Source organism: Nesoenas mayeri (genome assembly GCF_963082525.1).
Source record: "Nesoenas mayeri genome assembly, chromosome: 14".
NCBI classification, from domain to species: domain Eukaryota; kingdom Metazoa; phylum Chordata; class Aves; order Columbiformes; family Columbidae; genus Nesoenas; species Nesoenas mayeri.
In genome coordinates, this window is record NC_137556.1 from 10240455 (window position 1) to 10312543 (window position 72089).

The 72089-nt window shown below is 42.2% G+C and overlaps 2 protein-coding genes and 1 long non-coding RNA gene across 4 annotated transcripts; 1 reads left to right on the forward strand and 2 right to left on the reverse strand.

Moving 5' to 3' along the window:
* Window positions 1-22943: 22943 nt before the first annotated feature.
* Window positions 22944-31348, reverse strand: UBE2B (ubiquitin conjugating enzyme E2 B). Of its 2 annotated transcripts, XM_080353190.1 has the most exons (6): window positions 31184-31346; window positions 27911-27991; window positions 27195-27220; window positions 26033-26122; window positions 24318-24406; window positions 22944-23513 (listed from the first exon to the last, which is right to left on the reverse strand). In XM_080353190.1, the coding sequence occupies exons 1-6, from the start codon at window positions 31225-31227 to the stop codon at window positions 23385-23387; spliced, it is 459 nt and encodes a 152-aa protein (XP_080209316.1). In that variant the 5' UTR covers window positions 31228-31346; the 3' UTR covers window positions 22944-23384. The 2 variants fall into 2 exon arrangements, with proteins under 2 accessions (XP_080209316.1, XP_080209317.1); XM_080353191.1 differs by lacking the exon at window positions 26033-26122 and having other exon boundaries at window positions 31184-31348.
* An 11729-nt stretch (window positions 31349-43077) lies between these two features.
* On the reverse strand, window positions 43078-49458 carry LOC308045947. Its single transcript, XR_013922834.1, has 4 exons — window positions 49103-49458; window positions 46487-46747; window positions 45473-45583; window positions 43078-43237 (listed from the first exon to the last, which is right to left on the reverse strand). It is a non-coding gene; the product is annotated as an uncharacterized lncRNA (long non-coding RNA).
* Window positions 49459-54980: 5522 nt separating this feature from the next.
* PPP2CA (protein phosphatase 2 catalytic subunit alpha) lies at window positions 54981-71288 on the forward strand. Its single transcript, XM_080352997.1, has 7 exons — window positions 54981-55297; window positions 66576-66785; window positions 67292-67465; window positions 67645-67734; window positions 68201-68362; window positions 69124-69242; window positions 69997-71288. Exons 1-7 carry the CDS (start codon window positions 55196-55198, stop codon window positions 70067-70069), a joined length of 930 nt encoding a protein of 309 aa, XP_080209123.1. The 5' UTR covers window positions 54981-55195; the 3' UTR covers window positions 70070-71288.
* The last annotated feature ends 801 nt before the right edge of the window (window positions 71289-72089 follow it).

Genomic DNA, 72089 nt, shown 5'->3' on the forward strand with positions numbered 1-72089 from the left:
AGCCCTGCACAGCTGTGTAATCACCAGAAAATGGTGCAGGTCCGCGGGCGCTTGCAGGGGTCTTTGCTGCTTGTTTGGGGGTCAAAGGCAGAAGAAACGGTTGAAAACACAAAAGCAAATGGTGCATGGCTGTTGAAATTTAGATTCGAATTTTGATTTGTGATAAACCTTCTGTTATTTGGATTCATCCCTACAATTACATAGCAGAATAAAGCCTTTTAATTCCCAACATTTATAGCCCTCTTGAAGAAAATATTAGACCATAAAAGACTGCTTTGCTGACATTACTAACTCCATCCCACTTCCTAGAAACACCAACAGCCCTGGGTTTCAGTCTTGATTTGGGTGTCAGTGGATAGGACAGCATCTTCCACATTGATAACCTGGTCACACAGTGCCTATGTTTTTAACCATTTGCATTACCTACAATTACGATTCTTTTCTTCTTTTAGATAATTCATAATGCTTCAAGAGCCCAGAGCTCTGGGGCCACATGGTGGCCCTGTATCAGCTGAAGTCTGAGGGCTAATCTGAACACTCTACATCTCACTTTGAACACCCCATTACCCTCCCACACCCTAAAAAGCCACACATCACACCTCACACTGCATTAATAAGCCTAATTTATCTATCCCCCAAAAGCAGATATTTCATATATCAGTTAGAATGCAGCCCTGGACAACATCACCTCTCCAGCACAAACTGCCAATTCTGGGGAAAAGTTACATTTTACTGAATTCTTCAATCCCTGCCATGAGTCATCTTACAAATTCAATTTAAAATAAACAGATTTGAGGTTTAAAAGTCTTTACGGGGACAAGGAGGCCAGAGCCCAGCCCAGTAACACAGCCAGCAAAGCCCTCAGTACCTGAGCAAGGTGAGCAGAGCCACAGATCACAGCCAGGTTCAAAAAAGAGCCCACATCATCAGGCAGGTCTGAGAACAAGCCACACAGTCAGCATGAGATCCAGGGAGGGTAACCCAGGTCAGACACCACCCAGGCAGGTCCATCACAATGCTGGGACTCTTGCAAACGCAGAAAGTGCACGGACCTGAGTCTGATTGATAAGGTCCACAGCCAGCACAGGCATAGCTGTGTCTGAGCTGGAGACCAGCAACTCCCTGATATGGCACAGGAAAGGACTGATGGTCTTGGGTTGAGCCTAAATGGGCTCCTGGGCAGAGGCTGTGGGTGATTAATGGGAGATTAATGCCTATTAGTGCTCTCACCTGACACTGGAGCCTGTTGCAGTGAAAAGACTTGCTTTCCTTAGCAGTAAAATCTATATGTCAGTACCTATACCATGCTTCAGATTTACTAAAACCAGCCTGGTCATGATCAGCAATGTATTATAAGACTCTGCTTCTAGTTTTCTACATGAACTGTAAATAACGTCCAGCAGTTAAGGTATTTGGGAAGGAAACACACCGTGAGATGAGGCCACCTCCTTGCTAATGGCTACATCAAAGGCAAAGCCACTTCCTTCAAAGGCAGGCAGAAGACTTTTTCTGGAGAAATCCACACCCCAACTCCTAAGCATATGTGAAAGGGAGGGTTGTGCAACTTGTGACTTAAGTGGCTTGAAACAAATCAGATGTTGAACCATATGGATTTCGGGCTTTTGGAGACTGTAAACGTTTTTCATTGCACATAAAGATAATGGCGAGGCAGTTGTGTGCTCCAGAGCTGCAGCCCAGGAGGTCTGAAAACAGATGGGTGGAGTCAGAGGGTGATGCCCTAAGAATACATAAGGTGATAAAATCGCGAAGAGCCATTATGTGTTGCATGACAGCAGCTTCATGGACATCACATAAGGGCTGAAGGGCAAGATTTGCCCCACTGAGAGGCATGTTGTTGGCTGAGCAGCAGACTGAGGGTAATACCTGAACTCTACAGAAGACAACAAACCTATCTTGTGCTTGGCTTTAGTTCAGCTGAGCAGCCCAGGCAGGTCAGAGGTCTCAGACCACACATTGTATCTGATACAAGTGGCCATTAGCCACTGCACAAGTCCAGAGGTCCATATTTTGACTTATAACCCTGTATTGCTTGTATCTCTCTTTGCTTACCTCTGATTTTTGCTACTGTGTCCATCTTTGCTTCCCTCACACTATCGCCTCAAGCCCATTTTAAAAACAAAATGTTTGTTCATTCTCCACAGTCCCACTCATATTCCATTCCATACTGCCAGTGGTGTCCATTAGATAGGTGGTGGACTCCATTAGATAGCTGCGGACTTCCAAAAAATAAGGAGAAACAATGGCTGTGTCCCCTTACCTGAGCTGGCAGCATTCAATGAAGTGGTAGCACAACCTGAGGGCAAATATAAAGGAAGGTTTGAAGGGGTAGGTGTTGCTTATTGCAAGCGAAACATTGATGCGCCAGCAGAATAAAACTATCAGCACCAAGAAACTTCTCAGAGAGGTAGATGGATATCCAGCTTTGCAGCTTTTATTCCATCTAGAATAGCAGCAAATAATCTTTCTTCACTGTAAAATAATGCTCATATTTTGACCAGAAACTACTTGTCTACTAACTGCACAGCAAAGATGCAGCATCTCAGTGATGTTCTCCTTTCTGACCACAATGGGATGAAAATTTGCATACGAGCATGAAATACTATTACATACATGACACAGTATCTTCATTTCTTTCTGTTAACTCCTTTCTCCCAGATAGACGAATGGCTAAACATGAAGGTGGTGATCCTGAGGGTGCAAGGTTGTCCTGGTAGGGAAATGTGCCGACTCAGCACCCACCGGCTGCTGATGAGACCCTGGTGACGCAAAGGCGATGAGCAGCAGAAACCTTTGGAGAGGCTTCCCTGACTGTAGGTGTTTGGGTCAGTATTCCTACAAGGCTGAGTTGTATGGGAAAAATGAGACCTTAACACTGCTCTTCCCTCATGAGTCTGCAATGGGAAGACATCCTATTCCTCACACCCTTCCTTACATTTACTGATGGTAAGAGGAAGAATTTTTTTACAATGAGGGTGGTGAAACACTGGCCGAGGTTGCCCAGAGAGCTGGTGGATGCCCCATCCCTGGAGACATTCAAAGTCAGGTTGGACGAAGCTCCGAGCAACCTGATCTGGTTGAAGATGTCCCAAGGAATGTTTAAGGCTCCAGAGTCTCTCATAGCATTGTCCATCACCTGGCACCAACAGCCACCCAAAGCTGAGCAGTATTTCCAAACCAGAAGAAATGGAGGAAACAGTATCATGCTGTAAATCCAGCACAAAGAACCTCCTCTGACCATTGCATTGGTCTTTGGAAGATTCCTCTGTCACAACAAAAGGCATCAACCATCTGACCTTCCTGACTCCACAGCAAACTCAGAGTTGACTGTATTTGATGGGCAAGCAGCCCATTCTCCTTGTTACTTCACTTCATTATTAATAAGCCTTTTCTCCCAAGTTTTTCAGCCTTTCTCAGGGTTGCTGTGGGTCAGCTATATTGTAATGTCCTTAATTAATTTTTGGTTTTACTTCTGACATTGGCAAGTCTGAATTGAAAGTTTTAGGAGGTTTTTTTGTTGTTATCATTTTAGGTTTGTTTTGTTTGTTTTGCAGTACCAGTTTCATTTACAGAAAACAGCTCCTGAACCAGCCTTGTCCATGGGAGTCAGAACGGCCTTGGCAATACCACCCAAAGAGCCGTGTGGGTTTATGGCCATGCCATGAGGCTTATGAAGCCACAGAGATAGGCAGCTGTGGCCAGGCAGCACTTTGCATAGCTCTATAGCTGTGCCTGCTAGAATCGCCTGTGGTATAACACAAGATCAGAGTTCCCAGGCGGGGCTCTCTGCCTCACTGGCTAAGACTTGTATCAGGTGTTGGTGTTGCCAGAATTCAGTCTGAATTTGCTTCTTCCTGGCTATTTGTAATTCCTTCCAAGGGTCATGAAGAAGATATCTTTGAGCTGGCAGTGCTGATTCTGGGATGCATCAGGGATTTCACTATACCAGGAACTCACCTATAAGTCTGCTTTACACAGCTGGAGCAATGGAAATAGCCTTAATTGAGGCTATAAACTAGCTCATGATGACATTTTCTGCCAGTTCTGTGCATCACAGAGGATATGCATGCACTGAAAAGTCCTAAATTATTTCTCAGCTGGAACATAAAATCAATCTATTTAAATATGTTATTTAAGAGTAAAAGGTTCATTGAAAACTGCCTTCTGCTTTCAATGGTGTGTATAGATATATCCTGCACAAAGTTTCTTCTCATGGGTTCTGTTTGAGATGCTTCTATACCAAGGTTGAGAGCGGCTAGTTCCTCTTGCTGCATCATTTTCTAGAGGCTTATGTCAGCAGCAGGTTTCAGTCAGGCTAAAGATCAAAGGCTTTGATCTCCATTCATCTTGACTTAAATAAAAGGAAGCCACATCTGGAGAATTTATCTAATTCTGCAAGCTATAAATATGTATGGTTTTGGTACTATGTAATTAATCAAAAGCCTGAAACAGAATACACGTGCTAACCTGCAAAGATGTTGGGTTGCAAACTATAGGAACTGATTAAATATCTTCTGATGCATATTTCTGTGTATAAGTAAACCACTCGGTGGCTTAGCAGTTTATATTTGTTTAAACTGAACCCAGTACCAAGGACACAAGACTTCAAGAGTTTTAAAGAATTAATTCATTTATTTCTAAGCAAATATGAGTTTCCTCCAGGTGAACAACCCAGAGCCTTTCCTTGCAGGATTTTGAGTCAGTCCACTCTGAAGACAGGGGCTTCAGTATAAAACTTGGATCTAGGTCTGGGTTTAAGTCCTGATTTTTTCACTCTCAAAATCAGGATCAGCCTATGTGTCTGGACCCCATCTCTGATTTTTCCCTTTTGCTCTAAATCAGCCATAAACAGCACCAAGTTTAATCTAAACAGGCAGCACTTTTAAAATATGTAATCACGCTCCAGTGGTGACTACCTACTTTAGTCTACTAAATGCAACTGATTTGTGCGCAGAAATGCCGAGACAATCGGAACTCCTGATTAGCTGAATACACCACTCGTGTGGTTATTTTTAAGCTTGTGTACTTTTGCTGCAGGTTTTTCGAGAATATGGCATAGCTTTATTTGAAGGTTGTACCTAAAAGCCAGTGGTGTATATCCAGCTATTGAAACAGCTGAAGCTCATGTTTGCAATTAACGGCTAAAGTCTACGCTGGGAAATGGATGGGTTGGGATGGTTTGGAACCAGTTCCAAAAGTTCTGAAGATAGACTGGAAAAAATGAGTAATGAGGATCTCCTGGAAGTTACTTCAAACCCAAACAAACCAGCACCGTGCTCTGCACCTGCTGGCTGCTGCTTCTGGCTCTTGCCAGGCACCTTTGCTAACAAATGTCCTCGCGGTCTTCACCTGCCAGACTCGAGACCCAAGGGCGAAAAAGATAAAGCTCAGAAAAAGATTTTTCTTTGTGGTCATCACTGTCAATGGATTCTCTCTTTTAAAACTCTTTTTCTACAAGTAGGGGAGGAAATAACTGTAATGAAAGGCAAATATTGAGGAGCAGACCAGGACAGCTCTCTGTTTCCAAGCAACACAGACACTGATCATGACTATTATGATTTCACCTTTTAAAGGATCTCCTGTCTATGGCTAATTTTACATCATGGGCTTTATTAATATTAATTAAATCTCACAACTGATGTGTGATGTAGCTAAGACACACAGTTTCAAGGTAAAACCCAGAAAAGTTACACGGGTGCAAAAGGCATGCAGATTGTAATGCAGTCAGAAGATGTAATCCTCCCTCCTGATCCCTCAGTCTTTGGGACCAAACCTAAACCCACCTCCTTTCCAGCAGCTTGCATGGCTGCTTCTGCTCCCGTTTTCCCAAGGAACTTACAAGTCTCTTATACATTTGATTTTCTCATAGTGTCTGTCACCCAGCACCAACAACCACACAAATTTGAGCAGTATCTCCAAACCAGAAAAAATGGTATCGTGCCATAAATCCAGCATGAAGAATGATGTCTGGTAGACATTCCCATTCTGCTTTAAAGTTTCTCCATGATTTCTACAGCAATTCCAGAGCAAGGCTGACTAGACTAATTTACAAAGCAAACCACTTTTCCTCCTCTCTTCAGAAGACACTCAAGAAAGGTTTGCTTCACTGCTTTTGTCCCTGCCATGTACTTGCTACGGGCTGGGAACAGATCCTTTTCCTCTCGTGTATCTCCTGGCACATCCAGAAGCAGAAGGTGTTTCTCAAGGGGAGAAAAACAACTAAAAACCAAACAAAGAAAAAAAACCCACACAAAACAAACATGCATGCTATAAGCCTCTTGGGAAAATATCTCTTACTTTGCTGTATTTAAAGCAGGATACTTGCAGATCTCTAATTCATATTCTGTTGACTCAGTATTTTTCCTGTCTGTTCACACTGCTCACCGGGTAATGGAAATTTGATTACCGATGGCTTGCACCACAAGAAAATAAATCTAATGCTTTTAAATGGTATGCTTACATGGAGTCTGTCCATACCACTTTTTTCATTATCTGGCTTAGAGTAATTAATTATTATTAAGCTTTGTGTGCTGAGTTTGGGCAACCACCTTGAGCAGAAGAGAATTCTGGACGGTGAAAGGCACATTTCAAACCTGGTCTCTAGGGTTTATTTCACCAGATTTTTGCATGCTTGATTGATCAAGTCTGCAGTATAAAAACCCAGGGGCAACACAGAAAGTTTAGCTTTACACTGGTTTTGAAAAAATAAATCTAATACTCTAGAATTTACCCCCAGGGTTGCAAAGAAAATAGTACTCTATTTGTGTTGTATGTTTAATAATTAGTAATGAGTGGCAACTGTAGAATCATTCCAGCAGTAGTGGTTAAATATCCTGTACAAGTGAAAGTAAACATGATGAAAAGACTGCAGCAATATAGGTACCTCCTTAAATATACTTCCTTTACAGGCCAGAGTCACCAGACCGAAGACAAAAAGCCCCATAAGGTGGCCAAAAATAAAGAAAACTGGTCCATGCGCATGTATGCGCTGGTCACACAACCAGCGTGTGTAAATCCCCTCTGTAGACACCAGAGGGTAAAGGAAAACCACCCTTTTGCTGAATATAACACAAAATCCAGCTTTTATGGATACCTCTGTATTGGTCTCTTATTGATGTGTCACGGGCCCGACACTGAGCATCATCACAGCTGCGCTTTGCTTCCCTGGCCCCTGCATGTGGAAGAAAAGGTTGATTTGGTGTTTAATTCTTGCCTGCAGGAGATTTCCCATTTACTCAAGGTCACTTTGTTGTTTCATGGGAGTCCAAATGCTACTGATAAAGTGTCTTCATAATATGCACAAAAAAAGCCCTAATCCCAGGGAGAAGAAGAAGGCAGCTTGTCCTTCATCATGCGGAGGCAAGAAGTCAATCACAAAACCGCCTGAAAATTGTGGAGCTGTGATCACCTGCCTTTGTCATGCTAGACAGGGCAAGTTCTGAGGCTGTGGGAAGGTTCCTGATGGATGGAGAGAGGTCCGTGTCCTGGTTCCTGCATCCCGCAAAGATGTCCCACAGAAGATGTACGTGTTGTTTGATACCTCACTCATGGGGCATCTCCTGATAAGCTCTTGCTGAGCACACGGGGAGATGTGCATTGCAACAGCTCCCTGCTGACACTTGCAAAGCATTACATGATGTTCATCAGTTGGAAACAGGCAAAAGAGGCGTCTGCTCTTGGGACGTTTTCCTCCTGGCTTCACACAGTTACCTCTTGTATATGCTCTGGTCCCTGTGCCTATTACCAGCAATGCCTGGCCAGTGCAAAACAGCAGGCAAAGGGATTTGGGCAGAATTTAGAAGGTCTGAACTGGGGTCAGTGTTTTGTTCGTGTATGCTCATGCACAGGAAGAAACACAAGAACCACCCATCACATCACGGTTCTTCCCTCGAGCACCTCTACACTGTGTGACTGCTGAGATGCTGCTCCCAGCAAGTGGAAAATCCTCACAGTGGTGACACTCTAAGTGCCTTTTCTATTTAGTATTTAAAGACCACTTTTCTGTTTTTGCAGGTTAGTACCCTTGAAACCCCTCATACTGGAGGGTTTCCGACCTAAATAAAACCAAGTTGCTGAACTCTGCAGACACCAACCATGATTTCTGTGCACGGGCTCTGGTGTTACAGCTCAGGAATGAGATACTCCGCATTCCAGCTGCTATAAGACTGTTGGATACTCAAAACCCATCCTCACTTGAGCTCCAAACTTGAGGGTACTTCACTTTATAGTTTAACCCTTGAGGAATAATGCCTGAACCAGTGTGCTGTGCACAGGGCTCTCGGAGGAACGGCTAAAAGGCTCACAAGGCATTCACTCACGCACAGACTGAGCATACACACCGATTTAAGTGATATGTTAAATATCTCCAAGCAATTCCATGCCCTTCAGAACCTACGTCATCACTCAGATTCTACTTTAATTTTGTCATACATCTTCTGGGCTCCCTGGTCACAGGATGCTTTACGACTCCTGTCCACAACGTGTTTGAACCACTCCTCCCATCACCAGCTGCGTCTCCTCTTCACAGCACTTAAACACGCATTTGCCTTTACTCCTTTCTGCCGGGGGTTTTCCAGCACCAGCAATCACTTGCAGAGACCAGATTTCCTCTGCTTTTCACCCAGATCAGCATCTTCACCTCCTTCCAGCAAATTATTACAATAAATGACACTCGTTTGCTCCTCTCACAACTCTTTAAGCTCAGGCCTGAAGCGGGGAACATAAAGTTTGAAACAAACATCTGAGTCTTTATAGGGTGAGGCATTAAAAAATACAACAGCTTAGTGAATTCAGGCAGAATTCAGAAGTTTGACACAGTGGAATTGTTCTAAACCTTCACTTTATACTTCCACACCTTGACGACACAGGAGGCTGATGACTCTCCAAGGGCTTTGCTGCAGAAAAAGTTGTATTGCTGCAGAACTTCACACAAATCCATAAACCAATACAATCTGACTGGAGCAAGGACTGCGCACATGCCTATTTCCATATAAAGTAGCTTATTATGGGTTAGTCAAATGTGTTCCCAACCAAACCAGGAAAAATTGATATTACTTGTATTGATTTAAATTTAGAGATCAGTTGTAGTGAGGCAGCTTTCTGCTGTAGCTGATCTGTGACGAGCAAGATGCCAGCACGGGGAGCTCCATCTCCGCTTGCAGAGCAATCCTCTGCCATCCCCCAGCACCTCGTCTTGTGCTCAAAATGTTGGTCCTCTCTCTGGAATATGGCTGTTGGTGTGAATGTGTTCATGCTGCACCCTAACATCTGTCTTCACAAAACTGCAACGGTTTCACCTTCGCTTTATACGCCTCACCTTGACTTCTGATGAGATGTGGCACTGGTAGGAAACAAGATTGTACAGAATGGTGTCCAGCTCTTACTTGGATGCAGCAGAGAAGTAGCCACTCTTTCTCTAATTTCAGTGATTTTTTTCACTAATTAATGTCTATCAGATTCTGAATCCTTTAGATTCAGAGATAAAAGTGATTTTCAAAGCTCAAGGTACCATAATAAGCAGGAGGTCAAGGCTTTTATCACATAGCATACAAATGATTCTTCTTCAGTAAAAAACTCCAAGTTGTGATTTTGTATTATACCTTTTGCTGCAGAAAAAACCCTAGGATCTAGGAGTGGCTAATACACAGAACAGAGGGTGAGGAGATCTCAATTTCAGTGTGCTTTCCTGGTTATTTTAGTGACTTGTTGAGTAAGAGAATGAAGAACCCGCTCCGTTCCTGGTGCTTGTTTTGAGTCTCTGTGCTGTGCTTGGTACTTCACGGCACTTCTGTGAAGCGTTCTGCAAAGTTTTCAGACAGAATACGTCACAGAATTATACACATTACCCTAATTATGCATGCATATGCCGATGCATTTTTATTAATTGAGTAGCCAACCAGGAAAATTTCAGCCCTAATAAGCCCTAATAAGTTTAGGCAATGTATTAGCTAAGCCTTGAAAATACATCTCAGAAAGGTGCTGTCACTTGATGTTGACACCCACGGAGAAGACATTTGCCCAAAGCAGAGGAACTGGGAGGATGGATCCATCAAGGTGGGACATGAGGAAGCCCTTTCCCCTGGGAACAGAGTGGGAACAAATGGAAAAATTTATTCTGGAGAGTAAGTGAAATTCCTGTTACAAGGACTGTTTTACCCATAAGCTGGTGACGAGATGAAATACTGACATCAGAATGAAAAGTGCTAGAAGCAGCAGAAATGCATGCAACTGAAAGGTTAGCAATTCGGTAGGAAAAAGGAGGAAAAAAACCCTGCAGAATCTTCACTCTCAGCAAAAATTTAAGGAAAAATCCAACAGATTCTGTTTAAAGAAATCATTTACAGCAATTTTCTTTACTCCCAAGTTATAGCATGCATGTTCTTATTCCAACTGAATAAGAGAGCCTTTTTGCTGATGCAGAACACATCTCACTAGTTCATTTTCGGTACAATGCACAGAGAATTAGGTGCACAATTCCTGGTAACAAGAATGGAGATTGCACCCATCTCCTTCCTTCCTGCACATCGCAGAATAAATAACCAGGATTGTACGGCAGAGAATGCCAGACGCATAACTCTTGCTTCGGTTATCAGGAGTCGAAGGGCTATGGTTAAAATCTATCCTAAAACAGAAGAAATATTTCTCTGCTGTAGCAATTCCTCCTATCTACCATTTACAAGACCTATGACCGGCCTCAATATGCAGCAGTTGAATACAAATCAGGCTGCCAGCTCTGTGCCGTGCAAAAAGAAACGCCTGAATTTTACCTTCTTGGGGAATAATGTAAACACCAGCACAATCACACGTCTTGCTTCCAGTGTAATCTCAATCAGGGTGCAATTCAATTCTGCCAGGCTTTTGTAAATATGTGACTGACCTTTTCAAATGTGTGACGTGGGCTTGAGCGAGGCTTCGCTGGCTTCAGTATCTGCCTGATCTGCCGAGGTGATGAGCTCCTTCCGCGCCCATTGAGCTCATCGGGATTTAAGAGCAGAGCTGAACCCTGAGCACTCAATTCAGCATCAATGAAACAAGCGTGACATTGATCCTTGACTTGGATGGACACAAGGGTCTAAGCCAGAGCAGTAGCAGAGCTACATTCAGTCACTTAGGGAGAGAAATGTGGTTTTTTCTTGCATCATAAGGCAGAAAATATCTCATTGAGAAAATGGTTTATGACAAAACTCACAGCCTACTTGTAGGATTATAATGTCTGTTGGTTTGTAGATTCTTCTAATTGGATTTTTCTCTTTTTACCAAGCAAAAAGGATACATCTCTCCAGCTGAACTGAACACGCTGGATCCTTCCCTGGCACTTGGGCCATCACTCTATTTTAAAGCCTTCCCCTCTTCAGAGCAGAGCAGCACGTCCAAACCACCTATTGAAAATGGCCTGAACTAACCCTTAAGCCTTGCCTAGGACAGGAACGGTCCAGGAAAGTGTTAACCCCAACCGAAATGGCACTAACAGTGGGAAGCAGAGGCAATGGCACCGTCCTCTAATTTGGCTCAGCTGCAGCCAAACCGCAGGGAATGAGCCCCTGGAAGAGCCACCACCTTCCCAGCAGCATCGTCCCACCACCAACCACCACACACAGCTTCTGGGATGTACATACGGGATATTTTCAACTGTTAATGTCACTGTGGAGCCCTGTATTATGGTTTCCATCCAGAGGCAGTGGGCAGCTTTATCATACATCTTTCAGCAACAGCCTCTGGCTTCATAGCACAAAGGTCTCCAAGGAATGATTGTGAGATTTCTAACCAGCATTCCGAGCTCTGGAGTCCCCCTTTTGTTTTAGGAGATGGCTAAAATGTGATACCCTTTTGCCAAATAACTGAAACAAACACAACCTCTTTGTTTCTAATTCAAGCTGATGGTGATGAGATAGATGCAACCAGATTCTGTAATCATTAATGTATCTTATGAAGAGAAGGTTACCATACATAAGACCTCTAGTTTTCAGACATGGTTGACAAGAGAAAGAATCTTCCAGTAAATAAACTGGACCAAATTCATTCCTGAATTATGCCCTAAAATAATGAGAGGAAACTGTTCTTGCTGTAAAGGATATAGGGCATCATTTCAGTCCTTCACTGTAAAAAAAACCTGCAGTCACCAAGGAACAGAAAGATAAAACTCAGCAGTGTCTGTATTGCTAAAATGTGCTGCATTTCAGGCTCTCAGCAAAAGCTGCTTCTGTGGCATGTCCACGTGTTCATACAATCAGGGCACTCTCAGGCTCTGCCAGCGACGAATTGTGTTGCGCTGGCAGCTCTGAAGAGGAATCGTTTTCACAGAGAAGCGAGGAGCGGCCCTGCCCGCAGCTCCTGTCTCAGAGCCTCTTCCTACATCTATAAATAGCAAATCATTAGCTCACCTCCGGGAGCATCTCGCGCTCCCTCACTTCGCCGCCTGCCTCTTTGCTGGAGCTGTCACCCTGACTCACATCTCCCCGTCAGATGCTCCGGGCAGGGAGATTCCCCATCCCTGATGTGCCATCGCGAAGCTATTAAGCTACTTAGGTTTCTACCACCTAAGCTGCTTAGGTTCCCATCACCACAAGTGATACGCTGTGGAAGAACCTGACATTTGAAGCAACGTAATTACAATTTAAGGTCTCAGAGCTCCAAACCACTTAAGGTAACAGAGGGTCTGCATCGTTTTAATGACAACATTGAGCGAAAATGAAGTGTGAAAATCCCAGAGAAATGTCATACACAAAACCAATGCCAAACATAAAGCTATGACCGTGCAGGGCTGCAACATTTCACTGATACTCTTGCAAAATTTCCTACCACCCAAGCCACAGGGTATCAACCTCTTTCCATTACATCCAGCTCCCTGCTCAACAAAAATATTGTTATTTACACTGTAAACCAAAATACTCTGTTATTCTTTGCATAAGAAACACACCAATGAAGAAAGATGTTTCTCATTGTAATAGACTGCTAATTTCAGACTATATTGTAATGGCTGAAATGACTGTAACTTCAACATCAATCTAATCTGGGTTGCAAACTCGTATAATGGTCTTACTCATGTATTCATCAAAGCACTGGATTGTTTGCACTAGAAAATCTCCAGATAACCTGCTTACTCAGTGACACTCGAGATATCTGTCAGGCCCTAATTTTTTATTTCCTGAATAAATGTTTCATAGACTCCTTACTCTGGCAGTGAAAAGAGTAAAACATTCTTTTGATCATTCATTTGAAGTATTTTTTTCATCCTTTAAAAAAGAATGTAAACGAGCATTCAGCCAGCAGTAAGACAATTAAGTTAGATAAACTGATATATGGAGATTTAACGATGTTTTGTATTCTTTAAAGTGACGTAAAACCAAAGAGTGTCGCCCTTCTCCTGCATACATCTAACCTCTATTTTGCCAGGTTTAGGGATGAAATGTCCCTGAAGATGTAGCCCGAAGTTTCCATTCAAGGTGAGCGTTCATAGCGAGGCCACATTGAGCTGGTGTACACCCCACACTCAACGTCCGTGCTGTTCCACCCTCGCGATCCAGGGCAAATTAGATTTGTAGCCAAACTTGCCCAGTGTTTCACCAGCTCACATTGGCGTAGTCCTGCCCTGCCCGTGCCAAAGTCACAAACAAGAAGTCTCGTGACTGATCCAGAGGATCTGTTTCTCATAAAATAAAAATACTGGAAAATACTGTATTTGCTAATTTAACGCATAGGGGAATGTGGTGACATTAATACCCACAGAACAGTAGGGTGAGAGTTGCGGGTCCATCCTTCTTTGGGTGGACGTGCATCAGCAGAGCTCAAGAGCTCATGGGGGAGCTTGGCTGCTCTTCGGGTTGACCCTCCATAACTCTTACCTGCTTGGTAAACCAATATAGTTTCTGGGAAAGAAGAAAAGCAAGCGGCAATTTAACTTGTAGTACTTCAGAATACTTTGAAGAATCCTTTTAGAAATACAGAACTGCAGGAAAATCAAGGTGGAGATCACCTGGTCTGCGAATAGCGTACTGTGTAACCTGGGTTTGGAGCTGAAATGCAGACAATGAGCACAATTTGGCTTCTTGCTTCAGGTGTGCATAACTCTGTAATTATATTTTTTAATTAAATGTACAAATTGCCCAACTTATTTATTTATTACAATGTTAGATAGTTCATAAGCAATAGTGAGACCGTTAGCTTTCTTGGCAGTAATTATCATTTCGGTATTTTCTTTCCTTCTGTGCCTGACCACGTTCCCTGTCATCACCTGCCTTACACTTGGGCTGAAAGCCCCTTAGAATAAAGACAACGCACTGGTTTTGTTTGTGTCGAGCCCAGGGCATGTAGGCTCCTGGCCACAACCAGACATCTGAGACACTATAACAATGCAAATACTAATATGCCAACAGAATCCAATGTAATACATGGAGAACTTGTTTCCATGCTACTTTAAAACACCAATAAATAAGAATTCTACTTCTGCTGTTGTTTGTTATGTAGTTTTATCAAGGGAGCCAGTTGCAACAAGTACAACCCTGGGTTGGTTAGAGCTTATTTCAAGTTAATTTAAAATAACGCACCCTCTCTCTAGACTCATACATCTTAACAAAGAAAATGGCAAGCAATCCAATACATTCAAAGTATAATGACATTCAGATGTGTCTAGACATAAATAGCAACTTCTAAACCAAGAATTTGCCTCTGGAGTCTTTTCAGTAGGCACTCAAACAGAAAATATTTAAAGGAAGACCATGATAGTATAATTTCTCTTTGTTTAAGGCAAGGATGGAGTGAATGTGTCATAAGGCACTAACAAAGAACAAGAGAAATCTCAGTGAGCCAAAATGAAAGGACTTCATTACAGACAAAATCCTCACTCAATTTAAATGAATCATAAATCTGTTGACTTCAGTAGCCAAGGATTTCATGACACAGCTTCAACCAAAATCAATTTTCAGCACCACACCATGCAATTTGAGGCCTTTTTTTTTTTTTTTCTGTAAATTACTAAGAATTTTCACACACAAGAGCTGCAGGAACCGGCCCCGCTCAAAGCCGTGGCTGGAGCCAGGGCCACCAGGGGCTTCCACCACCCCTTGAGCAACAACCCAAACTTCCAGAATGGAACAACTCTTTCTAAGTGTGAGGATACTAGTGAACTGTTGGACTTTCACTGCTATGATTTAGAGTGTTCTAACAAATTGACATTAGAGAGTGCCCTGAGGAGCCACTGGATCACAATGACGAGCCACCCAGAGCTCTCCCCGGCAGGAGACGTGGGGGGACTGAAATACCCCCTCGCATCCCAGTTTCCAGGAAAAAACACCAGCAATGAGTGAAACCAGGAGAGCTCCACCTTTGCCTCGTGGGTTATTGCACTGTAACCACACTCCCTGCCTTATCTGCAAAAACAGCAACCTCGAAAAAGATGGATCGCAACACAAATATATAGAATTTCTCCTTTATTTCTGTATACAGAAGAGCAAGCATGCAAACAAAACTGGGAACAACAAACTGAGTTCTCCAGTCTGCTCGTTTTTCCACTTATTAGAGGGTATGTTTTGCTACCAATTCAATGGAAAAATTCTTTTAGGTCTCCATGGGAACAGCATTGGGTCTATAATACTTAACCATAAGTACCGAATTCTATAAGCTTTGGCTGAAACTTTTTAATGTCCTTTTTAAAGATCTCTGCAGATAAAGAGCTTCAGGCTCTGGAGCCAATAAAGTCAATGAAGCAGCTTTGACGGGCATCAAAAGTTCACTTGCAAACTTTTCTACAAAATAGTTACTGGAATTTAGGGAAAGCGAGCACAAAGAAAACACTGTAATAACTGACACAATGACCCTTTCAACAAGGAGAGCAAGCCGTCTTTTTAATGAAATTGGACTTAACGTATGTTTGGACCAGACAGTGAAAGGAAATCTCTCACCAGCACATCACAAGGCCAACAATGTGTAAACAGATAATAGCAAGAGCTGTGTGGTTCATAATTAATTCAAAAGAGATGGCATTTCTGCCTTCTTCCCAGTTTAGGTCAGTTGCCTCTCAGTCTGTGCGAAGTACCGTATTTCAGAACTAAATCCTTCCATTCCCATCACAATAGCAATAACATGAAGTAATAAAAATAACAATATTTACATTTACTGGACATGGTACTTACATGGCAGAATTCTGGGCGAAACCCTGAATCCATAATCTTCCCTTCACACCCAAATAAACTTGAACAGAAACACAAATAATAAATGAGTTGTGATGATAAGCAACAGTGTTACTGATAATATGATATGGAAACCAAGCAGTTCAAAGTTCAACTCATAGCTTCGAAAACAGCATGGACACCTCCACTGATTTGTAAGCAAGGGTTTATTTAGGATAAAAACAAATGTGGGTCTCAGATGCTTGGGATGACCTCACCTTGATCCACCTATTCCCGGGTAAATAGGAATTTGGTCCCCGTGGGGTGCGGAGGTGCTGCCGTGCAGGTGGAGCCGCTGCCCGGGCTGCTGTCCCTTCCCAGCTCTGTGGCTCCCCAGCCCAGCCAGTGGTATGTGTACCAAATTGGCAGCTGTCAAAAATTATTCAGCTTCAAAATTAATCAGACACGGCAGTTAATGACCTGAAATGAAAAACAAGGAAAGGAACACAAGATCTTTTCAGTTCTGCGGGTTGAGGACTGATGACCCCACACTACAGGTGGAGGCTCGGGCAGGAGGAGTCACCTCGCCTTCCATGTGAACAGTCTCTGCACCAAGGTCTCTAATAAATCAGTCGACACCATCGTACCATAGTAAGGCCTTTATACCATAGTGTGACCCGGCCCTGGCACATTTTTAAGGGCAAAAATAAATATATTTTATGGCATCGCTGATTTCCTCATTAAAACATTCACATACCGGGATTTTCAAAACGCACTTTCTCTTACTAACGTTTTCACTAGCTCAGAAAATCCCACGCTGCGTGCTTTGACCACATCATAAAGAAAAAGGCTTCATTTTGGATGGTGAACAACAGACACTGTTTAAGAGTAGCACGGTTACTTTTTGGCAGGATACAGCTTTCACACAGACCAGCTCAGAAATGCGACTCTGACACAAGCATTAAGAATGGATTCACCCAGTCACGGGGGCTGGAACATTACCATTAGTGGGACAGTACCAAATACAGAAGATACTCTGTCTTAAAAATCTTTATTTTCAGTGCAGAAACATGGGAGAATGACAAGAAACCTTTAGGGAATATTGCAATTTCCACAGCCTGTGATGCTAATTACAGTCATTATCAGAGTCTAAAAAGTTCTGCGTATTTTTTGTTCTCTGCTCATGGCAGCTGCGGTATGAGACAAACTCAAGGTGCAATAACAATGCTAAGCACAAAAAAGCCCCAAACTCTAAACCCCATTTATTTTCAACATTACTACCTAATTATTTAATGTTTCTATAATAACCAGTTCAAAAAGCCCTCTCCCATCTCCTATGCACACACACATGATCCAAGGTATATTATTTTCCAAAATGACACCTTCTATCTGTGGAATGCACAGCAAAAGCAGAACAGCACAGGGGGTTTCAATGCATTCTTAGATCCTTTTTTTTTTTAGATTTAGCTCCTTTTTCTGCTACCTCTTACACCATTCTTTCAATAAGAAAAGATTTCCAGATTTCATGTTCAACAAAACTGTCCACGCATGTACAACAACGCACAATTCTTCTTTGTTCTCCTAGTTTTGGACTGGTGCCACCCCAAAACCTTTAATGAAATAAAAACAATGCCTCCTAAATCGCTCACCACTGGCTATATGGTGTTTGTATGGCCCAAGGGCTGGATCCAAGCAAGGGTTTATATCAGCGACTAGTGCAAGGTCTGAGTTTACACCTTCTAATGACAACAGGTGCCCCACAACGGATCTGTAAGAACACCCCAGTGCTGCAGCGGACAGATGCATTTTGTACTCTGTTGAACTTCTTTGTTAGAAAAATCAATGAAAGCAGGGAGGGAAGGCCAGATAATTCTTTTATCCAGTGACTTAAATAACATTAACCAGTGTGCTGGAGCTGCTCACAAACAAACCCATCCGGAGCCTCTGGTCACTGGTTTCCCACTCGCAGCCCAACCAGCCCCTCGGTCTTTCATCCATCAAAAGGAGCAGAGGTGGAGAACGGCGCCTCCCCAACTCACATGCAACAGCAGATTGGCTGTTCATTACATCTTTCATTTTCCAAAAACCCATCTCTAAACAAATAAGTCATAGCATTTGCCTGGGACAGTTTCTGCAAACAGTGAAGTGCTCAAATAAAGTACAAGGCAGGGGAGTCTGGGCAGATGACGAGGCTCTTCCTCTCCTCAGCACTGTGACGTACATCAACAGCTATTCTCACGGAATTCTGACACGCAAAGTACTTCGCTATCTGTCTATATTACCCTACCTATTTTACTTTGAATAACTGAATGTCGCTGTAGTGATCAGGGAATCTTCCTTTTTTTTCAAGTAAATTTTTTATTAGGGATCTCCTAATCTCGAAATATTTAAAGCTTTATTTGTTTGACACATTTAATTAATTGACTATTAATACAAAACCTCCCACAAAGAAACAATGGATATACCACCTCAAGCTGTGATTTCTTCACTTCTCACAGCCTAAGGCCTCGATTCTGCAATTACACACATTTATCTGTGCTACAGCGAAGAATCCCAATGGGACGACTCACACTAGTGAAGTTAATCACATTTGTGAAGATCTGAGTCCCACAGTTTTGGCTCGGGACCATATTTGGATGAGACATCTTCAGGGAACCAAGATCTGAAGAGAGCAGCACCAGCAGAGTCGTGTTTGAAGCTTCTCATGAATAACGTTAGCAGGATAAACCTGAAGGCAAAGGTGTTCTCGTACTTGAAACTCTAGGGAATCACCACAAATGACTCAGACCTGCCACTGGTCCTTTCTCTTGACCTACCCAAAAGTGCTGCAGGTCTGGACGCCTCCATCTCTCCTGTAAAATCAGGTGAGTGACGTGCACATATAGCACAAAAGGACTGGGATGAATACTTTTAAAATGTCTTCAGAGTGATTTTAGATCTCTATATGGAATCCCATGGAAAATAAGTGATTATAAACTGTGTAATATTGATGAATCAAAGCCCCGGGAGAAGCTATAAAACCAAAATCTGTGTAACCATCAGCACTTCCTTAATTAATCCCACTGTCCCAGCAAGCTTTGTGAATGATATTTCCTAATTAATTGATTTAAAAATCAAGCAACCCAGCACACTATTAAGAAATTAACCACGCCACAAAGTTTATCATGACCACACTGTGCTCTTGTGAATCAGTATACTTGAACTTTTTTGTCCATTAATTCCACTGGACTCCTGCTCTTCGCAGCATGACAAGGCAAGTGCAGTAGCTGTGTTCGTGCTGCCCTTTATCCACAGTCCTCACCCGGTGCTTTGGCAACAGCAGCTCTTCAGACACCCACCAATAGCATGCGTATTTGGGGGATTCTTTCTCCCCTGAAGGGAGGCTGAATTACACCAAATTCCTGACACCTGGGTGACAAACGAACAGGAGCAGTGGAGGGGTTTAAAAGGTGTATAGACGAGGTTCTTAGGGACATGGTTCAGTGCCAGAGCTAGGTTATGGTTGGACTCGATGATCTTGAGGGTCTCTTCCAACCACAATGGTTCTATGATTCCATGAAGCCCGGCCCGTGGTGGCCCCAGCCCATCTCTAAGCAAAGCCTTCGCAGGCTTCCCCGAGACCCGAAGGCACCGAGCTGCCACCGAGCTGCCACCGAGCACGGTTATGGCAGCTCGCCCGACACCACCTCCCCGGGGCCCTCCTGAGGCTTCGGGGCTTCCCCAGCCGCCCCTCCGCTCCGCTCCGCTCCGTTTGGCACGCCCCAGCGCTGCCGGCCCGGGCCCGCGGGTGAGGCACGAAGGGCATCCCAGCCCCGCGGCCACCCCGCCCTGCGCAGCCCCGGCCCCGCGGCAGCGCGGCGGCCCCGGCCCGGCCCGCAGTTCCTCCAGCCCGGGCGCGCCTGCGCGGCCCCGCCCGCTCCTCCCGGGCAGGGCGGCGGGGCGGGCGGAGGCCTTGCGGAGCTCGGCTCCGGGCGGCGGGGCGGTGCTCGCCGGGAAGAAGCGGGGTAGAGCCGGGCTGGGGCAGCGCGGCTGCCCGGGAAAGGTGCGTCTCCTGCCCTCGGCCGCACCGAACGGCGAAGGGCGCGACCCCGGGGAGCCCCGCGGGCTGCAGGGTGCTCGGGGTGCCTGGCAGCGCGTACCTGCGCTGCAGTTCAAATCCGCAGCGGAAGAGTTGATGTGCAGACGCGCCGGTGGATCCCCGAGCTGCGCTCCGGCAAGGCGGGGCTGCTCCAGGGCGCTCCCAGCGGGGCAGGGCCGGTCCATACTGCAAGTGCGACGACAAGAAGAAATGGCCTCAAGTTGCACCAGGGGAGGTTCAGATTGGATATTGGGAAAAATTTCTTCCCAGAAAAGGTTATAAAGCCCTGGAACAGCCTGCCCAGGGATGTGGTGGAGTCACCATCCCGGCAGAGGTTCAGAAGATGTGGACATGAGGTTCTAAGGGACACGGTTTAGTGCCAGAGTTATGATTGGACTCGATGATCTTGAGGGTCTCTTACAGCCAAAATCGTTCTATGTGGGGAGCCGGGAAAGCAAAGGAAGGAGGAAATCCCACCAGCCTGAACATCAGTACAAACAAAGCAGTGGTGGTGTTTTGCCACCAGCTGCAGGAGGAACCCAAGTCCAGGCTGGCGACACCAGGGAGCCAACAGGGAAAAGAGTGAAGCCACTGTGTGCTGCGGGAGGCGGGCTTGGCAGTCATTATGTGCTTACACCATAATCAACAGACTCATTTTGCCTGGCAATCGAACTGTTTCTCTCTCAAGTTTTAACTGATTTTAATCTATACTCTATTTTCAATGTGTACTTCAGGAGGGCTCGCAGCAGTTGCCAGTCCTGTTCCCCAGCAGCTCTTGGGGGACGGTGTGTGCTCTCCCACCTCAAGAAACACTGGTTTCTCTTTCCCAGCATCTACCCACAGGTAATCATCAAAAACCTGAATTCTCACCCTAGGGCTGGTCTCATCCAGATCCTACAGCCATAATAGGGTTAACACATGAGATATGGGCAAACAAGGGAACTTCCAACTCCACAACACACCAGGAATACAATAATTAACTTTGTGGGACAGCAGAACATTTTCCACCCAGGCTTTACTCGCTGCAGGCTCCAAACCCTGCCTACAACAGAGACCACCACCTGATGCCTTCAAACGTGTGCATGTGGCCATATACTGTGCGCCCCTTCCCGGGCACTCTGTGTTAGCAGTGCTGATCACTAATTAAAACTCCTTCTGCTCCAATTCCGTTTCTCAGACATAAACTGCCTCCATCCCAGATACATTAAAAACATTTTCTGAGCTTCATCAATCTATAACTAGGCTAAATTGGCTGTTCGGGAATAATTAAATTAATGTGGACTCTAATGAACGGCAAATCTCAGACTCACGCACGTGTCAAAGGAACAAAAATAGCGAAACAGGAGGCAAAATTAAAAACCGAAATCTTTCAAGTTCACACTAACTCTCTTAGGAAGCTTTTTCATACTGTATTTGTGAACAAAAATCTCTGCACTGATGCTGCTCTATACCATGGAACACCACTTTCCTTGTGTTACTGCAATCGCACAATATCCAAAAGGCAAATTGGATCCTTTGGGGTTTCTCTTATTAATTAGACAAGACTGAAGAATTTTTAAACACAAATTCACTGACTCAAGGAAAGCAAACAGACTTAGCAAGATTGCAGTTTAGTATTACTTAGCACTAATGTTTCTGGGCCTTTGTGCACTAGTTACAGTTTTCTAACAGTTCTTATCTAAGGTAAATAGTTTTGCACCACCAGCTACTAACACAGAATGGTTTGACTTTCTTTCCGATTGCTGTAGCGCTGCTCCTATAATTCACAAAACAACTTTATGAGCAGGTATGAGGTATAAATTGATACTCCTGTTTCACTACATCAACAGAGACTTTTAGTAATCACTATTGCAAATAAACAATGTGTTCTTTTCTGGCTGAAATAAACTTCCACGGCTTGTCAGGCCACATTGAGCTGTATATTTCTGGTCTGGGATTTGGGGGGGTGTTAAAACACACATAATGCTGGTTGGAATTTTGACAGCAGGATTACAATTTTGCTGCTGGGAGGGAAAAAACAATTTAAAAAGGGTCTAATTCTTTCCTGTGGTCAGCCAGCCTGGCTTACAGAATACAGTAAGAAGTTACCACACCAGCATTTCCCAAAACAACCCCAAACTTCTTTAAAACTGGCAATTTAAGACTATGTGGAACCTCTGTGATAGAGACAGAAGACCTGACCATGTGGTACACAGCCAAGTTCCAAGGAATAACGCCACTAGATCTGCAGACACATTTCCTTCTGTCGGTGATTAACTTTTTCCCTACCCCAAGGGAAACTAACAGGACACCTCTTTAATTATTTGATCATAATTAGATAACAAGATATTAAAAACTATATTATAGTATCAGTATGGGAATATAGGATAGATTTAGATGACAACGTTTTACAACTTGGTAAAATACAATCTCCCTGGAAAATAAAATAATTAGAATACATAATCATCAAGCCTGGTCATCCAGGTCCTGTTTGCAACTCTGCTGTTGGTTTAAAGTGGGACTTCCAACAAAACAGTTACAGCTGCTTCCCCATTTGTAAGTCGGCAGCTGCCAACATTGCTGTTCCTCATACAACTGAGGACACAGAATCAAGTGCTGGTGCAGAAGCAGATGCATCCAGTGAAGACAGTTGCATCTTGGATTAACTTTGCTGTTTGTAAAGTGCGTGGTGTAACTAGCATGTAGCAAAAGGGAAAACAGACTAAAAATGAGCCCTTTGAAAGAGATACAGAGCAAAAGCACAATGTCTTGCACTAAGGTTATGTATTTAACAGTTTTACATGAAATATTTATATATAAAAACTTTGTTAAGTGCTTTTCTCCAATTTAAAAATCTAAAGAATTCAAAAATAAGGCATTCAATATTTGAAAAAGTACAGATTTACAAAATGTGTATATTGTGTCATGAAAACTCCACACCAACATTATACACTTGGAAAAAAAATACAAACAGGATATATTACAAATTTATGTAGCAATAACTTAGTTCATACCATGCAATAAAAAGTACGTTAATCAGGATACACAAGCTTTTAAGTTTCCTAAACTGGAGGGCTTAATTTTGGTTGCAAATGAGTTTTTATGCAAATTCTTAGAACTGTGGCACTTGAAATTTCTGGTAGCCTTTATACTGAAAATTAAATCGTACATAATGATTATGAGGAGGGAGATTAGCAGAGCAGCTGTTACGAATCATTCCAACTTTGTTCGACAATAGCTGAAACTCTTTTCTCATATTCACGTTTGTTCTCCTGGTAGAGTTGTGCCGCCTGACTGTTTGCTGGACTGTTTGGATTAGGTTCATCAAGTAGAGACTGTCAAAAGGGGAAAACAAAATGTGAGACAAACCAACACATTTTAAATCAGGGAAAAATCAACGTACAGCTTTCAAATTGCATGTGTTTCAGGAGGCAGACATGACTCACAAAAGCCCAGTTGAAAAAAAAACCCAGTTAAACTCATGGTTAGACACCCATAATTACATTGCTGAACCTCAAATTATACATTGCATACGCATTAGCACTGCGTGCACTTCTAGGTTCACAAACCTAACAGATACATGGTCATTTCTGCCAGTTAGCAGTACGATGCTAATTGATTATTTAGCACTTACAGTACTATTGTCATTCAGGACTAAAGAGGGGTTTAAGATACCTCCTATAAAACTTCATTGCAGAAAAATAACCACGCAGGAGAAAAGAAAAATGTGCATTTTTGCCGTGCCAGGCCACTTTTACTTATTCCAAGTAAAGCAAGTTTCAGCAGTATTGTCTCCTTGAGGACTTCCTAGGGCAAGGCTTCATGCTAAAGGTTACAGCGTTTCAAACACCAGGCAAATTTCTACATCTGATGTCCTACCTTTATGGATTTTGATTCCTTTTTAACTGTTTTTGTAACTGCCTTCCCGTAAAAAAATAAAATAGCAGTTTTGTAGCTCAAAATTAGTAATTACATAGGTCAGCACCATGGCCTTTATTTGATGTAAAAAGCTACTGCTTAGCTCACAAGTATTTGAAGTCCCCTTGATCCAGATACCTGCTAGCCACATCACTGAGCTGTATATTCTGGAGCAGAGATAACGACAACATAATTATTTGCCAAAATAGAGGCAAACTTACCTGAATTGAAGTTAAAATAGATGAAACATCGTATGTTGGACTCCAACGATTCTGAAGAATATCTAAACATATGCTACCATCCGCATAAACTGTAAATACAACACAGATTATCATTTAGAAACTCAGATTTATTTTATAGTTGGTTCATTACATGCTGTTCAAGGCAGAGTTACTGTTCCGATCCAGTCTGTGCTTAAATTAACGCTTTAGGAAAGAGGACAGCAGTTATGTCTCACAATCTCCTGTAGTCTGACTTGTATTTTGAAGGAAGTAACAGAACACTCCAGAGGAAAAGAAGGAACGTCTGAAGATTGTGGCATTAGCACAGAACTGGTAGACTTGGTTTCTTGCTCCTCTGCTGTGACTTCCCAGCAAGACATTTACTGCAGGAATGGAATCCATGGGACCAGCCGCAGATCACTGAGTCTGAAGGGACTCACACACTGAACAGAGGTAGCTCGTGCCCTGTTCTCACATACTCTACACTAATTATGAGAGACACTAATGCAGGTAACAGAAAATACTGCAAAGTGTGCCCAAAACCCTACTGCTGTCTGGATACCTCTCAGTAGAATCACAGAATCATAGAATGGTTTGAGTTGAAGGGACCTTCCCAGCTCCCCCAGTGCCACCCCTGCCATGAGCAGGGACATCTTCACCAGCTCAGGTTGCTCAGAGCCCCGTCCAGCCTGGCCTGGGATGTCTCCAGGGATGGGGCATCCACCACCTCTCTGGGAAACCTGGGCCAGCGTCTCACCACCCTCAGTGTACACAATTTCTTCCTCATGTCTACCCTGAATCTCCCCTCCTTTAGTTTAAAACCATTGTGCCTTGTCATTTCAATACAAGAGCCTGTATGAATCAGATTTGCCACTCAAACTCTTACACCCCAGTCTTGTAGCTTGTTCATGCCCAGAAAACCCAACAAATTACAAAAACCTTGTCAGAGGCACACTGGCATGCATATTCCATGACAGATAAATGGTTAAAGAGCGCTGCCTAGAAAGTCACCAAACAGAAGACAAGGTTACCTCTGTTCAAAGAGGGCTCAAGCTACAAGAAATGCAGCAATGGGCTTACACTTCAGCCCTCCAGTCTATATCCATCTTTGCTACAGACTCGTGGGGAAAAGCAAAAGGCAAGGTTTGTGTTTTCTGTATGCAAGAAAGTGCTGGAGCAGGAACCACGGCACTGTCCTCGTAACGCTGCCCTCATCGCGGGGTTTGGATCAGCTGTGCTCTGCTATGACTGCACGTTCTCACCTTCTGCCCTGAGCTAGTACTGGTTGGTACACTGAACCAAACGAGGGCATGGACTTGGCTGAAATCTCGCTTGACAAATAAATAACATTTGGCTCAGCCAGTTCCCCACTCCAATGCAGGATGTGGCCACACGCACCCAATTGCTGTGAAATAGAAGGGGGAAGGAATCGACAGCCAGAATCACCTCTCTGGGCCAAGCTAAGTGCAGCTGCTGCAAATGCTCGCAGGCTTTGCTACCGAGGCTGTGTATCGATTAGAAAGAGACAGAGAGCTGCTCCTTATAGCATCATAATTCTTAATTTTTCATCAAGCAGTTGCTGTCCCAGACATCTCCTTAGGAGACAGCAATGAAGAGAGATGGAGAGCTGTTAGGCATTCTGGAGCTTTGCAGAACACATGACCACACGGTAATATTTAATGGCTATTACAGCTAAATAAAAAAGTTTTACTCACCATTTGGATGGAACATTTTTGATAAAAACCTAACAGTTGGAGGCTTATTTGGATATTCTTCTGAAAATTCTATTACTAGTTTAAAAGTACCTGTCCAAACAAACATAAGTACAATCAGGTAACTAAGAACAACACCTCCAGGAATACATACAACGTAAGTTAATTTAGGTGCCCCATGATCAATATTTCTCCTCACCATTATATACACAAACAACATGGAGTCTATTTTCTTTTAATATATTTAAAGTGATAATGGAACTACAGAACTACTACTTAGCGATATAATAAACCCAGCAGCAGCAGCTGGTGGAAGCTTGGAGCCTCACAGTACACAAGGCAACCGCAGCCAGATCCAACATCAATTATTCCATCCCAACTCCAACCCCCCCCGCCTTTTTCTGTGACCCAACATGCCAGTTTCAGGGACTTCGGTGACTTTAAGGCGTTTCATTAAGAAGGCACGGTGGTGCCAGCAAAGAAACACCGGAATTTCATAATCAGCAATCTCAGTCTTTGGAGCTCATGACTGATTCACTGAAAACCTTTATTATGGATCAGTGAATAATTTACTGTAACTGCTCCAACCCAACACAGAGAAAAATCCATCTGCTGCTGATTACTGCAATAATAGTATAATTATTAAACTCATTATTCCTCATATGCCTAAGGGAGGTTCATTACACACCAACTTTCATGTTTATGTACAAATTTGGTATTCCCTCCCCCTCACTGAGTTCTATATTTGAAACAATTCAAGATCTTTCACCTGTTCCTCATTAAGAGAACAGAGATGAATCAAACATGCCACAAAGAAGAAACCAGAACAGCACCCTGTCTTCTTGTGCTTAGCTATGGAGATGTGAAAACATCTGGCAGCATCAGACCAACCTCCCCCACTAAGAGCTCTGGTGTATCTGTATAAACAGCTCTTGATACAAGCATTTCCTCGCAGCTTTCTAACTAACCATCAGCCACTGTGACAAGGCACTGCTTACATCCAAATATGTATTTTTACAGCCAACAAGACCTTTCCCCTTCACTTGCTTGCTTAGTTTGTTTCAAATTATATACAGATAACATCTATTGTTTTTTCAAAGCAGAACAACGTTAACACTGGTAATACTTAAAAGAATGAGAGAGGATATAAAAGTTAGTGGCTTACCGTCTTCAAAAGGTGTCCCTTCTGGCCTGAAAGGTTTTAAAAATAAACTCCAGTTAAAAATGATCATTACCTACTTCTAAACAGGCACAATAAATGTATATCTTCTCTCTCATCCTCCCCAAGTATCCAAATGCAATCCCCAAGAGCTTTGTTGTATCTAACACACGTTCCCATAGCCCATCTGCTAGTCTACTTTATTGTCTTTGCAAACAAAATATATGCCATGACGTGACCAGATGGGACTTAATGAGCAAATTACTAGCAAGCATACTTCAGTTTTATGAAGGATACTGAGGCAGTTCCTGGTCTGTAGGATGTGTAATGTAACTTCCTAGACAGAACCTGGACCTCATTCTGCTGGAAATCAATCCAATCACTGCTAATACATCTGGATTTAATGGCTGAGAACATGCGGCTGTTATGTACTTTAAAGAGAAAGCCTGCTTTTTCATAACGCAACTCCTACGCAGTCTAACCTATTTATTAAACCATAAGCAAGCTTTATTCAACAACAACAAAAAAACCATATTTTATTTTTTTCTTTCCTATGTGTTCTGTGTTACCCCTAAAACCAGACCTTTACTGCAACAGCTTGGTCACTTTTCTAAGTTTCCCAACTTCATGTACATAAAAGAATAATTGTAAAAACAAACCCCAGGTTTCATTATATTTAGCCCTTTGATACAGATTTTTTTATAGTGATCAAAAACTCTTACCCAAATATAACTGCATTCCACTGCATTATATTATTCTCAGATGGTGCACCACTGACACCCACAGGAGGGTCTTCTTGCAATCTAAGAATTACAAATATAGAATGACAAGCTTTGTATCAATGAAATACTTCCACTTGCAAGTATAATTTAACAGCAATATCCACATTTGGTAAATATTTTCTCATTCCAAATCACAGAATACACAACGCATTCCACGCAGTTTATCAATCCTCCAAAAGACAAACCTACAAGATGATGCGCATCAAGATTTTCTCATGTATTACACCAACACACTGTAACAGCCCAACAGGTCAGATTGAGTGCGCAGGGAGCAAAGCAGTAACTCCAAGAGTAATTTAAGGTAGAGGTGCAGCTGGGACCGACAGTATTACACCGTGAGCTACAGAAGAGCGACTGCTGCCGGATGCCGTGCCGAAGGGAACGAACACCGAGCCCAGGCAGTGACATGCAGCACACCGCAGCACCTGGGACTGTCAGCACAGCTTCTCCTGCGCTCCCAGAGCCGCATGCGTAAGGTGGCTATATTGGGTACGAGCTTATTCTGACTGGCAAGTTAATCGATTCAAAAGGGAGAAGGGGGGAAACCTGTGTACTGCTCCCTCTTCCCGCTTCAACAAACGTGTTGGTATCTAAAGTAATTGTGGAAGCATTTTAGATTTTTAGTTCCTTAATCCTTGGACTAGGAAAAAGCATGTTACTTATTGAAAGCCACATCAACCTACACCATACACAACATATATCGCAACTAAAGAATAGGACTGAGATACTCTCCATCTGAAATTTGCCCAATAAAACCCCTTCAGTGACAGCTCTCACCCACCCCACTTATTCAGCCTCCTGAATTTTGCAAGAATAAAGAAAATGAAGTCACTGCCCTTGCTCCAAAAGCGATTCTTTAGTGTTAACATGGGGTTTGACCACATCACAGTACACTCTTATGAGCAAGTCGCCACCAAAAGCCCTGCAGACCAAGTAACAAATTCTAATTAAAGTGGGTGTGCAAATGCAGATTTGTTCAGGGCAGACACTGGTGCGCAGCCAGAACATTGCTCAGGTCGCCTCTGATCTCCGTGTTCACATCCCCACTCCCCCAGCACACCCAGTCCAGCCAGCTTAGTATCAACAGCATAAGCTGCCGACTATTTTGGGCAGGTAGAGGAGGAACGGGGCTTCTCACTGTGTGACAGCCGGGCTGCACGCCAGCAATAATACCCAAGCATTCAGCCGGACTAATGCATCTGAAGGATGGATTTGGTTTTTAGATCAAGTTAAAAAGCTCACATGCACCCTGCTGTCAAAGGCTCCAACTACTGAAAGGTTGTGGCAAGGACTGGAAATTAGACTGATTCGAACGGGGCCTGGAAATCTTTAACAGCCAGGGAAAATGTGTTCAGAGCCTCTTTTCCAACAGCAAAAACTAAGAATTAATTAACTTGGTTTTCTTTTGGTTCAGCCCAACAAATTATATGAGATACAAAATCTGTTGAGCTGTTTCTCTCTTCACTGCTCTCAACAATCACAGTATGCAAAATAAGTTTGTATTTAATAAAGTAAATCAGAATTTAGAGCACACAGGGCTTTTTCAGTATTAGGTGTTACACAAATAATATAAGGCTAAACAAAAATATAACTTATGGCATAAAGGAAAAAAGTAAAAAAATGACATAAAAAGTTGCATAAGCTTTGGGGTATTAAACCTATCATACATTTGATAAATAAATTTGATTTATTTTGTGTTTGTTTAGTTATTTTCCACAGCTATCAAGTCTTCTCTCCACCTTACATTTCAAAGTCATTAAACCAGTCCTTCTAAGATTATATAATCACAAAAACCATGTCAGATTGCAATCCTGAAAAATTACTTAGTTCCTCACTCTAAAAAAAAAAATAAAAAACACTGGTTCATGTCATGTGTGTAACCAAACACAAAAGACTGAGTATCCTCTTTTGATTTGAACAGGAATCAAGCAACACCTGCTGAGCAAACACCACCACCCAAATACAACAGAGGAGACAGGCTCCACATCTCAAAAACCTCCAGCTTTTGGAAGATTCACAAATGAGGCTTTTACAGCTGCAGTTTTACATGCAGTCACGTAAAGCAACGTCAACTGTTTACTGATGTATTTTCAGATACTGGTCTAACACAGCTACGCTAAAAAAAGAGTCACTATCAAAGCTGACTCACCTCCAACAACTTACGAGCGACTCCAGTCCAGGGAAATCATACGACATTACTTACGAGCTTACAAAAGACCCCACACACCTTTTTCCACACTATTCTAAGTGTGTTTACATGTGAGACTGGAAATAAATTATTCTAGAGTCTGTGGTTCGGTCATTAACATTTAAAAGAGTGCAACTAATAACTGCATCTTCAGCAGTTTGTGTATGTTATACAGGAGAGTCTTGATTGAAAACCTTAGAATGGCATGCGCACAAAAACATTAAAGGCCATCTTACTTTTTTTATTACATACAGACAAATCAAGCGTTCGCTAATTCTTTGCGCTTCTTTTTCCGACGTCCGTCCCGGACTGCCCCTATTTTCAGAGCCCAGCAAGCCCCAAGCGCCAGCACAGCCCGGTCCCTTGGGAACACCGGCCCAAAAGCTTGTGCGAGGAGCGGGGCAGCGGGAGGCACGGCACGAACACCCGGCCCCGCACCGCCGGGCCCCCCGGGCACGGGCACCCCCGGACACTCACACCTGACCCGACACCCACCGCAGCCCCCGCCCCGCAGCCCGCGGGGAGCCCCCCCGGCCCCGGGCCCTCCCTGCGCGGGCGGCCGGGCCTTGCCCTTGTTTTGGAGGCTCCGCTTCAACTTTTATCCTCAGACGCCCCCAGCCGTCGACGCACGGGCGAGGCGGGCGGCACAAAGCCGGCCCTGCAGGGCAGGATCCCCCACTCGCCCTCCCAGCCCCGCTCCCCGAGAGGGCGGTGGGCGAAGCCGCCGGCTCGGAGCGCTCCGGCCCCGCGGCACACAGTGAGGGAGGACCCGGGAAACGGGGGCTCGGCGCCAGCTCTCCCGGCACAAAGAAGCGGGGCCGGAGGGACGGCCCGGGACACGCCGTCCCCGTGCAGCTCCTCGCCGCTACCCGCGGGGACGGCTCCCCCGGCCCGGACGAGCCCGAGCCCCGCAAACGGCCGGGTCAGGCCCGCAGCCGGGCGACGCTCCCCCCGCTGCCAGGCCGAGGCCGGCCCCGTCCCCCGGGGGGAGTCCCCACTCCCCGCCATGCCGGGGTCCCGCTCACCTCTTGAAGTCGCGCATCAGCCTGCGCCGCGCTGGGGTGGACATGATCGCCGCGGGGAAAGAGTCCGCGGCCGCAGCGCCGCCTCCCTCCACCGCCGCCTGCACAAACAACCCGCAATGGCGTCTCCCTCCGCGGGGGGCGGGCCGCGCCGCTGGGCCGGCCCACGTCGCGGGCGCCGGGGGGGCGGCTGAACCTGGGCCGGCCCACCGCACCGCACCGCGAGGGGAGGCGACTGCGCGCAGCTCCGCGGGTGCTGAGCGCTGCCCCGCGGTACCTCCGCACGTCCAGCCGGAAAAAGGCTGCAGGATCGGACACTGCAGTACCCGGCTCTGTGAGTCCGGCTCCATCACCCCTGTGGCAGATACAGTTTTGTTTTGGTTTAATTACAGTTTGGGGCTTAAAGAAAGCAGATTTTGGCAAGGGCGAAACAGCAACCTTCTGCTTTTAACTTGGAGCTGCTGAACAACCTCGAGCTTGAAATGGCACAAGGAGCGAGAAATCGTTTTACAAAAATATTTGTACCCACTTGGCTTATGCTCTGAAGGGGAGTAATAGGGAACCAGGGCAGGGATGTTAATATTTGTTTTTTTAATCCTATTATTCCAACAGACTCGAGCAGATCTCTTTGAAGTCATGACCTAATTCTTTTGTGGAGTCTTGGACGTTAGCCCCAGAACTTGGATTTGTGTGACTACGTGTGCCTCCTTGCTTTTCCTTCAGAAGATTTTAAGGAGGTCAAAACATCATCAGACTCATAATGAAGTGAGAGAAATAAACATTCTTTATCTTCTGCCTGTTTCTTTTGCCTCCCGCTCTCCATGTGCTTGAAAAGCTTCAATCCTGGGTTTAATTTAGCACAAAGCTCCTAGCTGCTTTTTGCCCAAGTTCATGCCAAGCCCACACTGCAGCAGCTCCACTGACACAGGTTACTTTAGACACAGCTGATGTGAGTGCTGCTTGGTTTTTACCTTTTACCAGGATTTCACCGTGCAAGGTCTTATGCTCTGAACACTTTTTATCCCAACGTGAAAATATTCAGATGCTGAAAGTGAGATATAAGCACAGGAATTCACGTAAAGTGTGATACTGCAAGGGAGTGTAATAAGAAACTGTCATTCTGCAGCCACTAAAACATTATTCCCCACACTGGTCAGAAATGGTTCCCAACAAACAATTCTCTCTGCTGGATTTTCCTCCTCCTCCCATCACATGGACATTTGGATCTTACATTCCACTGCTGCTCCTCTGGCTTTATACAGTTTATATTTAGCTCCAGCTAATTCGTGCGGGAGAAGGGAGACTGTAAAAAACAAGTGCAAGCTTGGACCTGTATAAATAATGAACAGCAGTTTAGGAACATTCATTATTTCACTACTAACAGGTGCTCTAGCATCCCCTGCCCCACGGGCAGCTCTGCCCTTTGAACATCAAGTGCCTCTCAAGCCCCCCAGACTCCAAGCTCAGGGCCTGCACTGAGAATAAAAACAAAGCAAACCCCAAACAGCAGCCACCAAAGCAGAACTAAATCAAATCCTATGTTGTTTCCACCTGTCTTTGGAACTTTTTCAACAGCAGCTCAGCACTGACATTGGGAACAGTGTGTTGATGTTCTTGAACAGAAAGTTTTCCTTTTAATCCCATCTGGCAGTTCCACAGGTGTGGCTGGTAGTTTTATTAATAAATGGAAAACTTTTTTTTTCCCCTTTGAAGAACTAGCTGCAACTTCTGCTCTGTTGATTGTATGGCATGTGCAGGTTTTAAAATGGAGTTAACTATATCCTGTGATAACTTCAAAAAATCACTCCCAACTGTAGTGATAAAAGGCTCTGCCCTTGCCAAGGTCTAGAACATGAGTGAATGTTTTCCTTCTACAAACTTCCTGAATAGTACTGAAACATATACAATAACTTTCTGATCAGGAAGCTGTTTCACATTCAGTTTTATCCCTATTTTTTCCCTCAAAAGTGATATTTGTTAAGGGATTACATTAAATAAAGAAGTAGCATTTTGCAGCACGGTCATTCTGTAGCAATACTCGAGTAAACACAACATTTGTGTAGCACTTTGCAAACTCCATGCATTTCTAAGGTAACTGTCCTGTTGTGAGATGAGAAGCTTGAGAAGTAACAGTGAAACCAAACTACTTGTTTTCCTGTTTGTTAAAACAACCCATCCTCCCAGTAACCGCTTTGTTTTTTTTTTCCAGGTCACTCTCTCATGCTGCCGTGTCCCTCTGGGAAGAATTATTTATAATATCAGCCAAGCCCAAGACTCCAAAATTAGGGAAATGAACAAGCCAAGTCCCCGTTTAGAAACTGTTTTTGTTCTCATTCATTGCAGTGGCTGCCGAGGAGAGACAATAATTCATGTGGCAAAAAAATGATTGATTTGCTCATCCTCAGCTCCAATATAGGAGCCACTAAGTAGTGCCACAGTGGAGAATCAGGGGGTTATTTGATCTATGCAGCAGCAGAGCTGGAAGCAGCCAGTGTATTGATCCAATGTGTCTGATTCCCAGCCCACCTTCCAGAGCCCCGGAGCCCTCTGTGCCTGTCAGGCCCACCAACCCCGTTTCAAGCTTTCAAGAAAAATACCAGACTCAAAAAATCCCTGTGTGGACCTAATCAACCCATCCTTTTTGACAGGAAACTACTGATGGTTGTTGTTTGGCTGTATTTCAGTGAAGAGTGCTCCTATTTACCGCCTACAGAACGATGAGTGCAGCCAAACCCACCGCACCGTGCCGCCTCCTTCTCTCCGCCAAACCGGCTGACGAGATTTAACACTTGTTCTCCGTTTCTTCACAGGCTCAACACGGCCACCTGCATCAGGGTTCCTCAAAAATCCCAAACGAATTCCCTCAACTTTTACGCATGTATTCATTTATTTTGGCGAAGGTCGGCGCAGGGAGATGTCGGTTCTGCCTCTGGGGGCAGCAGTGACACCTCTGACCAGCCTTGCACAGCCGGACATCCTCCATTACCTGACGCCACGGCTCGCGGAAGCATAGGCGGCCTCCTCTGCCCGAGTAAGACGCATTTAACGAGGGACTCCCGCTGAGGGGACAAGACAGCGACGGCAGCCGCCCACCCGCCCGGCGGGAAACGCCGCTCTGAGGCAGCGCGAGGCAGAGCCCCGCCCCGCGCCTGACGTCACCGCGCTGCTGCCCCGCCCGTTGCCATGGCAGCAGGGCCTGGCGGCTCCGGCCGCGGCGGGAGGCCCAGCGGGGCTGAGGGCGGTCCCGGGGCCCGGCCTGTTTCGCCCGCCGGCCTTCCGGAGATGTGGCGGCCGAGGTCTCAGCGCAGCGCCGGCCTTACGGAGGAGCGGGTGCAGGGGGGCCGCCGCTCCACCCCGCCGCGGGCGGGGCCGTTTTCAAAACTAGCATTACCGATTTTTGAACAGCGCGTAAGGCAGATACCCAGGCCCTTCCCAGTCACGCTGGTCGCACCTTTGTTTTCTAGGAGATGGGGCTATGTTTATTTTATTTAAAATTTGCATTCCGTATTCTAATGATACACGTTTAAAGGTGGCGCTCGGAGATGCCTCTGGGAGCGTGTATGAGTGTAAAGCTGGTTCTTATCGTCCCCATATATGTTTAAAATCAGCTGGACCAAAGGATTGGGAACCTCAAGGACTTGCAGAAACGTTTGGGATGCTGTGAGTGCCGCCTTCTTCAAGTGTTGCTCCCCTCAAAACACTGTATATAAATACATGTTTAAAGAACTGTATATGCCTCAAATCAGTTAAAACTTTTGTTCTCCTATGAAGAAATAACCAGAGAGGAAGGTGTACGAGATCCTTGCCAAATGGAAGTTAAAGAACAGCAGTGAAGTGCAAGCACAAAGACACGGGACAGGCAGTGGCCATTAAAATATTGTATGGGAAACCGGAAAAATCTGTTAGCAAAACCCCACTGAGAGATGTAAAGAATCTACAGGTTAGCAGCTTTACATGTATAACAAGGGGGAAACGGCTTGCAAATGAGACCTGTATCATTGCCAGGGTATTGGTGACTTGTAGGCTGCTTTATGCACAGAACGGCGTGAAAACAAATTGTTTCTACAATGCCTTGCTGTCAAATTAAAACGAGCATCTGAAGTAAATTTAAAATTTGGAGACAAAGTTTGGAAATGATGTTGACAAAAGCAATTGCTGTTTAAAGTAAAGAGTGAAGGAATACGTGTGAGTTCTGCAGGTTTATTAACTACCCTGCCTGGGAGCGGTGTTGCTGTGGGGGCGTCTGTTCCTGAGCTCTGCCTGTCCTCAGCTACATCAGGCCATGGGAGAGAGAAAGCAGAACTGGCCAAAAGGCTGAACCTCCTCCTTCTCCTGCTTCTGCCCTCGGAGGCCAGCAGTGCAGCTCACAGTTCCCTGTCCCAGCTTCCCCAGGTGGCCTTTTATTTGTCAGCGGTGGATGACATCACTTTGCTTTGGCTCTCCTCCCAGGATCCTCAGTGCACGTTACAGGAAACATGGAACTTTTTCCAAGTGTGTAATTAATTCCCGCTAATATCCTGTATTTTATAAAATTCTGTTATTGTCCACCTACTATTACGAAATTCTGTAGAAGAGGTTTGGAATTATGGAATGATAATTCCTGTATGCGCTCATTCATGCTGTTAGATATTGATTATTATTACTCTTAGTAATAATAATAACACTACACTGCATAAGTTATTCTGGCAGTGTTGAACTATAAACATGGAGGTAAACAGCTTTTTAACAACCTGCGATAATTCCTTTATTCTCAAACCTCAAATATGGAGCAGAATGAGTCAGCAGGAAGGATCTGCGCTTACACATCCTCCTCCTCCTCTGAGGGGAAGCACAGAGAGGAATACAGTGCTGTGGTGCAGTTGGATTCACTTCAGTTTTGAAGACAGCAGGCTTTTGAGGAGACATTTTTAATGTATTTTAGCCATCCCTGTATGGACACAAGAATAAGAATATGGTACACAATTTTATATCTGTTTTAAGCAGCTAATTTATTATCCATAATGTCCTTTTGTCAAGTAGTTGAACACCACTTCTTCAAGAATATTTTATAAAGCGCCTAGGATTTTCAGGCATGGTACTTCCTGAAGTCCAGCATCCTAAAAATGTAAGGAAAAGGTTTGCCCAGCTCACTGCCTTATTGGAGATGCTATTTCCTATTAGAAACCCCATTCAGTTACAGTTCGTCTCCCTAAGTCATATGAGGACTTCAGTGGGTTTAACTGGGATGTACACACATGATGAATGTGGCACATCAGAAATTGCTAATTAGAGAAGTTAGAATTTTCAGAAATGCCAAGGAGATTCAGGAGTGTAAATGCCAGTCCACAGTTTCATAAGTAGTTAATTTAAATTCACTTATAATTACTATATTCACTAAGATGCAGTTGCAGACACTAATAGTTTCAAAAAAAAAAAAAAGTGTTCTGTTCAGACATAAAATCTTGTTTCCCCTGATGTCAGTGGGAATGAGAATGGATTTAGGTTTTGCCATTTCCATTAAGCAAAATCGAAAATCTGATAGGCAGTTTCCTGTCATAAAAAGATCTGAGAGAGCAGATGGAGGAAGAATAATCTAATTGAGATACATTTTCTTTTTTATTAGCTTGCTCTATTTAATTTTTAAGAGCAAACCTAAAGTGTCTTCTTCCACAAAGAGAGCTTGTTCATTAAGTCTTAAAATAAATGGCAAGCAAAAAGCTCTTTTACTAATCCCAGAATGCTAGTGGTGATACCAGGCATTGCTAATAACCTATTAACACCAGGAAAACTGAAAACAAAAACGATGCAGCACTGTGTTGAGTAAAGACCAGTGAAGCTTTCAGCAGCAGCAGACTGTTCTGACTCATTCTTCCTCTGGCAATAGAAAATGCAGTTGCTGCAGAGAAATGAAGGATCTCATTCATTTGTGGGGGACGGGGAAAGGCCAGGGGCCAAGCTTTCCTCCTACAGCTGAGTTACAGTGATGGAGAGGGTTTACTCCTCCCCTCTGCTTCTGTTATGTCCTTGCAAATCTCTGATACTTGTGGGAAACGCGTTTAAATCTCCAGAGTCATTGATTTGGTTGATGATGGGTTGACTTTGTGTTACAGATGGTTTGCAGAAGGTGTTATAACAATTAAGTTTAATACTTGAAATAGAGCTTTGAAGTGTATGAGAGAAGGGAAAGCACTCTATCCATTAGGCTACTTTGATTCCTCAGAAGTCTTTGTAACCCTACAAAATCCTTCCACAAACATTTTGAGAGCTTTATTTTATTTTGTCTTAGTGTGTTTATTTGGGTTTCTTTTAGCTTTCCCATGTTTAAGATGAATCACTCAGAGACAGCATAAAGGGACATTGTAAAGTGACCCACTTTGGAAGTGGCCACCATTATCCAGCTGTGGTAGCCAGAAGTGAAATGGCAATGGAGGGACGGAGGATGTTCTTTCAGAATGAGGACATGATACAGGAAGCCAGTTTCTTCCTATGCATTTAGAGGGGTATTTTAGTCCATCTATTTCAGACATCTGATTTATTTGTTTAGGTTAGAAACATCTGTTTTTCATCCAAACAGCCAATGGAAGAGAAGCAGAGATTCTCTGAAAATGCTTCACATCACCTCAGTTGGGCAATAATTAAACTCCTAAATCAGATGTTCTAAACTGCTTATGGAAGAATATTTCTGTTTATTGGGATAGGGATCCTACCTTTCTCACCCAGGCCTTTTAATTTATGAAGCTCCAGGCAAGCAGTCTTAAAGTTAGGCAATATCCCTCGGTATGCAGAAGAGGAAGGTATGAATGTGAGATGAGGTAAAATCGGCTCTGGAAACACTGCCAGCACGAGCCTGGATTCACCTGAGCTGTGCTGCAAACCCATTGTATCTTCTGATACGCTCACAGAAGATGTTACGTGTTGGAGGAAGAACCTGTAGTCAGAGATGTTACATCTTCCTGGCTGGCCAGAAGATCAAAGTTGTTTGGTACCTGTCTCTTGTTTCCTATTCCATGCTCAAAAACTGCACGACTGTAAGAACTGCAGGCTCTGTGCATGTGAATCACACCCACAGAAACATAAAGGGTAGGGCAGCACATGTAAATGCCATTTGGAAATAAAGATACAGGGACAGATCATTTGTTTTAATGAGAAAGGGGCAGCATGTGAGGTGAAAAAGCCTTGAGTTGATGCATAGTTGCCACAGCTACCCCATTCATAACCCCTAGCTAATGAGTCAGAGGAGTATTTTGGGACAGTACTTTGCTAGCAAAGTGCTCCTAAAGGGAATATTCTCTCCAGTATAATTTAGATAAAACTCTGGGGCCCTTACCTACCCTAGAACTGGCAGCTAAAATAATAACTCACCTTCCACCCACCCGCTGTACCAATTCAGAAAGATGAGCCAAAAACCGTGAACTAGGTTACATAGTGACAGAATAAGATCCAGACATCCTAGATGTTACTGAAGTAGGTGCAATGACAAAAAAATGATAATTTGAGAACAGACACCTAATAGCACTAGATTAAAAGGTTCTTCATAACCTAATGATATGAATTTATGAATAATCTAGTGATAGGAATTGATATAAATTCATAAATATGTGCACACTGGTAAACTAGTCACTAGTCACAGTAGATTGCAAACTAGTAGATTGTAAACTAGTCACTAGTCACAGTAGATTGCAAACTGCCCTCAGTTTGTGTGTGTGTGTGCAGCCTGAATATGTACCAAAAGGTCTCCAAAAACTTGTATTTCCCTAAAGTTCTGTAAGATCTCTCACAAAACATTACTTAAATGTTTTCCTATATAAACGAGGGTGGATTCAGAGACATTGGCCACATCTTTGCTGTGGTGAGCCTGCTCCTCAAGAGGCATAAAGTTTAACATGGAACAGCACCAGATCTGGCCCTTTGCAGAGCAAGGAGACACACACTGAACAGTGAGGAAAAACCAGTTTGCTGCTGCCCAGACAGAGGTTGAGTAAAGTGAACTCCACAATCAAAATAGCACATACCATCCAATCACCTTTTAATTCATAAACAAAGGCTATCGGGTTATGGTTGCTTAGGAAATGTGATTTCCAGTTTGTAACTTTTTGAACAAAGGTTTTTTTTTATAAGCACCACCCTACAGCACTTTGTATAATACTTTTTAAATTGTTTAACATTTTTCTTCATGACATACTGAAGGCATCATGGTGTGATACAGCATTAAACACTGTTTTGGAGTGATTTCTCTAAAAAAATCACTATTGGCTTTATCTCTGCAGTGCTGAGCCTGCCAGCCAGCAGGTGTGGCTGTGGAGCCTTTTGAAATCCATGGGATTTGCTCCACCAGTCCAGAGGCTGCAGTGCAATATCACCACTGTACCTGCTTCCAACAAGGACACAGTAACGCTGCCTATTTGCCTTGACCCTCAGAAATCCCAGGCTGGCTGTAAATACAAGTGCTGTATGGATTCCTGTCTTAATGGAGTTGAATCTAATCAGTGTCATTGCAGTGGAAAACTGAATGTTGATTTTGAGGGAGAAGTATTTCCAAAATGAAACAAAAAGTTGATTTTTAATCTGCTGTCCTGTTTTTTTATTTTAGATTGAACCTCAATGCAGTGGTTCATTTGTATTTAACAAAACAATTGGCGAGCAGGATGGCAGGCATGAAGGACTTAAAATATTTATTTAATATTTTTTATTGTTAAATATGTAGTATTTAAATATTCCCTGTGAAATTACCTATTTAGACTTCATAGAGTCTAATTTTGTATCTGCTTATTCTGTATAATTAGAAGCCAGATTTAGCTTTGGCTGTAGCTTTTTATCCCAACAACTAAACACGTTTCATCTACGAGTGTTCTGAAACTTTATGTTAAAATTGTTTCAAAACAAATATTTGGTATAGCTTGATTAATGTTTCCTTTGGCAGCAGCTCTGCCTTATGCAGCCCAAAGCTGTGGTGTTTTTTTCCAGTTCCACATCTTTCCCAAGTGGTGCTGGCGCAATTGCATGTGAGGTTGCACAGTGAACCCAGTCAAGGGCTTGATCTGGACTAAAATAATCTGACCCAAGATAGTTGTTTTGAACTTAGATCCCTTTTCTGCACAACAGCCTCATAAAGATGTGGTGGCACCACCGAGACAGTAGCCTGGGAAGGGAAGAACGAGGCGGGACAGGGAAAAGCGGGGTTGCAGCCTCAGCTTTACAAGCCAAACCCCCCTACAATAACTTGGTCCATTCAGTATCTAAAGAAAAAAAAAGCAATTGCATAGCTGTGATACTGTATTTGTGTTTTAATTATGTTTCTCCAATATCCACGCCTAAATTAACTGAGTATACTATGAATTAATGGGATACTACAGCAATTAGTAGCTAAAACGTATATATGAGTATTCTGCATAATACTACAAGATTAGGGAAAATATGCAAACATGTGCTTCTGGGAGGAAAATCTACTTAGAGAACACAAATTACAAACAAACAAAAAACCTAACAGAAAATTAAGAGGTATTTTATAGTTATCTTGCTGGTTTCTGTTACTGACCCTGATTGATGATGGGTCCACAGGGAGATGAACAGTTACTCATTAACAGCAGAATAACTACAGCAAGATTCAGGAGGCCGGGCAGTACCTATGACTGTTGGTATTCCCTGGATGTGAACTGAGCATAAGTTACCTGCACAGGCAGTAAAAAAGTCTAGAACTAGAAAAATACCTAGTGGAGGGCAGCTAAACTGCTGTTCCACATGTTTAACTAAAACTGGTAGGAGTTTGGGTTATATGGAAACTGTGTTCTTGAGGATATATGGAAAGTGTTACTGGGGCTATCTGTCCATCCTGTACTTCTTGGGAGAAGCAATTACTGCCCGATCATTACATCATCTGGTATCATGAGGTGTCTATAAAGTATTTAAAGAATCTTGCTGAGCAGCAAAGCTTAAACAATAAAGAAACTGGAAGAGTTTACGAGCCATGAAGTCTAGAAGCTTTTGTTTATCATAGGAATCAGGAAGCAAATTCCATTTGTTGTAACATATTTAACATTTTTAATAAGCTTTCCTCTGTTGCACTTTCCAGGTGGTCACTGATGTTGCTAGGCAAAAAAAAAATACAAACATCCTAAGCTATGTAATAGGACACAGCAGAAAACTATGAAAATGTTAGAAATGGAATGTTAAAAAAAATATAGAATGCTATTTTTACATTTAAATTTTAAATAAATATTTATTTTATTTTACGGCTTTATGGTAACCAATTACGTTCAACAATTACAACATAAAATCTTGAAATAGGACCAGAGTTTTCGATAACATTTCATGGCAACAAAAAGTGACACCACCAAAATGAGGACAACCTGAGCACATCTTAATTTCTTCCTATTTAGATTTGCATTGTTTATTAATAATAACTTAAGCATCAGGACAGTGCAGTACTTCAGATTTTGCTCTCTGGCCTGTGATTTGCTGCCAGCCTGTTTATGCAGGAATAATGTCCCTGCCATAGCAGGATTAATAAAGCATTGACTGACAGATTCTAACTGTAACAGCTGTTTTACGGGTTGTCACATGTGGGTGTGAAAAAGCCACACTGGCTCTCTGAAGAAAGCAGATTTACTATAGATAAACCTTTAATGACATCACCCGGGTGTAACCAACACTTCAGAATGCTTCAAAAATATGTAAGTATTTGTAAAGCATATCTCCCACACGTAGCTCATCTTTGCCAACACTGGGCTAGTACGGCCCCATGCTGTGTGCTCAAATACTGGGACAATTAGACAAGATTACACAGAGATTTAGACGCTAGGCTATTTTTAAAATCTCTTCTTCTCCTAATGCGTTTTCGCATATAATCCTATATAAAAATATATTTTGATGGATCAGGGTAAGTAGGGGTCTGGGCGCTTAAAGTCACTAAATGCAGAAAATACTTACATGGGCTACGGGTCCAGTTAGTGCTCAGAAAAGCAGATTTCATTCACAGTATCCCAGCTCAGGGGACAGAAGAACGTACCTCAAAGATTCCAGAAAGAGAAACAGTATATATGAGGCTCAAAGAAAAAAAAAAAAAAAAAAAAGGTGAGAAAGGGAGACAGACCTAGGAAATCCTCCAAGAATAAATAAATAAATACTTTCCATTTAAAGTGGCCATCTGGACCTGACACTAGCCTAGATGTCTGGATCATCTTCTTTCCTTGCTGTGCTGCTGGCAGAGATGGTTTGGGGTAACAAATCTCATTGCTGAACAGGTCAGATCCCTCATCTGTGAAGTGGTATTGACTTTGCAAAAGAGCTACTGATGGAAAATGCTATTCTAGAGTTGGTATAAAAATATGATGCTTTCCCCATAGAAGACTACTATTTGAATTCTTTTAGAAATGTGCTCAGTTTGTTCAGGTACAAACAATTATCAGGTTTTAGAAGGGTGGTCAGAGAAGACCAGAAAATCAGCTAATCTCTGCTGTTAAATGCTTTGCCCCTGCAAAACAAGTAATTATTTGCTTACATGCTGTATGCCTCCCCCGACTCTGCTGAGTCAGCAAACATAACACCAGAAAGAGGAAATCATAACACAAGCAGGAATCTCCTTGCTGGAAGAAAATCCGGGGTGGGGGAAGAAATGGTGCTTCTGTGAGTAATATGGAAATAACTACTCAATTCAGAAATCTCTGTTGCACTTAGTGATGCAGCTGAAGGCACATCCAGATCACAGCGTCACCAAACATGGGCTGTGCAAGAGGATCTACCACAGACCAACCGTGCAGCTCTTTACCATCAGTTTCTATTTGTTTTTAATAATTTTCTGCAGAGGAGTTAATATTAACATTGTTAAGTATTTTCTTGCATATATGGATAAATGTTGAAGAAACACGTCAGTTGCTCAATTGCAGAAGTGTATTTTCCAAGTGAAAAGACTGATTGCCAGGAACCGCGCCAGATAAAGAGTACCTTATATCAAGCGTTATTTCAAAGTGCTTCAAACAGATTTTCTTTCTTGTTGGTTGTGGGACATTACTGATAGTTAAAGCTGTACTACTTAAACATCTGTTCAATGGCATTCTTTCAGTGGAGAAAATGTAGCACTAGCTGTTGAAACAAAATAGTTATTTTCCTAGTGTAAGTATTTTGGACTCATTGCTTAATTCTTTCCTTTGTTCTGCTGCACAGAAAGCTTATGCAGACTGTGATGAGACAAAATTACATCAGATATATAAACACCCTCTCAAAAATCAGAACTCAAATCTTCCCTTGAGACACTTGAATACAGCTGCTAATTATCTCATAGAATGCGTTTTGCTGCAGTTTGAAGAGCATATGGTATCAAAGGAGAAACTGCTCAGTAACACCACAGGCTTTACTTCAGCTGCATGAATGTCTCTCCAAACCACAAATCCCTACCTTTTTATGTGCAGGAAGGATAAACTACTAGTTGAAGTAGAAAAGTGAGAAACAGCCAGCGCAGGAGACATTCCTCCACTGAGAGCATACAGAAGAAGTTTTCCTTCCCCAATCAAGGGAAACAGGGAAAAGGGAATGATACGTCACATCTCATCCAGCGGCTGGCAAAGACTTAAACACTGTGTATCAGGTTCCCTGGCAAAACCCACTGCCATTAAAGCAATGTTCTGCTTTGTTCTGAGAGAGATGTGTTAGATTCTGAAACTATCAACCATCCTATTTTTCATTTCCATATACCATATTTCAGTATGTCTGAAATAACATCGCAAGAGTTGAATGCTGAAAATCTGAAAACCTGAGATGTCAGTGAGAGAAATATACACAGTTAATAAACATGTTATTCTTTCATTAAGCCCTAGAAGCAAATACAGCATTACTGAAGACGGAAACAATTTTGTTGATATCACTGGAGCTGAACATACTTCAGCCAGAACGAAACATAAATGTCCACATAATCCTCTGTGACCTCTCAATTATTCCTACGCTGCGTAACAGTGATTTCACAGATTACACTGAAGGGAACTGTAATTTAAACTTTCTGTGGTACGTGTGCTTGTCTCTTTAACTTTCTTGTTCAGTAGTCACTGAGGCAAGTTAATCTGCAGTGTTTTTTAGTTGAAATAAGGGTTGCAGCAGAAACAGTTGGGCCCATTGTGAGCCTTTGTGTTCTTTCTAGTCCTATTTTCCATAATGATTTAATCCTTATCTCAGCATCTGATTATTAGAGGAATAGCCTTTGTATGCAGAAGACAATGTATTGATTGCCATTGTGGAGCTGTGCAGGGGGTGAGTATGATGTATCTACAGCTGAAGCTTGTTGGAGTAAAGAATCACTAGTACAAAACATGTGCTGTGACTTTCCATGAATAAAAAGCATTTCAGTAATAAAACGCAGGATGCTCAAAATGGAGCTTAGGCAAGCTTCACTCAGATATTTATAGTTAAATATACACTTCCTGAGATTTAGGAAAACCCAGCAGTGTCCATTGCTGCTTATAAAATTCACACCTCTACCTTTGGATTTTCCTTTTCTGTCTTAACTATAGTAATTCAAACCCCTGTCTCAACACAAACAAGAAAGTTTGTTCTCTGAACTTTTGAAATTGCTTGCTATCCGAAGAGTAGCATCTTAATTTCTGGAACTGCCAAAACATTCATTGATTTTTACTAGTATCGATGTTTAAGTTTGGATTGTCTGCCTTAACTCTACATCTGAAATCATGTCAAACCCAACCCCTCTTGCTACACCTTTCTTAATACTAGACCAGCCAGGTTGCGCTTGTTAATAACTACTCTTTTTTAACCATATGCAGTCAGACAACATTGTCTCCCTTTGGTGTGACAAAATCCACAGGTGTATAGTCAAAAAAAGGCTCACTGTAGCGTGGCATGTGAAATATATTGGCATGAAGAAACACCCTTTTCTAACTGGGTTGGTCATATGATTGGTATTTGGCAGAGACTCATATCATGACTCAGTGAAATCTTTTAACAGTGAAGTTTCTCATATAGTAAACATTCCCAAACACTAAACCGTATAGTTTTATTTCACTGAAGTAAAATCCCATTATATTAAATTATAATGTGGAGACATTCTCTAGGTTAATTTAATGGATGGAGCTCTTGAAGTTCTCACCATCTGTTCCACCCTTTAATTACAGAAACAAAAAGTACAATTCACAATCCCATCATAAAAAGAGGACTAGAAGTGATTTTGATGCACAGGTATGTATCATACTCAGACTGCCAGCAACTGTTCCACACATGGTTTCACTTGACAGTAAGCTGTACTTTGCTGGTATCACCCCAGCTTTAAAAAGATGTGTTGGGAGTTTCAAGGGGATAAATTAGTTAGTCACTCACCTAGAAATCTTATTGTCCAGCACTGTGGTTCTGTCTTCCTCTTAGATCCAGCTGCCTTTCAGAATAAGTGAAACTACTTTTGTGCCCACAAGCCATTGAAAACTGCAGAATCTTTTGGGGCAAAAAAGGGTACAGAAATACAGTAAATGAAAAGCCATGCTATAGATCCTCTTTGTCAGTATTTTTGAGACAGGCTGCCCTCTTTAAAAGGAATATATTTTTCTTCTTCTAGATGATATGTAGAAAGCATTTACATGTAAAACAGTAGAACAAAATGCAAGTATTTGCATACAGTGACATTTCTGAGAAGCTTTTTCATTCACAGACATAAGACAATAATGAGTTTGTTCACCTAATAGTTATGACTTTTCTGTTAAAGATAACTTAAACTCAGAAGAAAGTGTGTTTCAGTTTTAAAATATCTGCTCATATAACTAGCAAAATTAATTGTAGCTGTAACACTTCACAGAAAGGGAAGTGGGAGTTGAAATGGCCCTGGAAATCTTTAAACAGATATGCAAGGCAACTCCAGTCTCTTGATCTGCTCACCAGCCCGTGGTGCCTCTTGCTCTACTGGTTTCATAGTTCAGAGTAAGAGCAAGAGTTATTTTCTTGAACACAGAACTCTATTTAATAGTCACATAAAACCAGAAGAACTTGTTTTGGAATAAGTCAGCCCTATCTCCAGGCTACTGTAACATACACACCTTTATTGTGGAAATTCTTTTACTTGGCTTATTATCTACATGAGTAGTTCCTGATAGATTTTTGATACATTTGCCTGTCTCCAGTTGGACACCGTAAAAAAAAAATTGGAGCAGTATTAGGTATATCAATACAGTTTTTTTGACTACTAAAAGAATGAATATGTATGATTTTTCCACTGTAATAGATCCAATTTTTAAAGGGAAGTGCAACTATAGTCAGGACAGAGGGGGAAATTTATAAAAAGGTACAGAGAGGGACTTCATGGAGAAACAGCTGCAACACAAGAATCGTAGGTTTAATACTTACACTGTTGAGACTAATTTGTATCATAGCTTAGGTGCCATTTCTGAAATAAAAATTCTTCTGAGGAAGTTCAGCCAGGCTTTGTAAGATCATTTTTTATAGTAAAACATGAATCAAAATCCAACTTGCTGTGCAGTGTCCCAAAGCACATGGCCAGTGATTCCATGATGGAGAGCCTCTCTTCTGAAGCTGGCAAGCTTTCCCCTCTCATTCTGTGCAACAGGGATCAACCACTATTGTGATATACTCTCCATTCATTCAGTCCTGTAATAAACATACATTTGTTATGGAATTCAAAAAAATTCAATTGCTCAAGTTAATGACAGTTTTCTGAAACCAGTTCTTCTCTCTGATAAGACACTCGCTATCATTATTTAATTATGGAGTAATTATTCATCCTATGAAAACAACAGTCATAATTTCCTTGACCTTTTCAGTTTGTAATCTGAGGAGGAAAACCACACTGGTGAAGTGTACAAATTAACATTATGCTTGTGCTACATATGTACTCCCAAGAGCAAATTTCTGAATACCACAGCAGCAAGCAACATTAGCACTGGTTCCTGTCTTTGACCACATACAGACTGACAGCTTTTGGACACTCTTACTGCGTATGAGTGAAATTCAGCTAGTTATTCAGCAAACACGGCTCAAGTTCAGGGTACAGTGGGATAGCCCAGCACAAGCCCAGCTTTTAGGCCTGCAAACTTTCAGGATTTGTTGGCTCAGGCTTCCAACAGCTGGGTGTGTGTAGCATCTAGATGACAGACATGCAACACATTATAATGGCCAAGCATTCTGAGGCTAACATGAGGAAGGTGCTATTTGGCCAGTGAATGCACTCAGAAGTTGTCATTAATGCTATATACATCAAAAAGGAGGTTAGACACTCTGCCAGTACCACCTGAGTTTCAGCTGAAATACTGAGAGTTTTGGCATTACCATCTACTAGTGAGATTAACAGGTCACCCTTCATGGCCATTTCTCATGCTTTTGCCAAATGTAAGATTTTTATTAATCAAAATTATAAGTGTATTTTTTGTTTTCATGATATTTAACTTATATACCACTAAAGGGAGAAAAGCTTCCCAGTTTAGATTGATGTTTCCAGAGCTTATGAGGTGTTGCAGATCATCTGACTAAATCCAGTTCAGGACGGCTGAAAGGGGGAAGAAAGGAAGCTCTACACATGAAAAAGGATGGAGGAGAATAACAGCAATCAGGAAGAACGATGCTAACTTTGACAGAAAACAGACGTTGATCAAAGGCGGAGGTCACAGCGCCCAATTAAACAGGAGATGAAAAAATAAAATTTATTGTTCAAATAGAAGAGGGTTCGTTGTTACTGTGATCACCAGGAGAGCTGGGGAGTTTGTTACAGCTAAAGGCAAGTATCTAATGTCCTCAGGATTGACCACTGATGCTTCCCACAGGTCTTTCATCCTTACCAAGTCACAGGAGTTTGACAGATATGATGAGGAAAGGTGGGGAAAGGTGACCCAGCTCAGGGCTGGAAGGGTAAATAGTCTTAGCTAGTAAAAATGGAGATACCACCTATGAACACACTGTTACTAATGAGGAAGCTCAGGTTTATCAAGTGCAGCTCCATCCACCTGGGGATATTCTCTTTCCAAGTGATTTACCACTGTTATTTCATTTTGCATGTGTATATATTTACTATTATTACTCACAAATATTTTGACTGTCATTGAATTGGCATGACTAGTAGTTTCTGCTTGGGCAATACAAGATTGCCAAGGATCCTTATGCTTGGGACTGAGGTGTGCTGACAACACATGACTTTAAAATGCCAAACGTGAGTCAGTCCACACATTTTAATTTTCATTAATATATTTATTTTCGTGAATATTAATCTGGCTCTCAAACTCTCCTCAAAAAAGAGACAGTTCTACGTAGGCTACCTTGCTACAGTCGTGCAAATAATTTCAAGTTGCTACACTCCACCTTTAAAATAAGGCTTTTGGTGAGAACACTTATGTAAAGCTGCAAACTAGATTTGGAACAATAATAATTATCCAACTTGCCACCTATTTTTAATACCCAAGATGGAAGGCACTGAAATTCTGAATGATAATATTCAAAGACCAAAGCACAGCAGTTAATCCACCTATTACAATGAAATCTGATTCAGTATTAGGTTAAAAATAAGGTCAGGTTATTATTTGTAACTAGCTATTACTAATAATACACTTGTTAACCACAGTGAAGTTAAATCATGATCTAAGAATAAGTGTGCCTGTGCAGTGAATATATCACAGTTCTCCTTTGTCCTTTAGCACATACATAAATAGATTTCAAAAGAAATTTTCCCTCCTCAGTCTATTCAGAGGAAGCATTTAGGCAGCAGGCAGGACACAGCACTGCTTGGAACTGAGCTGGAGAGCTGACGCCGAGCTGGATGGCAGGTCAGCAGTTTAGACAAGGCACCTTTAGCAGTTGGTGCGTATCTGTTTTGTCATGCAAGACATCTGTAACACCTCCAAAACTACACGAATATTGCATTAACACACTTCTAGAGGTCACAGGTACTGCCCAACTGGGTTCATGCTTCCTTCAGTACAAGATACTGGCAGTGCTATGAAGGAAACATACATTTACCTGTCAGGAAAAGGAATGAGGAATACCTCATGTTTCATTGCTGCAATCCTTTTTTGCAGTCTTTCTATAGCTTAACTCTCCAGTTGCTTGGTCCAGATGAAGGTCATTGTGACAGCAACTGTGATGTAGTATTAACTGAAGAGTAAATATCTGAAAAAAAAAAAAAAATAAAATTGCAATGGCTATAATATGCAGATAATTTAATTCATTCCCTCAACTAGCTACGGAATGGTTACATCAGTTAGATGTTGTCGGGCTTAAGCATAATAGGGTAAGATCTCCAGGACAAGACAAGGAAAAGAGGCACAGAACAAACATAAGAGTCCTACTTATTGGCTGAACCGCATTGTGCACTTCTCCAGTCTCAGCACTTTGCAAGGGTGCAGTTAAATAGCAGAAGTGTTATGAGAACCATTTTGGAGAGATCAGGCTTAATATCCTTAAGTTTGCAGGTATGGCACTTAGTCCTCCTGGATTTAAAGGCATTTAGTAGGATTGCAGGCTCATTCCAAGGAAAACCATCCTCATTACAGTCCTGAAGCCTCCCCAGCTACATTAGCCAGCTGCTTTCTTTTGGATTAGTTACTGCATTTTGCTGTAAGTCTATGCACCAAGATGAGGAGACAAAATGTATCCTGCAAAGGTTTTAGCCATAATTCAGCCATCACATTGCATTTTGAGATTTCAGAGAAGTGAGCAATGCAGCCCCTTGCTAAGATATTGCAATTTTAAATAACAAAACACAAATCCTACATTTTTCAAATTCCTAAACCCAACCATCTGAAAGCCAGAAACAGCGGTTTCTCCATAGTGTGCTGGCACAAAAAGCAAAGAAATATCTATCCCTTTCCTAACGCAGGAAATATTATGTAGGAATTGTCCATACAAAGCACGTGAGATGTGCCAAGTTTGCGTAATTTATTAAATAAAACAAACCACCTTGGATCATATTATCTCCATGACAACTACTTGTATGTATTAATAATTTGCTTTGTGCTTAAATGTAGCTTATGGAAAAGATTGCACAATAGGAGAGCTTTTCCAAAGAAAGTACTTGTATCATGAGCCACGCTGACTGGAGCACCATAGCAGCAATCAGTAAGCTGAAAGTCTCCTTGCCTCATGCAAGCTTAGCAGGACATTGCACAGATGTTTACATTGTTTAAAAGGAAGGAATTTAGGCATGTGCCCAAGCAGCTATTGAACTGGGGTCCCTCTTGACTTTAAATGCTTTTGTCATGTTTGGCAAGTTAGTGGCAAGTTAGTAACTTTACTGTTTCCTCAATGGTACTGAAATGATGTATTTCTCTATCTAGCCATGATAGTGACAGAATTTGTCCTGGCAGTGACAGTGTTTGTCAAGTGCTCCAAAGATTAGAGCTGTTGGATGACACATAGCATTTCCAGAACGGAGGACGAAGGCAGCCGTGTGCTCAGGAGCGCAGGGATGTACCCACCTCACAGGCCTCCTGCCCAAGAGACAGGGCTGGGCTCCAGTACCACACTTGCAGGGAGAGAGGAGGACACAAAATATTTGCAAAATATTAAAAAACTAATGTTTGTGAATGAGCACTCTATTCCTGGCTTTTTAAAGATTATTCACTATGAATTTTCTGTATTGATTTGAAAATTAGATACATACAGTTACTTTGCAATTCTTTCAGTAAGACTGTATACTTCTTGTTTTTTCCACAGAACCATAGTGAACTATGATCAAGCAAATTTCAAGTAATGCTTTATGATATATAAGGTAGTTAATAATGAGATTCCACCCTTTACAGAAGCCACTTAGTTGAATGTATAAAGTGAGTAGGCCTCTGTTGATAGTGGTATTACTGATGTCACTGATTTTGTCATGCACTATCTGGACTTTGGAATGAGTCAAACATACAGAAATAATATTTGTTCATGTTGATGTAACACAAATACCTAATGTAAATAGCTTCTCTTCTAGTTCGCCCATCTTTTGCAATCGTTCTCCTAAAGATCACAAGATTTATCTGACTTAATGGAACTATAAAAACACAAAACATGCAACATGTTGTCTCAGTAAGTGGCCAGTATCTGAATACGTGATTACATGACATATACTTCTGACTTTGTGTGATCAGGATAAGTTCGTTTCCCCAACAAGGCAGTTGGTTTCTACACTGGAAGTACCAACCAGTGTCTATAGCCTTTGCTTACAAAAAATGTATTTAATCAAAGAAGGCAGCCCTACATCAAAGAGTGGCAACTTATTATTACAATATTGTATAGCCTTTTCATTCTGCATTTAGTATTAAAACACCATAGCAACAGACACTTCAGACACACGTTAGCAGATAATTTAGAACCAGTAAAATATTCAGAGAGAGATAAGTGTGAAGAAAACTTATTTACGTGTTCCTTACTCGACAATGCTTAATCAACACTACATTCACATTGTTGTACGATACCTGACAACATAAATCTGCACTGATGTACCTTTCACTACAATGGAAAGGTTGGTGTCACTGCAGTAACTGATAAGATTATTGCAATTGCTAAAACACGTCAATGAGTTTGAGATTCATTTCAGACTGTTACTAGTTGATGCTATCCATGGTTTTGCAAAAAAGCTGAATAACCTACCAGCCTGATGCATGTAAACAGAAGTGCAGTCAGCCCTAACAGTTAACCTTTTTCTGGAATGCTATAGATACGAAACATTTGTCACTGACTCAAGTGCCAGGCTCCCATACAGCAGCAGGGACTGCCCTGCTCATCGTGGCTGCTGCACCCAGTCGATCTCCTTAGCTACAAACCACAAACACAAGTGTCTGGCATATATTCACATAGTAAATACAAAGTATTACTGCCATCTCACAATTCATGGTTTAATCTTACTGTATATCTGAAGTACTGACAAACTCCCAGCTTATGCAACACAGCAGGTATTCTTTCATTATTTCACTCTCCTTTGAAGGCTCAGATAACTATCTATAAAAGAAGACAAAAGCAACCGTGATTCTCTAAACTATTGATCATTACTCTTAAGTAGGTGGAAGGAACAAGATCTGACTTCTGATCCACATGTAGACTATTCAAAACAATATGATGATAAAATACAGAGCTACTGCTCGGGCTAGAACTGGAAACCAGAATTCTTCCCTTCTCTGTGAGTGTCTGGGTAACTGAATCCTGAATTTCCTGAGCCAAGCCCTGAATTCTCTCCTGGGCAATGGCACAGCTTCAGCAGCAAGCAGGGAGTGCTGAATCACCTGCCCCTTACAAAGTGGCATTTGTCCTGGCAGTTAAGAGCTATGACTGAGTCTTTTCATAGAAAAGGGGCTACTTTCTGAGGTGAGCACTTCAACACAATGCTCCTGGGCACCAACCACACTGGTGGTTGGTTGTCTGGGAACCACCACATTTGTTCTAAAGACAGCAGTGATCATTATTGACATCTGTAGGGAGCCCAGTCAAATCCACACTGGCTGTGCTTTCCCCACGCCTATTAGATAAAACATCACAGGACTCTGATTGTAGTTTCATAAGCAAATAACCCAGTTTCCTACTGCTAAGGTGGTTTTATTTCTCCTCTCACAGTATCTTTCCTATTCCAGAAACACAGTCGGCAGCAGGCAATGCAGCCCTGCCCCGTTTTGAGCACTCAGATCAGTGCCCAGCATGGGCATCCCCTCCCACACCAGCTCAAACCACTTACACACCCACATAAAGATGAGGATACACATGCAGCAAAGAAACACATTTTTCAAGTAGAGCAAGGTTTTTTAAACACTAATTTTTGCTGGCAGAGAGGGAATAATGTTGAAAGGACATGGGCACCTCTGCCCTCTCCCTGTCAGGCTCAAGCGACCAGCACCCCAGAACAGAGAACGCCTTGGTCTGGATCATGGTCAGACTCCGACAAGGTGCTGAAGAACTCGCTCCTCTTGAGACCGAGGCACAGAGTTGCAAAATTAAACATTCAGATTTTTCCGAATGGTGGGCAAAATAAGTAAACAGTAATTGGTTATTTTTTGTAGACAGAGGCATAATTAACTATAAGATTGACACCATAAGTCCAAGGATATTACCTACTTGAGTTTCACCAAGAATTTCACTATTTCTATGGAAAATACAGAGCTAAATGTGGTCTTAAAACATCTGATTATGCCAGAAGGTCAAAAGTTACTAAAGAAAATAAACTTTAGCCTGGCAAGTTCCACAACAGATGTTATTGCTTCATGTTCTTTGCATTTATTTGTTCAAGAGTATTTTGGGAATATTAAGGAAGATGTGCTACAAAGTAAATTCTTGAAACCCCTCATTTTTCAATGAATAACACTTTTCCTTCTACAACTTTAAGTACAAAATTAAGAACATCTGAAAATGCAAATCTATGTAAAAAGTGCAAAAACATTCTGGAAGAAAAACAAAACAGCTGAGGTCATTCAAACAAACTGATGTCTGCTAGGAGAGTATGACACCAAGAAACCGAGACTGACCTATGAAAGCAAACATTCTTTTCCCCTTGCTCACCATATAATTGTTAATTTGCTTCAATAGTAGCCAAAGAATTTAACAATTTAGACTCTGTATTAGGCAAACCTTGACCAAGACAATTAACATCTATTAGCTAGGAAAGGTCCTTGTTGATTTGATAATTTTAACAAGGTCCATTTTGTCCAAATTTTGACTCATTTAAGTGAAAGAATATTTTAAACTGATTTTTTCATACTTTTGGAAGTTATTTAAGGGAAATCTTGTATTAACTTATACCTCAGCAATGTAAAATGCCAATTGCAATAAAATACACAAACCATTCTAGATCACAGAGGCACATTTCTTTCATTCCTTTTTATTGCATCTTATTTGTCTCCATCTTACAGACATCATCTCCTTTAGGTAGAAAGCAAGAGTCCAAGTACACTAAGGCAGCCAAGATCCATTAGTGTTCTGTTATTTCACTAAAAGCATATACTATGTCTGACTTATTCCTTCTCTCTTATGAGGCCATAATAAACCTAAGTCTTCCAAGAACTCCTGTTTTAAAGAAAGAAATGCAACACAGAGTTTTTAATCCAAGCACTACATGGTGGCATAAGCGAGATAATATTTAACACTCCGGCTTGAGCTGACGAGGTTTATTTCTAAGTACCTAACACAGCAAGTGCCCTCCACTGCCTCGATCCCAGAGGGACACGACAACAGCACTCAGGACTACAAGAAAAGCACAAACACTACAGAGCCAGAAGAAACAATGACCAACAACCCCCCTTCTCAACCGCTCCACAGATATTGGGCGGGTCGGGCACCCCGACCAGTCTGTGCCCCCTGAGGAGCCACCTCGCTGTCCTCAGGCCTCTCCCGGGCAGGAGAGACAGACACCCCCAGGCCAGGCGGCTGACAAGGGCCCCTCCCAGAGCAGGGCCCCCCCAGCTCAGAGCAGAGGGCCTCGCTCCCGCCTCAGGGCTGCGGGCGGGGCTGCGCCGCCCCCCTCACACAGAGCCCCGCTGAGGAGGGCGCCAGCCCTCAGCGCTGACCGGCACCGCCGGTTTCACGCACCACAGGCCCAGAGAGACGGAGACAGCGGCGAAGCCACCTCAGGGCACCCGTTCCCGCCGGGCCGCCGAGCCCCACTCACCACCCTGGCGCGCATGCGCCGGTCGCTCCTCCCGCGCAAGCGCCATCGCCTTGCCCGCCCTCGCCGCTTTGTGCCGCGCGGTGCCGCGCAGGCGCAGACGCGTCCGAGCCCCGTCCCGCCTCCGCCGTCCCGCCGGTCGGGCTGGTCCCGCCCGGCCTCAGCCCGGCGCGCGCGCGCGGCCCCGCCTAGGGACCGCGCACGCGCCGTCGCCTCCCGTGGCGTCTCCCTCCCCCTCCCCGTAGTGGAAGCTGAGGCGGTGACGTCAGGAGCGGCGGCCATTACACGGTCTGGTGCGAGGGAGCGGGCGGCAGAGCTGCAGCAGCCGAGAGCGCCGCGCCGGCCGCCCGACTCGCAGCGCTCCGGGCCGCTTCTCCGCCCGCCGCCTGTCCTGCCGTGTCGCGGCCGCCGCCGTTGGGAGCGGAGATCGTAGGGGCTTCCGGGGTGGTGCGGCAGCAGCCGGTGAGGAGGAGGGGGAGAGCGGGATGGAGGAGAAGGTGTTCACCAAGGAGCTCGACCAGTGGGTGGAGCAGCTCAACGAGTGCAAGCAGCTCTCCGAGGGGCAGGTGAAGAGCCTCTGCGAGAAGGTGAGGGCTGGCGAGCGGGCGGTGGGGGCCGGGGCCGGGTCGCTGCGGGAGGCGGTGCCCGGCGGGGGAGCCCGCGGGAGCGGGGCGGCCGCTCGGCGGGAAGGCGAAGCGGCCGGAGAGCCGGGGAAGGTGCCGCTGGGCGGAGGAGGCGTCTCTCCCCAGGGTGGGCGGGGGGTCTGCGGGCGGGACGTGGGAAGAGGTGCCGGGGCGAACGGGCCGGAGCCTCCTGGGTGGCTCCGCGGGGCTGGCGGTCGCCCGACCCGCCGGCGGGGGTAGGGGAGCCGGGCGAGCCGCGGGCGGCTCCGCGCCCCCTCTCGCTGCGCTGGAGCCTGGCCCCGCCTCCCGCCTTTTCATCGCCTCCTAAAATGGCGCCGCTGCCGGGATTCTCGGGAGAGACCCCCGAGAGCGGCCGCCATCCCGGGGGCTGGGGGGCCTGGCTGGGCGGCGCTGCCCCGGCCCTTCCCCGCTGCCCGTCCCCGGGCCAGGCTCAGCGCGACCGGCCGCGGCCGGGCCGGGCTGGGCGGGGGGGCCGTGGCCGCGGCTGCCGGGGTGGCCGGCCGTGTGGTGCGGAGGGTCCTGCCTGCAGCGACGCGACATCCGCTCGTGACACGGGTGAATGTTTAAAGCAGCCCTCAAAGTGTGAGTTATTACATTGAAAATAAAAGCTTATGGTAACCAGTTGAAAATTACATGGGGTGAAAAGCTGCTACTTGAATGTAAAAGCTTTTTTTTTTTTTTCATAATATATGTAAGCACGGATGCATTTATAACTACTTGAAGGACAGATTAGCTTTGGGACTTGGTTTCTCTGAATAAAATTCTAGGTTTCATGAAAGAAACTATGGCTAGATGGTTGAGATCCCATACAGCTCTTTATTTTTATGGTGACAGGTTGGAAATGTTGAGACTTGTTTGTTAGAGTACTGTGTTGATTGAGGCATTTGTAGTTTAGAAAGGTTTTAAAATCAGCCCAGGATAAATTGCCTTTTGGAAATTAAAGGAAAAAATGTTCTAGTAGCATCCAGATGTATTTTCCAATTGGATTCTAGTTCTGGATGAAATTTAATAGCTGAGCAGGTTTTTTTTTGAGTACTGAATGTTTCATGTGTTCTTACATTTCTAGACTGAAGGAAGTAATATTTGTGGACTGTTTGGGAGCTAGAACTTAAGGAACATGGGAAGTTATTGGTGTACTGGGTTCTAAAGAAGCCTGCATACCTGCTATGAGAAGTAATTAGAATATTTTAAATTTGGCATCTTGCCTTCAAATACTACAGCATGTTGTTTTGGAAGCAAATTGTTTCCAGAGGGCTGTCTGTGAACTTTAAATAAAGAACTCACTGTGGTTTTGGCTAGATGGATTCTTGCTCGAGTACAGATTTTAGTTGACTACTATTCCAACAACTTAAAATTGTTACCATTTGATACAGTTTGGGTGTTTTAAATTGTATTGCAAGGAAGTGGCAATGTCACTGCCTGACTGTTTTTCATGCATGTCTCTAATGACAGCAGTGCAGCTTCTTCCTTGTATTGCTCTGTTGGAGAGGGGAGTAATCTATTTGCCATTGTTATTAAACTAGTGCTGGTTCGGGGTCCTGAATGCTGCACGAGTGGGCATCTTTTGTAAGGTGCATTCATGAGGAATATACAAAAGGCTTTTGGTTTACTGGGGGGGGTTCATAGTTTAGCAGTGGCTATACCATTACAAATTCCTTATGGAAGATACTGTAGTCCCAGTCATCATTGCGCAAGACAACATTTTCATTTTTTTTCCTGGTGAAAAATGGAAATGAGCTGTATCGCTGCATAAATGTATAATGCTAATTACCAAAATAATGTTGGAGAAAAGGAAAGGTTACAGAAAGTTGTGTGTCTAACTACTGTGTTTTTGAAACAAGAGACCACAAGAAAGTGTGAGAGATGTCTACCTGAAAAAAAACATAATTTATCAGTAACCTTTTTGCCTCAAGTTGGGTGGATATGAGCCAGCTCCAGACCAAAGGTGGTATTTCTCCCAGTAGAGTGATACTGTGTTTGAGCTGAAATTCCCTCTCTGGCTGGTTTGCTGTCAGCACTTTGCAGGGTACAGCCACGTGGCTGTTTATGGTAAGGAAAGATGATTTGGTGCTGATAACTACAGGTGGATTTACTGGGACTTCCTGATGAGAGTGAAGTTTCTGCATAGTTGCTGATGCAAGGAATTGGAAGGCCCCCAAAGTCCGAGTTTTCCATCAAGTCGTCTCTGTCCCCTCCAGCGGGAAGACCTGTCCATGAAAGCGGGGCATTAGTTGCGTTCCGTGCCCTCCTGCCAAGTGACAGCATTTGCTTTCATGTGTTTCCATCTTTCCAGCACTGACTTTGAGAAATTTCACTGAATTGTGCTTACTGTTTTGGTTGTCTTAAGTAATTTTGTGGATGGAATTGCAGTTAAAGGTTGTGTTTTTCCATAAATAGCTTAATGTGTTAAGGATGGTGGCAAATATAGGTACTGTTCCAAAGGGCAGATGAAGACCCTACTAAATATAAACTGTCATTCTTCACAACGTTGAATTGTTGCTAGTTAAAAAAAAAAATAAAAATCTTTGCAAAGGCTTTTCCCCCATAACACTATTCGATTGAATGATCTTCATGACTGGTATTTCTTGATCTACTGGGGCTCCATGTGTGCAGACTGGTGCCTATCTAATAAGAATAAGCCTGAGGGCTCTCTTGTATTTCAATATCGATATCTAAACAATGTAACAGCTCTTTACAAACTTAAGTGTGGCCATTTGTGCATCCCAGGTACTTTCTTAGTGCATCTTACGTTGTGCCTGGTTACCTGGGTGATGATGGTGGTAACTGGGCAGAATTATATGCCTCGGAATAATTTGTAACCATGAATAATACGTAATACTTTCACAGATAATTTGAAAAAGTAGGAGCCTCTGAGTGGCAGTTAAATTTTTTTAGGCTTAATATGTGCTATATATTTTGTGTTAACATCAACGTAGTGACCAATTGTGTGTGCTTTGCTTAAGGATCTGATAAGTGGAAATTTTGAAGAAGTGGTTAAAATGTAAACCATATAGTCACTATTAGGTGTCAGCAGCATTTGTCCTATTAACACTGAATTGGTTATTGACTAATGTCCATGAACAGAGGAGAAAGGAAGTCCTTTATTGCCAGGTGAAGGTTTTAACACTGGCCATTTTGAATGAAAGGATGCTGTTTTGGGGCACTGTTCTTTTCTGTAATTTTTGAGGGTAAAGGGAAAATGGTCTTTTCTCCTTGCTGTCGTGTATAAATGCCCTTTATTAGAGGAGATGGGGGTGTGGTACATTGCTCAGGAAGGTGGGATGACGCTAAAAATGCACAAAGGAATGAGTTGAATTTGTGGATGGAGTCTCTGTTGCTTATTTCAGAAAATATGTAGTGCAGGTGGAGGGAGAGGTATCAGAGTCTCTGCCCTGGAAATACTGGTCTATAATTAAGTGGGTTTAAACATGGCATACAGTTTTTAGAAAAATAAGACAATGTGGTCATATATGGTCTGTTGAATGTTCAAGGTTCTCTTCCAATGTACTTGAATTACTAGTAAAATACATCCAAATAGACAGTGCTGCTATCCAGAATTCTTTAAGTGAAGAGCTGATACTGGTAAAGGCATTCAGGAAACCCTAACTCAAGCTTTGTCTCCAGCAGCTTTTGATCTGTAACAATGATCTTGGTTACATTTGTTTTTTGCTTTGTCACCAGTGCTAATTTTCACAGTAGAAATATGTTCCTGGGCCATACTGTTCTCCGGTATGTACCTTGTTAATGGTGTATTTCTCTAATTTTTTTCCTGTTGTAGAACTTCCAACCTTTGTTTATCATCAGATCTTCTAAGTCAGATTTTCTGAGACTGATTGCAGATGAGAACTGACCAAACATCCATGTACCCACTGGAGCCATGTGAGCTGCTTGAACTGGTGCAGCTTATTTTAAGTGCCTTAATTCGGGCAGGCACTGTGTAACTGATGGAGCTTTCTTTTGGGTCAACCTCCCCCGCCAAATCAAAGTTCAGTTCCCCTAATGCATAGAACTAGCAAGTTTTGTGAATCTCACTGCTGTGTTTTAAGCTGTTGCTGCCCGCTTCTTTCTTCAGAGAGAGGCGCATGTTCCCTCCTACCTCATCTGCTGCTGGGGAGTTAGCTTTCTTAGCTGATTATTTTTGACCAGATGAGAATGTTTTAAATTGTCTCCAGCTGTGTTTGCGAAGGCTTTTCCATTAGCTAGCTTTTGTGTTCCCATATCTTTACATGTAACCATCATATATAACTATTCTTCAAACTAAGGTGATTGTAAAAATCAGTGTTCCTGTCTGAACTTGCTGTAAAACAACTGAAAAACCCACCTCAACAGAATTCCTAGCTAGTGAGAGTTTCCATGTGGTGGGCTGTTCATTGAACAAGTCCTATGTCCTTCCACCTCTACCCCTGACAGAAGAACAATGTGGGTCTTGAACCACAGATCTCGGTTCCTCTGTGCTACTGCATTGGCTTCTGGATTCACTAACAAGGAAACCTGTGAACTGATAATTGTATTGTAGATTATTCTGGAACACTTCCACAGAAAAGATCCTTTTACTCCCAATGTTCTGTGTGTTGTGTGGGCTGATTTTTCTTTTTTTTTTTTTTTTTTGTGATGGTTGGTAATATAAAATGGAAATTGTCTCTTTACACAAAAGCCATTTGAAGTGTCAACCTTGCCAGCCTTCTCACCTAGTCCTTATGATACTCGTAACACTTTGATGTGCCTCTGAGGATTTAGTCTATGTGCCAACTCTTGCAGCATCAGCAGCTTTTTTTTTTTTGTTTTGTTCTAGGAAATAGTGTAAAATTGAGTTGTGCTGGCCTGTTTTTTTTTTTTTGTTTTTAATTACAACACTAGTTGTGATCAAATGGGAGTGAAATATATTTTTGTGCTAGTTTAGAAGTTATTTTGGGCATAGTTTAAGAGAACTAAGCACTCATAAGTCACAGCAAGTTCCTACTTGAATTCTCCCAATGTAAGGCTCAGGACGTGGAGGAGGCTGTAGATCAATGTCCTGCTCCAAACCTGCTCCCTGTGGTGAGGCTGTTGGCTCCTCAGCTCTGATGCTGCTCTGCAGCTGCAATAACCTGACCTGTCTGGCAGCAGTTGAGGAGACCTTGCACATAAAGATGGGCAAAGGGATAAATGGAGCAGGGACTGAAATTCCATCCTCCCTTAGGGACCCTTAACCACTACACCTGTGGGCAGTAATGCAGTTGTTGTCCTCAGTTCCTTTTCTTGAGGCAGTATGTTAAGCTGGAAAACCATTTTATTCCTAGCTAAAGAATGCATACTGGAGTTCAACTGCTCAGGATTTCTGCTGAGTATATTGAAAATACATTCTAGTATAGGTGTTACTTACTTGCTAGTTGGTTTTGAAGTACATTTCTTGAGTTTGACACATGCAGGTATCCCAGGCTCCCATCAGTGTCCTGACTGGACCTTTAACATCACCATGCCTACCTGTGGGTGGAGTTATTGCAGCAGAAGAGTTTAAAACTTTTTATTTGCAAGTCCACCTTCCACAGCTAGTTTGGGAATAGGTTTAGCCTATTTATTTTTTTAACAACTTGTGTAATACAAAATGAATTCAATTTGCACCTGCAGATTGGGCTGAATTCTATCTCTGTGCAAGTGGTCAGCTTCATGCATCGCTACTGTCACTGTGTTTCTTGGAACTGCCATGTGGAAAGGAAGGTGTCTGGACGTCCTGAGCTATTTGGCCTCCCTTTTTTAAAAAAATATATTTTTCTAGACTTTCTTCTTCTTTTAATTCAAAGTTAAAGGCGCCAAGATGTTTTGCATGATGTGAAATAATGACACTGAGTTCTTTTAGAGGAGCCCCTTCCTATCCTCATTTTCCATCTGGTCTTGCCAACTACTGATATTTAAATAGTAGTTCCCTTTTCTTTCCCTCAAGCGTGAGGGAAAGAACACTTTCAGTTACACGGAATATGTAAGACCGCTAATGATTTTTCCAAATTTAAGTTTAGGGGACTATTGAGGCTGAGAGAGTGGTGTCAGTCATTCTTTTGTAGTACAAGGGAACAGAGGGTAATTTGGGAAAAGTTAACCGCCTGCATGCTTTCTTGTAGAGCTTCTAGATTTTACAGGAGAAAAAAAGGGAAGGTGGTTGTCTCATTTAATCTTGTATGAAGGGTTGACATTCGGATTCATCTTCTGGTTGCCTAATACCTTGTGTTTAACTGGTCTCTCTTCTAACCAAATACACATTGCTGAAAGAGGAAGGGAGCAGTTGTTGATACTTTGGTGTGTGTTATGAAATACAAAGCTGATTGTGTTTTATGCTTTTTTTTTTTGTGAGTTACTTGTTTGTTCTTGGTTCACTGGCAAATAGTAATGGATAGGTAAGCTACTAAACTTTTCATTTTGTGCACTTCAAATTAAAATAAATCTTTTGAGTGCGTTTGTTAGTTCTATTTGCCCAATCCCAAGAAAATTAAGGGCTGTGAATGTGTTGACCACAGTGTGACACGTGTTCTGAGGAGCTGTGCTGTGACTCTTTGACCAGGTATGCCTTGTGTTCCTCTGCTGAGTTTTAAAAATCCAATATTGCTGGCAGTGAACAAGGTTAGAAACGGAGGTATAGGGGCTAGTCACAAAACCAAAGAGAGAGCAGATTGGTTATCTTCTGTTTCAATCCTGGGAAAAGGAAATTTTGGAGTTGTGGCGGCTTCCGTGTGAATGGAACTCCTGTTATTACTTACTTTGGAATACTAACTATAATGAAATGTCAACAGGAACTTTGTATTTTAATTATATGAATTGTGAAGTTCAGCAAAAATTGGTTTCCCATTTGTGTCATATGTAGTCTGACTGCTGTCATAGTTCGCAGAAGGGTGATATTGGAGGCCTCGTTTCTCTTGTTTTAAATGTCAGACAGTGAATGAAAATGCCTTTGGCTCTGAAAAGGGGGAGTCCATTTTTTGTCTTTTCTCTGCAATTAAGGGATGGGGGGAGAAATTCTTGAAGGAAACAAATGGATTCATTCTGCAGAAGATTTGCTGACTGTAGTGGATGACTTTGCTTGGAACTGGAATCTCTTCCAGGCCACGATGTTTGGCCAGCTAAAACCAGTATTCATCCCAATTAGCTGATCATTGTGCCTTTAGTCACATCCTGTGCATCTTGACGACAGGAAATTATGGGTGTGGTTGAAGTCTTCGATCTCATCAAAATATCTTTGTGGCAACTACAAATACCTTTTTTTACATTGGTTACAGTTGATATTTCTCAGCACACACTTTACTAGACAACATGGTGGGTTGCAGTTATGAATTCTGATCTGCCAAGAATGACACAATACTGACTGCAGCCAAGACTTGGGAGCTATGTTGTCTAATTAAAATAATGGTTGTATTTCCTTTACTTGAGTTAGTGGTAATCTTCTAACAAGTGCTTTATAGCACTGGTTTGCTGCTCTGCAGCAGTTTCAAGCATTCTTCTACAAGGCCACAGTAATGTCTACTACATTTTAAATTTTTTTTTTTCTGATGTGTCCCAGAGTTTTTCAGGGTAGATATTTTGGTCTGAGCTGTCGGAGCTCCTGCTAGAATGTAGAGACCTAGCAAGGTGTAGATGTAATTGAGAAATAGCTGATATGTTGTGGAAACCCACATGAATTTGATTACAGATGAATTTAGAGGATTTTTCAGAATTGAACTGCTTGAAATGAATCTTCTGAGGCAAGACCGATGATATACTTCATGAGAGAAACTTGCTTCTCCTCAGTGTAAGCCGAGTTTGAAGTGGATTGATTATAGCCTTTATGGCACTTGACTCTCAGCCTTAATCTGTGGCATGTAGGATAAAAGTGCATGCAGGGAACATGGGAAATAGGTTATTCCCTTGCATCTCATTAAATAAAATTGTGAAGATCTGAAAATCATATGGTAGTAACTTTTATGGTCATACAGTTTTTGTTTTTGTTTTTTTTTTTAATTCTTATCCCTGACTGTTCATTTTAAAATGCAGAGTTTACACTTGGGTCTTGCATTGTCTTTAAACAATGAAGCTAATATTTGTGTTTTAAGAACAATGTTTTGCATAGATGATGTTCTTTGTAAACAAAGGCAACAAAACAGTGCTTTACTGTTCAGCCATTTAGATGTACAGCAATCCAGGAATGTTTTAATTCTTGAATACTAGGTTGTATTTTTATGCAGTGCTACTTGCTTTACAGTAAAGTGAAAAATGGATATTTTCTTGTGTGGTTAAACCAGTATTGGTTTTATTCTTGTCATCTTTTGGGTGTTTTGGGTTTGTACAAGTTGCATCTTTCCAGTGAAACAGATGAGTAAGCCAATATTTCAGTTATCAAGTAGGAAGGAATTGCAGTCACTATGACTAAGCTGAAGTGTGTTTGATATGTGCTTATAGTTTGAACTTTGAGATTGCTCTAAGTAAAATACGTGACTTTCCATCTCATCACTTGTTGTTTATGACAGCATTTTACTTGTGCTCTTCTTGTGCAATTATGTTGTACGGTTACATTTCTTTTTCTGTGTTAGACTTTATTGGTATGTGGCTGTAAAATTAGCATTTGTCAGTTTGAAATAATGGATTCTTTTCAATCTTAATCTATATCCATTTGCACGTGGTTTTGAAATCCGAGAGTGTGTAGGGCTGAAAAAAAAGCTGAGCTGCTTCAGAGGCAGCATCTTTTAATTGCAATGTAGTATGCTGTTGATGTTCATTTTTTTGCTTAAGTTTATTAATCTTTTTAAAATTGTAGAATACCATCACAAGTTAAACTTCCTGTGGTGTGGGTACTTAATGAGGTTTGAACACATACAGAAGCTCATGGATGTCTTGAATTGTTAAGAAATTAAAAAGACTGATAAATAAAAGCACTAAGTGTTCAAGAAAAAACTTTCAGGATTGCATAATTGTTTATCCTGGTGATAGGCGAAGAAACCTGGGTATTTCAAAATGTTAGTGTCAAAATACTGCAAAGGTATTGCACTATGATCCTTCTCGGCAATAGGTCACTGGGTTTTGAAGCACACGAAGTCAGGTGTGTGTCTCCTCCTTCATTCTCTCTCATTGGCAGTTTGACCGGGGGATAACTTGTTCTTGCACTGAAAGCTGCTGAAATGCTCCGCTGTTCCTTGCTGGGAGGACATGCAGGAGATGCTGCTGGGAAGTGTGTTGGGAGGAAGATGGATGGAGATGGACAGGGAGGGAGTTATGTGATATGGTTGAGCAAGTAGCATCATCGTGTATCTTGGAGAAAGGGTCAGTAAAGAGGGAATGGAAGCAGAGGAGGCTTTGCAGGGCAGTGTGTGGTCCAGGACAAGGTCAGGGTCACATGTACTTCAGTAAGATTAGTGGTAGCTTAAGTCCCATGAAATTTGAATTGTGAAATTGTAATATAACATGTACTGTTGTCTTACCAACTTGTGGTTTTGTGATGTTATGGTGTATTAAACCATTTTCTGCTTTACCCTCTTATAGGAATTAATTCAATGTGGAGATTTGGGATATAGGTGATGGACCACTTGTTGGTTAGCTTGTTATCCAGGGTGTTACTTTTCTCCACTTTAAGCTCTGCTGAAGCTCTTTTGTAGAGGGAAGTATACTACTGAAGCACTTCAGTATGTGGGACATGATAAGACTGTAAATGAGCTAAGCAGTTCATGAGGCAGTATTTCATATAGCTTGTTTCAGAACGTGTAAATACTGAAATCCCTACACCAGCATTCCTCCACTGCAGGATTTAAATAGAGATTGCTGTTTGCAAGTTGACCTGGAACAGTCTTTTTCCATCAGATGAGCTGTCTGACTTACCCACGTGTTTGGTCATGTGCATATCTGAGTGGTTTAATATTTCAAAAACTGAGGAAGCAACAACTCTGTTGTTGAAAACTATGCCATTTTAATCTCAGCCAGCATAAACATTGCATACCTTTGATGAAAAATGAATGCTGCATTCTTTGTGCTATGCTTCCAGTGTGTTATGAAACTATGACAGTAGAAAGCATTCTAATTTAAGAGTAGCTTTTTTAATATTGAAGCACTATTAGTATCTGTAATATTCTGTGTAAAAAGGAGAATTAAGATTGCTAATGCTCCTGAAGGTAGCAACACATTAGAAGAGACTGAGGCTGCTAAAACACCTTAAAAACATCCGGTGAGTGTCATTGCATTAAAATTAACTTAAGTCAGGCTGTCTGAAAATAAATCTACACTTTTAGCGTCTGCCACAAGCCAGCAATGACCTACCTCTCTTTAGTACTAGGCATGGAAAGACTGGAAACTGTCATATGAGATCTACTTTTGATATAAATATGTCTGCAGTGATTTAACTCTGTTGCTCATTCTGTAATATCTAAAACTCTGTGTTGTGCAGGGTGCTTAACCATGACCGTGTTGTTGAGTTTCCTTCCAGTCTTGAATGAAATGTTGAATTTCATGAATCTTCATCATTAAACTAAGTGTTGCTAGCACTTTCCTTGTTTGAAGTGGTGACTGTGGTGGTTAGCCTGGACCGTGTGCAGGAACAGTGAGACCACTTTGGGGGTGGAGGTGTCACTGTCCAGCTAATGGCTTCATGAATAGGGTGGAGAATTGGATACAGCAGCATGTTTCTTAGTAGACTGGCTCATGTCAGTACCCAGTATTTAATATATTGTTCAGATTGTAACTTTAAATGTTTTTTCCCTAACCTTTTAAAATCTAATGCTCTTCAAATGATTAATTTTTTTGTAGTGTCTCAAAATGCTTCTGTTTAACAGAACACCCTTCCCCTCCCGCCACCCAAATGAGTATGCTGCCTTAGGTATCAGGTTAGGGTTGAGAAAGTTAAATTCTTGCATTATTTCAAAATTACCTTTCTGATGCTGTATTTAGCTTGTGCTCCTTCATATGAATTGCATTTATTTGCAACTTTAATACAAACAGTTTTGTGGAAAAAAAGTGATGCTGACAAAGATCTGTTTCTCTGCTTTGCCTTATAAAAACACAACTCAGTGTTACTTGTGGACACACAAACACAAAACTTGCTCAGAAAGCTTGTGCGGATAATCCACCTGCTGTGCAGTTGCTGGTACCACTGGATGTTAGTTCTGTTCTAGTGCTGCAGACAAGGAAAGGACGAGTTGACAGAGCAGGCAGGAGAAGCTGGAAGTTGTCAAGCATGCTTTGAACAAAATGGCTCTTCACAGAGAAACTCACCATTTCTTTGTGTTTTGTTTTACAGGCTAAAGAAATTTTGACAAAAGAATCTAATGTACAAGAAGTGCGATGTCCAGTCACAGTCTGTGGAGATGTCCATGGACAATTTCATGACCTCATGGAACTTTTCAGAATTGGAGGCAAATCACCAGATACAAACTATTTGTTTATGGGGGACTATGTTGACAGAGGCTATTATTCAGTCGAAACAGTCACATTGCTTGTAGCTCTAAAGGTAACTTCTCAGATGTACTGTTCTTTCTGTAAAAATCATATATAATTACTATCCTGACTGCACTTTATTGCACTACATTGGTTTTATATATATGAAAACTGAAATTTTGGCTGTCTCAGTTTTCTGAGATACTTCTGAAAAAAAATGTTAACATTGAGGTGCAAGCCTGGATAACTTTTTCTAAAATGAGTGCTGTATTTATTTTATTTTTTTACTTGCCTAAGTAGCAATCTTTAAGAATTTGCTTAAAGGCATCAGCTAAATGCACAGGGGTAGTGGCGTCCACTAGTAACAATTAATAAAATCTAGAATTTATCTCAAAGTATTTGGCAGCTGAAGATTTGAATGAATTATTCCTTCTTTTCTCAAAGGTTGGAACAGAATATTCGCCTTTAAAAGGAATATGGCTTTGATTGCTTTATTGATGTATGATGGGGGAGGCTACTTCTGTTTTTTTGGGAAAAAGTGTATATTTTGGTGCCTCTAAAATGAACTGTTGTGTTTAGGTCCGTTACCGTGAACGTATCACAATTCTTCGAGGGAACCATGAAAGCAGGCAAATCACACAAGTATATGGTTTCTATGATGAATGTTTAAGAAAATACGGAAATGCAAATGTTTGGAAATACTTTACAGACCTTTTTGATTACCTTCCTCTAACTGCCTTGGTGGATGGCCAGGTACGTTGACAATGTTAAATGTTATTAATTTTAAAGGGAGCTGATAACGCTGTATATTCTATCAGCTCTCAGCCTTTAAGGACTCTCTTGCAGACTTTCTCCTAATAATTTATACTAAACAGTTATAATTGTTTGTACTGATACAATTAACGTAAGCTTCATGCGTCTAACTCTTCCAGATTTTCTGTCTACATGGTGGCCTCTCCCCATCAATAGATACACTGGATCACATCAGAGCACTTGATCGCTTGCAGGAAGTTCCCCATGAGGTACTTGAAAAACTGTTTTCTGAACTCATGGGAGGTGTTTCATGATTCAGCATATGTTGGGTATTTGAGTACACAGGCTGAAAATGAAATTCAAAGTGACTTAGCAATATGAAAGCGGCTCTCTTCCTGTACTAGGCGTGTGGGTGTTTTTGTTTTGTGGTGTTTGGGTTTTTTTAAGGAAAATGAAGGGGCGTGTTCTTGCCTAAAGTAAGAAACATTTTTAGTGTGCCTAGAATCTCAACAGGTATTATCACTTAATGATCTCAGAGGTGAGAACTATTTCTATGAAGATTCTTCATTCAGATTAAGTTCTTGATAGTATTTCCTATGTTAACTGTACTAGCTGTTGTAGTTGGTTGTGGGGTTTATTTAGATCTTCAAGAGATGCTGCAACAAGTTGTGCAGGATGTATATGTTGGGTTTTTTTTACACTCAATTTCTGAAATGTCTCCAAAATCGCTTACAGGGTCCAATGTGTGACTTGCTATGGTCAGATCCAGATGATCGTGGTGGCTGGGGAATTTCTCCTCGAGGCGCAGGTTATACATTTGGACAGGATATTTCAGAAACCTTTAACCATGCTAATGGCCTTACGTTGGTTTCAAGAGCTCATCAGTTGGTAATGGAGGTAAGCAGGGCAGCTGGTGTGTTTTAACTCTTGATTGGTAATTGGTGCATTAATAACATCTTCTGTGTCTCAGAGATGTGCATATGCTGCTGTCACAACTGATGATCCATCTGAAAGTCTCCCAAAAACTTATTGACAGTGTTTGTGTGCTACTACTAAAGGAATCTCAATTTGACAGTGGAGTAACCTTTATTTTGGCCTTTTTTCCTGAAAATTTACAGTAACTTCCCAAACCAGACTTCAGTAGCAGATGTGGTATTGCATTTCTATGTAGATAAAATGGTTCTTAAACGTAAGTGCTGAGTCCCTTGATAAGAAAATGCACAGAAATATGCGTGCCTTGAAAAAAGATTCTTTGTCCTTTTTACCTTGGATACGTGTCTTTGTTCTTAGTCTCTAGGTATCCCTTGCAGTTAAGATTTACAAATGTATGTCTGGATTCTGGTTTTAGTGATCACAGCTAAAGATTCAGAATATGTTGTGTACTTCAGAATTGGTGTCTTAATTTTTTAATGTTAATACTATGGAGAATTCTTACTTTTTTTTAATACGTTTAGCTCATGCTTACTAGTAAGAAGCAACATATGGAGGCCAAAATTCCTTTTTACCCATTTTCTCTTGAGAAGACAAAGAGACTGCCTTAATCTTATTTAAAATGACACTGCGTATGCCACCTAGGATTTTGGGTGTTAAAATTTCATCTTAGTAGTCAGATGGTTATATGGGTTACAAAAAATAAACTTTTGTTTTGTTTTCTCCAGGGGTACAACTGGTGCCATGATCGGAATGTAGTAACAATTTTCAGTGCTCCAAACTATTGCTACCGTTGTGGCAACCAGGCTGCAATTATGGAACTTGATGATACTCTAAAATACTCCTTGTAAGTATGCTTAAAAATGAGATTTATGTTGCCCATGGTTTTAAGATAGTTGCTGTAGCAAGATAACCTACACCTTAACACAATATTTAAGTGTCTTCTCTTAGGTTTTCTCTTACACGCTTTTGGGAGGTGAAGTGAGTGTGGAATTGTTGGGTTAACCACATGTCAAGTATCGAGAACTGTTGTTGTTGGCATCTCTTCTCTGTTAGATTAAAGTGAGACTCCTCAATTTTGGTTTATAGAATGAGTTAAATGAAATACTATAGAGGTGTGTGATTTGAGAGTAGGAGTACTCTGTCACATCTGATGCCATGCCCTACTATCTAGGCCAAGAGACTTGTGGAATCTTGGAATTTTTCAGATGTTAGGATGTCAGCTTTTTTTTTTTTTTAATGAGGTTTCTCATTAATGATCTTAACAGCAACTTTCTTAGTAACTAAGGCAAAGACATTGTGTAAACTGCCCCTTTTGAACTTCCTAGTTGTACACTAATGTTTGACCAGTTTATGACTCTTAGAGCTAAGATTCATTTCTCTCCAGTCTATAGTAGTAATCATAAGAGGAGTTTAAAATATAGGGATTATAAATACGTACTAATAGAAAGAGTTGAAGTTGAATGCTTGTTCCAGAAGACTTTTAATTGTTTGAAAAAACTTGAAAAGACTTAGCCTGTGTTAAGACTGTAATTCACATATAAAACATACCTGGATGTCAAGTGAACTCTTGCGGTTTCATTAATACCTGTGCTTTTCAGTTTGCAGTTTGATCCAGCACCGCGTAGAGGTGAACCGCATGTTACTCGTCGCACCCCAGACTACTTCCTGTAAAGAGATTTTAGACCTGTACAGTATTGCCATGAACCATGTTGACCTAAAGAAAATGGGAAGAGCAACAGTAACTCCAAAGTGTCAGAAAATATTTAACATTCAAACTTGTTTTCACATGGACCAAAAGACGTGCCATATTCAAATACAAAGCCTCTTGTCGTCAACAACTGTGACCACTTTAGAATGAACCAGTTCATTGCATGCTGAAGCAACATTGTTGGTCAAGAAACCAGTTTCTGGCATAGCGCTATTTGTAGTTACTTTTGCTTTCTCTGAGAGACTGCAAATAATAAGATGTAGACATTAACACCTCGTGAATACATTTAACTTTCCATTTAGCTATAGCTTTATTCAGCATGACTGTAGATAAGGGTAGCAGCAAACAATCATTGGAGCTTAAAGAACATTTTTAAAATAAGTACCAAGGCCTCATATTTGTTCTGAAACTGTTTGTTTTATTTTCAGGGAATACTGTTTAATTTAATTGTCTTGATTTTTTTTTTTTTTTTTTTTTTTTGTCTGCACTTAGTTCCCTCCTCCACTCTCTGCCCCACCATATTGTCCCTTGTATTTGTCCGAGGATAGTGAATTACTTTGAACAGAACTGTTTTTTTCTGTAAAACAATGTTACTGCAGGACAGAGCTGCAGTGTTTTTCATAATAAACTTGTGAACTAAGTATGGAAAAATGTCAAATCCTGATTGCATCTCAGGTCAACTGTGGTTTAGTAAACTAACATGTAGATGGATGGGTTTTTATAAACATGCATAGAAGTTCCCACCTTAAATAACTAAACCTGAGGTGATTTGAGTCTGCTGTAAAACTCTGACCTGTTGAACTCTGTCCCAGGGAGGTGCCTGGTCATTGATGTCAGGAGCTGAGAACGGAGCTCGCTTATGACTGACGTGTTGCTGCGTTCCCTCTCGGTGCTCTACTGAAATATTCAAAAATGGAAGAATATAGGATAACTTAAGTGATTTAGCGTGGCTTTTTTCAAGTGTAAATCTGAGTTCTTTACAATGTAGGTGCTAATACTTAAAATCATTTTCTGAATAATAATAAAATCAGTTTTCTAAATATTAAAGGGAAATAACTTGAAATTTAGTACTACATGTATTGCCTAACCTCCCATTCTAAAAAAAAAAATGTAGTGTGTATGTTAATTTTTGCTAAAATCTTTCTACTAATAATTTTCATAATTTGCATCTTCATTTGATTATTTAATTCGAAACAAATTCAAATTTTATGCCTTCTTAAAGCTTGTGCTTGGAACTTATTTGGCCTATCTTAAAAAGAAATGTGCTTGGCTGTGGTTTTAATAGAGAACTCTTCATATTGTTTAAGAGACTTTAAATTCCCTGGGAACAGTGTAGGCTCTGCAACAACATAAAATATTTTCTTTTTCACATTGCTTGTTTCAAAGGGAAAATTTAGAAATTTTCCAGATGTCCAATTTACCTGGAGACCTGGTCTCAGACACACTTTTGGGGGCCTTCTTGCTTTTCTGCTGCAGGGCTGCTGAATTCTCTAACTTGCAAAGAAGGTGCTGCATTTCACCAAGCATTACCTCAGCCCTTTTCCGGAAGACTCAAGTGATTGCTTTTGCTTCAGCAATAACTCTGATGTGTCCTGTAGGTTGGGTTCTAAGTGGTTTCTGGAGAGCACTCAGCTTCTGCAGTTTGAACTCTTGCAGGAAGAAGCGTGTACTAAAAATAAGCGCATTTGAAGCATGCTTTTTTAGTATATAGGGAAGTTTTGCTTTGATCACTATTAAAAAAAATCCTTTGCTGCAGAGTGTAGTTCACTTCAAATTCCTTTCACTTGCATTTCTCTGTAAATGTTTTTGTAGATAGAACTTTGTGCCTTAATTGACACCATTCCTTCAAGAGTAACGACTTTGTCCTATTTTCTCTTTTCCCTGTTACTTTAATTGCTGTGACTCATCTCATGCTCGTGGGGGGGGCAGCCAGTTCATTTCTTCAGTTTATGTACACAGATGCAAGCAGTTGTAAGAGAAGTC

Excerpts from the sequence above, each read along its gene's own strand:
- UBE2B (XM_080353190.1), bottom strand. The coding sequence starts at position 31,227 with ATGTCCACCCCAGCGCGGCGCAGGCTGATGCGCGACTTCAAGAG. Across the intron at positions 26,123-27,194 it reads AGGGACACCTTTTGAAGACG|GTACTTTTAAACTAGTAATA; the intron begins GTAAGCCACTAA and ends TTGTTTGGACAG. Across the intron at positions 23,514-24,317 it reads CTATTTTAACTTCAATTCAG|TCTCTACTTGATGAACCTAA; the intron begins GTAAGTTTGCCT and ends CCCTTTTGACAG.
- PPP2CA (XM_080352997.1), top strand. The coding sequence starts at position 55,196 with ATGGAGGAGAAGGTGTTCACCAAGGAGCTCGACCAGTGGGTGGAGCAG. Across the intron at positions 67,735-68,200 it reads TGCAGGAAGTTCCCCATGAG|GGTCCAATGTGTGACTTGCT; the intron begins GTACTTGAAAAA and ends AATCGCTTACAG. Across the intron at positions 68,363-69,123 it reads CTCATCAGTTGGTAATGGAG|GGGTACAACTGGTGCCATGA; the intron begins GTAAGCAGGGCA and ends TGTTTTCTCCAG.